The sequence below is a fragment of the Clytia hemisphaerica genome, unplaced genomic scaffold (assembly GCF_902728285.1).
Source record: "Clytia hemisphaerica strain Z4C2 unplaced genomic scaffold, Clytia hemisphaerica genome assembly, whole genome shotgun sequence".
Classification (NCBI taxonomy): Eukaryota; Metazoa; Cnidaria; class Hydrozoa; order Leptothecata; family Clytiidae; genus Clytia; species Clytia hemisphaerica.
Window position 1 is genome coordinate 1,168,406 of NW_027103421.1, and position 60,948 is coordinate 1,229,353.

A 60,948-nucleotide genomic window follows, 5' to 3' on the forward strand; every position below is an offset into this window, starting at 1 on the left:
ACATTACAGGTATTTAATTGTATACAAGCAAACTAAAGAATAAATTTGAGCTCAAAAATGAGTTTTCAATCAGTCTCAATACAGGGTGTATCTAATATCAGTGACATTGTATTCAGAAGTATGTCATAAATTTTGATAATTCGCATATTTTCCCTGTAGAACAATCATCAAAATTTACAGAAAATGAAGATAAAGTCATCGATGACGTTCCAGAAAACTCGGAAATTGAAATTGATATCGACCATGATGCTCGGCAGGACAGTACAGGTATTTAATTATATATAAGCATACTTTATTACCTCTTATTTAACAGTCCATCAAACTATATTTTACTACCTAAAACATCAAAAAAACGAAATTACTCCTCAAGTAGTAGTAGTCCTCAATATATGGTGGATCTACACGCTTTTTTTTTTAAGAAACTAGTTTTACCAAGCAGCCTCGATGTTTCTTAAGAAATCAGCCTTTTGAGCCTTAAATGTTTCTTACATGTTTCTAAACTTTATAACATAATCAGCCTCATGGAAGGCTGGGTTGGAAGGTTAAAAATGTTATTTTCTCATTCTCAGCCTCAGCATGTTTCTTAGATGTTTCTTAGTTTTTAGGCATTCTGAGCCTCATGTTTCTTAAAAGTGTGTTTCTTAAAAAAAAAAGACGTGTATTCTCAGTGACATTGTATTGAGAAGCATGTAAAAAAATTTGATAATTAGCACCTTTTTCCTGTACAAGGGACATTTTTGTAACTTTTTTCTTTAAATCAATTTACAGAAAATGAAGATCAATTCAACGATGACATTCCAGAAATCTCAGACAACGAAATTGAAAATGATCAAGATGCTCAGCAGGAAATTATAGGTATTGTTTAATAAAAGCATCAAACAAACCGAAGCTTTCCTATTTCATGATATGAGGTCGTTCCTCTGATTTAATGGAATGGTTCTTTTCAAATAACCATCTAAGCTCCTGCTGCAAGATGTGGAAAATGCAGAATAGTAGAATAGAGCTAGCCACACATGGGAAAACGCATCTCTAAGCTCAGAGCAGTTATCTGTCATAACAATGTCTGGACCCTTTTTGCCATTTCCACCAAAAGAATGAGATGACAACAAAGAGGTATACAATTCCAGTGCCTGGCATAACGCTGGTGATGAAGATTCCAAGAGGTACGGCTCCAATTGGGGTATGTGTTACAAGCAGGAAAACCCGTAAATTTTATTCTTCGGTATTAGAAATCGAGTCTAAGAAAACCAATTCTTTCGCAGTTGGAACCTTAAAATATAGAGAGTTTAATTTCACCTAACGAAACAACATGTAACTAAATGAGACTGCAGCTTTTGTTTCAAGGTAAAATTTCAGAAAAGGGCAAAAAAATTAGAAAAATTGCACTGTAAGGGTCGATCTTTAGCCAAATTTTTCCTGCACTGTAAGAGTCCGATTTTAGAGACCTGATTTTTGGCCGAACGTACGGTCGTTTTCAAAATCGAGTGCCCCCCCCCCAAAAAAAGTCACTCAATATACTATGAAGAACAGCAGCTTGTAAATTCCAACACCCCCCTGGAACTAGTAGAATTAGGTTAGCATTGAGCTTCGCGCAATAAACCACAGCTAAATCTATGCGACTTGGTTAATGATATGAACAAATACACATAATTATCTCCCTTTTTTACCTTTTCATGGACGCGTTGCATTAGTGGTGATATTAAACATAATATTAATGGAGTATTGTCTTCTGCATTGAACTTTTGAAGCTTGATCAGATAATCTGGATTTTCATTTTCGAAAGATGAAATTTGTTCTGTAAAGGAATAAAAGAATGAAAAGTTTCTTGCAAAAAAAACCTTTAGTCGAGATTTATATATAACTCAAATTTTATTATCTTAAATTCAAAAATTTACTTGAAATATCCGGTATCGGATAGACATTGATCTTATATGTTTGCAGCTTGATTCGACAAAATGGTATTATAAAAGCTTATTGTGTGTTTTTAATGAATGGGAATTCGAAACATTGTTTTAACACTCGCAAGAGCCATCGGGGATTCTCAAAATTAAATTGTCATTTAATAAGGGAGGGATAAATTTTAAAGAGAATGTACAGACCTCTCTGCCAACTATGATATTCTTCCTTTCATTGTCAAATGAAAATTAAAGCATATACCTTCCAAATTTTTTAACATGGCTTCAATGTCCTCAGTACCAAACTTTTCACGGTGAAATTGCGTATACAAATTGTTAAAGTCATTTCTCCTTGGCATTTGCGATCTGTCAGCCATATTGGTATGAAACTCTGAATCGTCACGAGATTTAACTTTTATATCCTGTATCAGTTCTCTATAGGGAAGACCTGGTGTTAGTCCTCTCTCGAATAGTTGTTTCACTCTTTCCGCTGTTTCTTCAGAAATATCTCTAAAAGTCAAGGATTACAGACATGATACACTGTGGTTATGGTTATGGTTCATTTTGATCTAAACTTTTCAAGAGGCTGACACTCAGGCTGAATGGACAGTTTGTATTTTAACCCTTCTTCCAACTTTCTTCTGAGAAAGTTCTGAAATATTCATTTTTGATTGGTTGCGCGTTCAGTGTTGACAACGTTGATATAATATCTTTTTATAAGGGCTGCCTTTCCCTGGAGTGCGAGGAGTAAATGTTCTTAGGGTTTGCTTTGTATCAGTATTGTAAAGCTTGATGAAGTTTGCCACATCTATGTCTATTTCTAGAAAACATTCAATTCTTGCTTTGAACTTCAAAGGATCTCCTTTCACATCAATGGTTTTGTTCTTTATTTGGATATGTTCATTCACAGCTGCTACAAGTTCCTCCGTATTGGAAGTTACCAACGTATTTCCCTCAGCACATCACTGCATGAAGCCGCCATCTTCGTTTTTTGTTGTTTTCAAGATTTTGCTGATTCTGCAAAATTTCATTATTGATACTTCTGACCATCGAAAACTAGATTTTCAAAAGTTTAAGATACTTCCGACCGTCGAGATGAGATACTTCCGACCATCGATGAAACTTCCCCCCATGTACGAAAAAAAATTCCCGCCGCCGCCTGCGGGTTTCCAGATTTCACTGCGGGTAATTTATAAATCTTTAGTTATCGAAACCTCAAATCCCGCCATCGCCTGTTGGTTTCCAAATTTCACTGCGGGTTCCCTGCGAGTAATTTATAAATCTTTAGTTATCCAAACCTCGAATCCCGCTGCCGCCTGCGGGTTTCCAAATTTCACTGCGGGTTCCCTGCGGGTAATTTATAAATCTTTAGTTATCGAAACCTCAGAATTTTATGAATTTCAGTAAACTATTTGGACACTCAAAACTTGATGCGTTTGTATTTTGACTAAGAATCTATATTATTCAAAATCTCTGATGCATAAATCAAACTTCCAGAACAAAAATATAATACTTCCGAAAATATAAATTAATTATTTTCATAAAATGTAATGTAAATAAAATAATATTCTATGCTAATATCTACAATCACGTATTAACAATAACCGGCTTAAAATGAACTTTTATAGTATTTCAAAGGTTTTGAGAATTTTATGCTCAATTTTTCATTGAATTCATGGATAAAATGAAAAATTGAGCATAAAATTCTCAAAACCTTTGAAATACTATAAAGTTTGAAAATGTGGGAGTCTGTAAAAAAAGCAATGAAAATAAAGAATTACTACCAAAATGAATTTATTTTTATTTCGATTTTTGGAATTTTAGGGTCGGTTCGGCCCGTAAAACAACTAATCAAATCGGTCTCGCCTTATAATTATATATAGAAGTTATATAAATATGAACGTAGTTTACTGAAAGCCGGTTATTGTTAATACGTGATTGTAGATATTATCATAGAATGTTATTTTATTTACATTTTAGGGAATTTTATGAAAAAAATTTAAAGACTGTTACTTTAATTTTATTTATATTTTCGGAAGTATTGAATGTTTTCTAGAAACAGACGAAGATGTGGCAAATTTCATCAAGCTTTACAATACTGACACAAAGCAAACCCTAAGAACACTTACTCCCCGCACTCCAGGGAAAGGCAGCCCTTATAAAAAGATATTATATTAACGCTGTCAACACTGAACGCGCAACCAATCAAAAATGAATATTTCAGAACTTTCTCAGAAGAAAGTTGGAAGAAGGGTTCAAAATACAAACTGTCCATTCAACCTGAGTGTCAGCCTCTTGAAAAGTTTAGATCAAAATTAACCATAACCATAACCACAGTGTATCATGTCTGTAATCCTTGACTTTTAGAGATATTTCTGAAGAAACAGCGGAAAGAGTGAAACAACTATTCGAGAGAGGACTAACACCAGGTCTTGCCTATAGAGAACTGATACAGGATATAAAAGTTAAATCTCGTGATGATTTAGAGTTTCATACCAATATGGCTGACAGATCGCAAAAGCCAAGGAGAAATGACTTTAACAATTTGTATACGCAATTTCACCGTGAAAAGTTTTGTACTGAGGACATTGAAGCCATGTTAAAAAATTTGGAAGGTATATGCTTTAATTTTCATTTGACAATGAAAGGAAGAATATCATTGTTTGCAGAGAGGTCTGTACATTCTCTTTAAAATTTATCCCTCCCTTATTAAATGACAATTTAATTTTGAGAATCCCCGATGGCTCTTTCGAGTGTTAAAACAATGTTTCGAATTCCCATTCATTAAAAACACACAATAAGCGTTTTAATACCATTTTGTCGGGTAGTTTTAAGGGTAATTCTACTTTGGTGATTGCCATTAACACTGTATTTTTGGCTTCTTCGTTTGCAAATCGGACTTTATTCTCATCTTCTCTTCCCTTCGATGCGATTCTTTGAGTTTCTTCAACTTTTACATTCCTTAAACGTAGCATCATAGGCAAGACTTTTTCATGAAGATATTCTTTGTCGTATATTTTGGTTGACTCCTCTGAATCTTTAGTGGATTCGTCAACACCATGAAGAATTAAATTGCATGCCGTGGATTGAATGGAAACCAAGATTCGAACCAAGGTTTAAATACATACGTAATGAAAAAAACTTCGATATACATGCGTTTAAAAACGATATCGCACAAGTACCATTCAATCTAGTTTACGCCTTCGACTCCGCCGAGGAACAGCTTGACATATTCAATGAACTGTTTACTAGCTGTCTTAGCCGACATGCACCACTTGTAAAGCAGAAAATTACACGTCCGCCAGCTCCATGGTTGAAAGATCTCAATATCGGCGAGAAACAAAGAGAAAGAGATTACCTCCGCGCTAAGTGCCATACCCGATGCCGAAGAGGGAGACTGGAACCTCTACCGTAAAGCTCGTAATGAACTAAAGACTCTCATTCGTGTAACCAAATCTTCTTTCTTCCGGTGTGGTCTACCATCCATCGTATCCTCAAGCCGAATCCTCAAAAGATCCACGCTGAGCCTGACACCCTCAACCAAGACTTCAACACAACTGCTGGGAGACATAATAATTCACAACCGAAACCAGAGCAGCTCCTTCACCAACTCATTGACGATCTACCTGAATTTCATGACGCGTTCACCATTACCCAAGTCTTCTACGCTGATGTTCGTAAAGCCATTAGAAATCTTCGGGGCGATTGCTCAACCGGTCACGACCAAATGCCATCAAAATACATAAAACTGTCCACAGATGAAATCTGCAGTCCGATATGTCACATCATTAACACCTCTATTCAACAATCGATCTTCCCAAGTCAATGGAAAATATCAAAAATCAGCCCAATTCCTAAAATTGAATCATCGAATGAGCCAAGTGATTATCGTCCAATATCGATTTTACCCATTCTATCAAAAATTTACGAAAAACTCATCATGATACAAATGACAAACTTTCTTGAACACCAGGAACTCTTGTCACAATACCAATCTGGCTTTCGTAAGGGCCATTGCACTGTAACCACATGTATTAAAATCAAAAATGACATTCTGAAAGCTATGCACCACGGAGAGATCACACTTGCTGTTTTTGCCGATTTCTCGAAAGCATTTGACACCGTTGACTTTGAAACTCTGATAAAAAAGCTTCATTCACTCCACTTCTCGAAGAAGTCCTTACGTATTCTTGCAAACTACCTCAGCAGTCAACAACAGTACGTGCAAATTGATGATAAGAGATCACCCGTCTTAACTGTCACTAATGGTGTGCTGCAAGGGAGCATATTGGGTCCCGTCCTCTTTAACCTCTTTAACTTCACGACATGGCATCTAAGACCAACGCCAAATGTGTTCAGTATGCCGACGACACCAGCATCTATCGTCACACCAAACCTGCCAACCTTGAACTATGTAGTCAAGAAGTTCAGAACGATGTCAATGTTATCGAGAAGTGGTGACGCGACTCAAACTTAATCTTCAATGCAAAAAAGACAAAATCGATGCTCTTTGCCACCAGTCAAATGGCACGAAGACACGACTTTACTTTTGAGATAAAATCAAACAAGCGATACTTTTATGGACCTACCTGGTTATCAAACTAATCAGTGAACATTGAAACAATGAAACACATAAGACATAACTGGTCAAAATACAACAAAATAAAGAAAATGAAAGCATATATTGAGAGAAACTATCAACACTATTGAAAAAGATTTTTGAAAAGAAATAAAAAAGCTATTAAGCGCTTTTCTTTATAAAAACCACTATCAGAAAAATGCACAGCTTAATAAATAAGGTTTCCAGAAAACTCAAACCATCGCGCTCTACCGTGACATTTTCTTCTGTTAGAAAAAATAATAATAAAAAATAATTTGGCTAATAACATTGATCTATGCTCATAAATAGTGATTCTTGTAGATAAAGATTCGTTTTTCAGCCAAAAAAATAATAAGTGTTTACAGAAAACTCAAACCATCGCGCTCTAAGGTGACATTTTCATTGTTTAGAAGAAATAATAATAAAATAATAATTTGGCTAAGAACATTGATCTATGCTTATAAATAGTGATTCTTATAGATAAAAATTCGTTTTTCAGCCAAAAAAATAATAAGTGTTTCTAGAAAACTCAAATCATTACCCTCCACCGTGACATTTTCGTTAACGTTATCTACCGTACCGACTTCGTTGCCAGCTTGCCGAGACCCTCCTCCTAAGTAAACTGGACTATGGTAATGCTGTCTTCAACAATGCATCAGACTACCTTTTCAAACAACTACAAAAAATACAAAATGCCGCTGCCAGCTTTGTAAGAAAGAGTTATTCGCGGGAAACTGATGTCATCGCTATGAAATGGCTTCCGGTAAAGGAACGCTCGGACTACAGTATGGCTAGACTCGCATGGAAATCCGTTAATATGAGTACTTGGGTACTACCAATGGAAAAATATGAGCAACCTATTACTAGGAACGACCGTATCGGTGGTACAAAATTGCGTGAATCTTTGAATATTAATGGCTCGTTTGAATTTGAAGCTCCAAGAATTTTTAATGACCTTCCTGTTACATGTCGTAACTCACTTGAGTATAAAGTTTTCTGCAAAGAGGCGAAAATTTATTTCCTAGATAAAGCTCTTGCTAGAAGCCTGCAGTAGTACAAGCCTTATTTAAAGCTTTTTCTCGGCTTGATATCTTCTGCTATCTTCTCAGCATAAGCTTTTGTTTTACATATACTGACACTCAATCTCTAGTTTCTCGTATGCGATATCTCCCATAATCACTTGATGACGAACTGCTTAATATTCCACTTTTTATATTGCAATGCCCATATTAGTTTGTTAACAAGTCACAATTCTAGATACACTATAATCTCTTCTCTCGCACAAGCCATATTATTACGTAATTTTCATTAAAATTCTAAACAAGTCTGGTTTAGAGTTTTTAGCAGAGGCGGCCAAGCCCTTAAGTACCGTAACTTGGTAGATAATATCAACACCCCTCCTCTAATTCCGACATCCTTTTTATCTGCTGAAATTTATAGTAAGGTTGAAACTGTTTTTCTTTGCTTAGTGGTCAGAGAGGAATAATCCTTTTCAATCAGTGATTCCTTTCTCTAAAGAAGGGTGTCGAAATTTTAGACGAGGGATGTCGATATTAGACAAACTTACGGTACCGTACGAGTGCAAATGAAATCCAATAGAATTGAATCAATTGAACGACAAATCCTGGGTAATATTTGATTACATTCAACAATATCGCATTGCAATTATTTGTTTGTGTTTGAAACCCCCGATAAAGCAGTTACGTATGCACCTCTTTAGCCTCTAATTGACCACTGTCATGTGCCGAAGGCTTTGTAATACAATGGCAAGTCTAGCCTGGATATCCAGACCGTAAACTATTTCACCGTCTAGTTTTTTATAATCTTGTCTCAGGTTTACGGTCTGGTCGAAGTAACTCGTCTACAGGGATATCTGTCCCTGCATATGCGAGTGTCTCTAATTGGTCAGTACGCGCCCAGTCACTGAGTAGAATTTTCGCGGGGTTTTCGATATTTTTCGATGCGCGCGCATAATTTATGGAAAAAGCTGACATTGCAAAAAAAGATAAACAAATGAAAATGAAAACACAGGTTCATTTCTAAACAAAATGGCTGATGGAAAGGAGCCTTTATGAATGTGGCTGACGTTTGGATGTGGTTTGAATTAGTTTTTTGAGTCTTTTGAGTTTGTAAAAGAGGTTTTATGGTAAGTAATTATGTGTGTCTGCCTGGGTTTCCAAAGTTTTGAGATTCTGTCAACAAGGGTTCACTCACAGACTGTGTCATTCAAAACTGTATCAGACTTTTTTAGTTGCACCAGACTCTAAAATTTTAGAATCTTTGTATGTTGAGGTAAGAGTTTTTTTTTCTAAAATTTTGAGTCTGGATACCCAGGCTATGGCAAGTCAAGCGGATTACAATTTTGACTGTGCAGGCTAATTAACTAGGCTCTGTGAATTGTACACACCCTAGAGGTTCCTTTTGGCATAACTATTTTATTTGTGTGATTTATCATTCAGTATTTTTTCTTGGGGACCAATCATATTTTATGAAGAAATCAAATCAGCAAAAAATGAAATAGTTTTTTTCTTTACAGGAGTTGCTCCAAATCTCGACAATGCTCAAAACCAGACCGTCATTCTGCAAAGTGTAATTCACTACGTAAGACAAACCCATTTTGGAACCGCACAAAGAAATTACAGCAAAACGAAAGAAAGCTCATAGAAACGGAAGTAACCAATTTGATGAAAAAAAAGTCAGTGCTGGAAAAACGAACATCAATTGCAGGTAAGATTGATAGTCATCAATCAATGAGCATCCAAATACGACACAATAATTTAGCGTCACACCTTTCAATAGACTGCAGGGGATGACTTAAAAATACCAAAGTTATTGTTTGATTATGCTAAATTTTGTATTTAGAAAAGATCAATGAAGAATTGATGAGGAACGAAACCGAACTTCGTCAAAAGACAGAAACCCTTGCTAAGGAGTATGAAAAGTTAAATACTCTTCTCGAGCAGAAAAATTATGCTGTTACCAAACGTCAAAAGAACCCAACAACTGAGCTACAAGCTCAACACGATGTCGGCGCCGTAAAGAAACAAAAAATGTATTGGAATATATTCATGGTGGAAGTCAAGGGGCAGTTTATGGTGCATGGGACTATCTCACAAATGCAGTTGGCACAAAGCAATTAGAGGTATTACTTTTAAATTATAAGCGTGGGAAGTTTATTGAGAATCTTCATGGTAAATTCAGCAAGGCTGTCGCAAAAAGTGACGTTGGTATAAAAAAGGCTGTTGCGACAAAGTATTTAACTCATCTCTCACGCAGAAAATACAACTTTATTTGTTCCATACAAAAACAAGCATTTGGCAATGACTCTAAAGGTATTGTTAGTCCAGTAAAGTATGGAGAATTTGATTTGGATTTGAAAACTGCTGTAATTTCTCATGGTAAAATTGAAAAATTTGTGAAGGGAATCGATATAGGTGAAATTCACATCATGAAAGGTTTTTCTGGAGTAGCCTGTACAGTGTCAACGCTATGCACTATGATTTGTGACCTGCACCTCAAAGTTCCAGAGCTTCAAAAAGGTCTAATGTGGTTCAATGACATCAAAAACCATTTCATCTTTGAGTTTTCGGATGATGGTGCACCAGAGAGCAAAGAAGTTACCATGTCAATTGGATCACTTTCTTTGTGGAACTTAGGCTCTCGAATACGAAGTCCCGAGTATCATTATTCCCTCCACACCATAAGTGTTGATGAAAAGGCACAAGTTTGTGCTGATTTGTGGAGGCAGCACTGTGATGAGATGCTGCTCATTGAGAGTAACACTCTAACCATTGACGGAGAAAAGGTTACTGTAGAATTCCAACCATCTGCCGATCAAGCTTGGCAAATTTGGGCCAACAATGTTCTCCCAGCTGGTGCAACCTATCCATCTCCATTCGCACACGTCCATAAAGGAGATTTGACCAAGATTGGTGGCAGCATTGGCTATGCAAAAGGAGACTGGCAAATCCCAACCGAAGAGTCTCGAAAATCAGAAATCAGGAAACTGGAGGATTTCAAGAAGACACTGCCTAAGAGTCTTGCAGAAAGTTCCAAACACGATAAGCAGCTAGAGTTCATGGCTAGTCAGGGTATACGTCAACTTGGCCAACCCCGCATTGGAATTTATGCGGATCGTCAAAGACCTGATCCTTTGCATTTGGAAATCAATAGCTGGCAGTATTTTCTCAATGTTGTTTACATAGAATCTGTTAGAAGAAATTTATTTGATGAAGTTGAAAAGGTTCTCACTCTGCCAAAATCTAACAATGGATGTGGCTTGAAACAAGTTGCAAAGTCACTGAGGGAACATTTTGATAAGCCTGCAACACAAATGAAATCCATATCGTTACGTCTCGTTGGATCACAAGCCATCTGCCTTGCTCGGCATGGATATCGCTTGGTTGATGTGCTTGCGGGAAGCAATGAAAGTGAGGCAGAAGTTGTTAGGCGAGCTGCATTACCAAAAATTCAACAACTATTGAGAGATATTGGCTCTCAAATCAACAGAGTCAATATCACCAATTTTGATTACCCAAATGTCGTTGAAAGATTGTGCACCCAATATTTTAACATTTACGCCCTATTTCTTCCAGCCCATTGCAATATCACTGTTTGGACAATGGGTTATATTATTCCATACCACACCAATCTACTCTTGAAAGATTACAAAATAGGCTACGGTATTCTCACAATGCAGGGAAAAGAATCAAAGCATTCGGCGATCAAGCAAGAATTGAAAATGAATTTCAATCGTTCGATCAATCAAGATGAATCAGGAAAGTGGTATCAACTTATGCGTGCAAATTTCATTAGAAGTTTCTATCTACCGTACCACATTCCTAGCCTCAAGCTTGCATATCATTCTCACTACCAATCACGTATCCCACGCCTTGAAGAAGAATCAAATTATTGTACCTGTTCCAGATTATAGGAATTGGATGAGAATCTTTGTACTGTTTGTAAAAAGGGTGTATTAGTGCTTGAATGTTCCAAAATTGGCATGCTGACTGATGAAATTCTCAAAATCTACAAACCGATCAAATGTAATTTATGTAAAGAGCGTTTTCCTGACCAATCTCTACTTCAGTCCCACATCGCAAATAACCAAAGCCAAAATAAAAAAGTCTAAGACTATCGTTCCAAACCGGATGCGCATCACCCAGCTTAGAGAGGCGTGCGAAAAAAGAAATTTGTCCACACTTGGGAATAAAGAACAACTTAGACGTAGGCTAGAAGGAGATGCTTCTTTCAATTAACTTGGCAATTCGCTCGCAATGAAAATTTATTTTAGTAATCTTTTTTCAAAATTTTTAGTCTCAATCCATATTTTCTTTCAACATTGTTTACTGTATATTTCTTGTGTAAACAGTTGTAAACATTTAAAATTTTTTTGTCAACTCAGTTGATTTTTCTTGCGTAGATTGGAATCAAAGTTTTTATTTCTTTGCTAATTCTATATATCATATTACAAATGTCCTAGCCAGGATTCGAACCTGGATCTCAAGTATCATAGCCATTAGACCACCAGGACTTGTATTGCAAATGAAAATAAGATTAGAAAAGAAAAAATTTGAAAACAAAAATTAAGCTTCTGGTGATTTTATTTGTCATTAAAGATTAGAAAAGAAAGAATTTTTCAATAAGAAAATGAAAACGGTGACAGTATTTTACTTTGTTATTATTTCAAAGGTATTTTTCATATATTTTTCTAATTTTTTAGTTCTAGAGTTTAGTTCTAAATTTTTTGATTTTTCAAATGTTCCTTAAAATTTTTAACATGTAATAATTTATTGAAAATTGTAAAAAAATTTATTTACTTATCATTCTGTAAATAACTTATTATTAAGTTATGTTGTTCAAAATTACACTTTCTTCAATCTTAGTTCCCATTCAAAAAAAGAAAACATAATTATAAAATTACCATCATGTTGTCTGCTTGAAGTCTATGGAATGGATCTTTTTGAAACAAGTCTCCTTCATTTTTATCATTACCTACAACAAAATCATTCTAATTGAAAGGTTTTCTTTGAAATAAAAAATAAAATTTAAACTCAATTACACAAGAATATCTTTTAGGTAAAACTTATGCTTTATGGTTATTTATTGTATCAAAAATGTATTAACTTAACATGGCTATTTTTTAATTTCTATTTATTTTATTTCAATTTCAAATTCAATGATAATTATAACAGGAAATAAAACTTTCTTTTTGTCTTTCACGTTAGTGAATTTTTAAAATTTGCTAAGGTGGTTGCACAAGAAAGCCAAAAAACTGTCAAATTGTCAAAGGTATAGGGCTAATTTTTTCGTGTGATAGTTTCTTAGAAAATTTTAGTACAGTAATGGATTTCCAAGTTTTATGAAATATTTAAAATGGAAATAATTTTTTATTTTGCGCATAATTTTGTTATCGCTTTCACATATTGTTAGACATGCGGTGTTCTTTCAAGCATTTAAGAAATTCAAAAACTTAGGATTTTTAGCGAAAGGAATGTAAAAATTTCTACTTTGCATTTATTTTATAGTGTCTTTTTCCAGGTCTTTCATTCATAATTTACTATCAATAAATCTTGTTGAGGAGTTGCTGGCTGTTAGGTGAAGGTGCCAATTACAATTGTACTTACCTGTTATAAAATGCATTATAGCAAAACCTAACACAGGCTTTGGACCTGAACATTCCTTAACAAGATTTTGATGTAAAGTATGAATGAAAGACCTGCAACAAGACACTAAAAATTAAACGCAAAGTACAAATTGTTACATTCCTTTGCTAAAACTCATTAAATCCCAATCAAATTAAATTAGAATTAAATTAAATGTAAAACATATCAATAAAGGAAAACTAACACTCTTTTTCTTTTTTGTTCTATATGCCTTGGATTAAAGTATATTTCTTATTTAGCGCAAAACATTTGAACAAACTTTCCTGTATAAAATTCTAATGATTCACCTAAAAATATCTAAATACTCCTCAGCTATGACAATGAAAGTTATAACTATCTTTCAAAACGTGTAATATACTCAGAATTTCAACTAAATATAAAATATCTCAACATGGATTAGAAAAATGAGTAGAACGTTAAAAAGGAAAATTTAGCGCAAAAAAATTGAGCAAATTTTCCTATATAAAATTCTAATAATTCAACTAAATATATCTAAAAGACTCTTCAGTTGTGGCAACAAAAATTAACTATCTTTCGAAGCATGTGTAAAATACTAAGAATTTCAACTAAATATAATATCTCAAAAACTCTTCAGAAATAAAAAATAACTAATAACCCATAACAATCCAAAAGTTCTCTCAACAATCAAATGCTCTAAAGCTTGGTACTCACGTATTAAAAAATGTGGCGTTTAATATAGTAGAGCGCACCTAATGTTAGTCGCAGACGTTTAGCTTTTTAGATCATCTATGTACTCACTGGGTGCTTTTCAGCAAAGGGAGATAGAAAAAGAGGGAAAAACTGAAACAAAATCGAAAGTAAAATTCAAAAATTACAAAAGAATTGAAAAGAATTAATCTTGTTTACATTGCGGTGCTTTTGAACCAAATCAAAAATTTTTGATAATGTGTGTTTAACTTTTTTTCATTAAGTACGTGGGTTTAACACTAAACGCGCAAAACTTATGAGTGTACTCACTAGGATAGTTTTTTCTTAGACGCTTGCGTTTAATGTTAAGCGCGTGTGTCTAGTGTTAAACACAACTTTTTTAAATACGTGAGTACCAAGCTTAACAATACATTGTTTAGTAGTAGACTGCGCACACTTCCAAACAATTCTCCGTTGTTTTGATTTTAGCGACAGCGGCAAACTTCACTCTCCCCCTTACAAAAACAGTAGGTAGAAATTTGGTTCTCATAAGGAAACCTAGCAGAGAAACCGTATTCAAATAATTTGAGAGACAAACCATAATGGTCAGCTAAAAGGACTTAATGTAATAATTTCGTTGGCGGCGCTTTTGATTATTGAGGGAGCTTTTAGATTGTTATGAGTATAAATGGTAATAAACTCTTTCAAATATAATCTCAGCTTAATTCCTCTGCACAACTCTCTTTTTCTTCAAGCACTTGCTGCTGATTATTCATTAAAGATTGAAGGGCCTTATCCCTGGGAATATCATCTTTATCGTACCGTTGAATGTAGCAATTTACTGTGAGTCGACCCTTGTCAGTATAACGGAATCTTATTGGTGTGTAGAGGGACACAACCACTTTAGCACAACCATCATATTCGTCAGCTTGAACACCATCATCAAGTTTTTTCGCGTATTTTCTTTTACAGAGATAGTAGGTTCCGTCGAACCGTTTTGGGTGGGACAGTTTCCTTGCTGTTTCCTCCTTCTCAATCCACAGAACAGTAAAGTTCTTAGCCTTTTTTATATCCCCCCATATCCAACCATAAGGCTGGACAGATAGTCAAATATCTGCATTGGCATTGCCAAAGTTATAGGTGGAACAGCACCAGTTAAATGACTTCTTCGAAGTTTTTCAAGGAAGGCCTTCCCTATTTCATTCAGGTAAAAGTCTATCATTGGGCCAGCCAATAACAAATGGTTACCCACAACCTTTTCAAGACCCCCATTCAAGCCCCCACCCATCGAGTTAATCCAACCGATCATTTTCTTGTAGGTCCCGATACCATTCCATTTCTTGCCTGTGAATTTTAGATTCACGTGAAAGCCAAAAAGTGTTGTTTCTTTCAGCAGACATTACGATGATAAATTGATCAATTCAAAACAAAGACAAAAACAGGAAGCAACACAACTAAAATCTATCAAGTAGGTACTGTATATTGTCACTGGAAACAGTTATTGTTTTGAATCCACTCGGATAGCACTACGTATAAAAATACATATAGCCGACATCAATTGCCGCATTGAAGAAATATAGCATATGCGGTAGAATGCGGTAGTGAATATTGAATATATGTATTCTTACATGTACTCTATGCTATCCGTTCGCTTCAGTTTGAGCGCAAAGAAGATAGCTATAATTACGATGGCCGAAAAATTTATCCAAAGGAAAAATAGTGGCTTTCAAAAATATCGGAGCCGTGAAGTTTGACATCATTTCAAAAAACATTTTGACCAAGTGGGAGAATTCGAACGAAAACTTGCCGCCGTGATATCTAAACTAGTGTATATATATAAGAATTGCGAAGCGATCCAGGCAAGTCACTCGATTCGCAAGTTGCAAGCAAGATATTTATAGGGTCACGCGATTTTAAAATAGATTCGTAACCCCGCGAAACCCCAACAACTGCTAGGGTCCAAGAAGACTTGTTTTACTTCCGGTTTCGAATTCTTGAGTTCGAAATCGAACTTTCGAATCTTTAATTTCGAACGTTCGAATTATAAAAAGAACATTCAAAAACTCTTTTTCCAAAATGCAAGTTTTTGACAAACCCCCTAACGAAAGAACTAACATTTCGTCTCTGGTGGAAAAATTACCCTCTAGCTTCTTCAAAAAGTTTCCCTCGCAGAGCGAGACCATAGAGGCAACAAAATTAAACAAACTTGAGACATCACCTGGTTTATTGAGACAGAGATGTGAAATACAGAGAATTTAAAGACTAGAATTTAATGGAAAATAAATTGATTTATGCAATTTCAAAATTCAATAATCATAATCAATTAGAAATATCGTTTAATTGCATCATAAATTCTGAAAATTTTAACAACGTTTTAAAATTATGTTATATAAAACTATTAGCGCTGTAAAATCCTGAGATGAAAATGATGAAAAACCAGATAAAAAGTAAAGATCTGAGATTTTGAAAGTATTCTTCAACGATACTAAGCAAAATCTCTAAATTTTACTGGCTGTGTATTTTTTTAAAGTTGGGAAATCTAAAGGCTTTTAAAATCTTAAGTATGTTGGAGACAAATATGGCAAATCTTTTACCCTTGAGTTGCTGACAAACAGGAGCAAACTCTTCACATAAAAAAGTAAAAAAAAATCTGTGCCTTTTTTCTCGGCTGTAGGCTGTATTAATTGTAGCACAGAAATTTAAAACAGTTAAAGTGCATCATAAAAATAATGTCAAGTTTTGTCGATGTATTTTGACATTTTACAAGTCATTACCATTATCATTATCAACAATAAAATCCTTTAAAATACAATAACATGTCAATGTTCTATTTCTCTGACCACCAATGCGTATTCATAAACAACAAACAACAACCACGGAGTCCACATCATCGAGCGAGGGTCGGCCAAGCCAGAATTTAAAAAACAACAACAAACAAACAGTTCTTCTTCCACTCAATAAGGGGAGGAATTAATTTTTCCAGGTTAGCCATATCCAAAATATATTATCTTTTTTCCCATTTCAAAACATACTTAAAGTCCAAATTCATGTTGTGCTCTCTACTACCAAGAATCAAGATCCAATCATCCAAGGAATGGTTCTCCCACCATCATAATACAGTTCATTTTTCAGCTTTGAGCATCTTTTTGCAACGAGGCAACAACTCCGTTGAGGCTGCTGCCCTGTTGATGAAACAATAAAAATTCCATCTTCTTTCTTTCTCATTCCACAGTTCAGCTGCTTTCTTCATTTCTTTTCATCAAGCACCGTCTCTTTTCAATTTCAAAACAACAATAATTTTATTTTTCAAAGAGAGAGTCAACATTCGAATTCAAAGTCAACATTAGAAAGTCTTTGCCCGAGTCAATGCAACGACTTCTTGAAAAACGAGCGTTTGAACGCTTCCAGACCGCGCTGATTTTCCGATCTCTTCTTTAAATTTCTTAACTTAAACATTAGGGAGATAATCAGAACAGAAACTCGCCCGAAGATTATCTCCGTAACTATTTAGATCTGGTATACATCCTCTACACTAAAAACCAATTGTTCCAAATTTACGGAAGCGACGGATAGAAATGTATGAGAAAGTGCCGCCTGATGGATCGAAATGATGTTTTCGGTACCGTAGAAAACGCACATCAAGTTTTCCTTGGCGCTCCCCTGGTATATAGAATTTAAAGGTACATGCACACGATAGCAAAACTGCTTCGCTCATGTATATTCGCTTCGCAATAACATGTATTACTTTTTTGTGATTTGATGCGTTATGTATTGATGTTATGTTATGTATATGTTATGATCTTATTATCTTTTTTCCGGTCTGCACTTTGTTGACCTGTGACCTGTTGACCTGTGACCTGTGACCTGCGTTTCGAACTAGCCGTTCAATTTTCGAAAAATGGCAAATTAGCCAAAAGAGCCAATATGTTATGGCACCGATTATAGATAGATATAAAAGCTTGTTAGAAGAATTGGACTCTATATTTTCACATGAAAATGGTCAACCAGACCCAGGCTATGAAAAAGAGTTGTTTAAAAACATTTCTCACGCAAAGGTTACAGAATGGTCCAACTTATCGGAAAAGTTTAAAAACTAAATTACAATTCTTATCAAACTCCCACAAATCTTGGAATCAGCGGTCGCCAACAGTGTGTAAGTAATATACGTATTACAATTCCCATCACCTGAAAGCCGAGCTTTCTCAAGAAAATGATATTACGGCTATTGTTAAATCATATCTCATTATATCCCCTCCATCACCTTGAGTATGAATATAATTTTAATGGATAATAACGTAGAAATGATGGTATTTTATCAATATAAAAGGGGTTGCGCGCGTTTCAGAACTCTTCCGTCCCTCCACTCTGTTTGCATAGCAAAGACATGCGCGAGAGGCGAGAGTGACAAAAACAAGCCGTGTCATGTTTATAAGTTGCGAAGCGATCCAGAGCCTCCTCGATTATTGCAAGTTGCAAACCAAAAATTTAATGACAAACAAACGTTGTATATTAAAAAAGATGACAACACTAAACACTCTCAGGGGATCTTGAATTTAAAAAGAGTTGTTGCAATAAACAAACTGTACCCTTATAATCATAAAGGTTGGTGAGTCCAGTCAAAACACAGATTTGATCTGTAGCGTCATGCTTCACCTTCCACCTTTACTTTACAAAATGGAGAAAGTTTTACAATAACCAAGGAAAATGTCAAAAATTCTGAGAGATGAATTCTTTTTGCATACTAACATGTGTAAAATACTGAACAAAAAGGAAGAAAAGCATAGTACAGACCATTTTTCCAGGGAAACAATTTCATTTTTCCAAAAGAATGCAAAAAAGGAAAATTCATGACAACAGTATTAAACCACATTTCAAATGCATGTAAAGGAAAGTTCATACACTACTAGGTCAAAAAACATTGATTAGGCTCATGTTCAATGTTTTTCACTCACAGTCGGTAGTTTTTATTGACAATCAACAGTTTTATTGGACGGTCAATTACAGATTATTGACAAAAAAAATTTTCTATTGACTGTCAATCCATTTTCTTGAAAAGTAAAAGAATATATTGACCGTCAATATTTCTTTATTTACAGTCAATTTTTTGGATTGACTGTCAAGTACTCATATTGACAATCAATATTTACATGTTGACAGTCAATTATTTTGATGACAGCTGGTTTCTTACATTGACTGTCAAGCTTGAAAGCATCAGAGGACGATTTAATGATTTCTTTAGTTTAAATTCCTCTTAAAGGGACCCCTCGCTTAAAAATGATAACAAGACACTCACTTCATAATCATATAAAAAGCAACTTCCCAAAGTATTAGCACACAAAACTCCGTCTTCGCTCCATAATTACAACTTATAAATTTTGATGTTCACTCAACTTTCGGAAATTTCAAATGGCTTCTGAAGGCCTTCGAATTTTCTCGCGCTCTTGTCCCACCAAGTTGTCGACACAAATGCACCAGAAAATTAGAGTACGAGTGTAGTTTTCAGGCCAGCTCTGGTTCGAACAGTCTAGAATCCGCGCTCTTCTCCTAAGAAAAACCCTTTGCTTGGAGTCGAGTTGCGGGTTTATGGAGAATCGGCATCGGCTTCAGAACTCCAAATGAGCCCTGGTTGCTAGCAGTAAGTTTTATGTTCTTTGAATATGCTGTTAGGGGTTTTTGGACCAATATAATTTGATTTCATAAAGATCACAAACAAGCGAGGGGTCCCTTTAAAAAATTCTTAAGAAGATACTCTTGCCTTGATGTCTTGCCTTACAATGATGTTAACTATTATATGTAAAAACTTTGTTTACAGTTTCTACAACTTGTAATTGTACTACATAAAGAATGAAAATAAACTTAGCCTTATTTAGTTTGTTTACAAATTTTATCTCTACGCATGACATTCGAAACGTACTGATTGGTAGAATCAATTCCATAAACAATATGCGACTCAATCAAACAACAACAATGTTTCAATGTTTCTCAGAAAAAAAAAGAACAGTCCTTCGCAGTTGTTTCGAACTAAAATTTTGAACCAAACTCCATCCGAAGAAAGAAAATATTCTTACTAACTTATTATGTTTTTTTTTCTCTCGATTATAGTATTTGGAGATCGCCCAAGTGAAACTCCCAGAAGGTAGAGATCGTTGTTTAGATAAAGGATTCTTGATCAAGGATGACTAAACACAGCCAAAACAACACAATTAACGAGGGTAAGATAGTTTCGATGTAAAAAACAACAAAAAGACTGCTACTTTTCAGTGTTGAATTAAGTTAAATCTTTTTAGGCCTCTTTTCGTAAAAAAGATAATCCTGAATGTTATTATTCTAATTTAGCACGCACTCAAGATAAACAGCTACGTAAAAGCTTCAAAATAAGTTCAGACAGAAGATTGTACAAGACACTGTGTGACCGTAATGTTAATAGTCATTTATTTTGAATCTATTGGACATCATTCGAATATTTACAAATAAAATTGGAACAACTAAAATGCAATTTTGTGACCATGAATATTCATCAATATAAGTTAATTCGAATACTTATAAATAAAACTTGAATGTACTTAAAAGTGGAACTACTATGCCCTAGTATATAAAATGCTATTGTATATGGTACAAGTAAAATTATAAAATTGTATATTATTATAGATTATATTTTCGTTCCAAATATTGGATATTTATATATATTAGGATAAAGAAAAATATAGCTTAGTATATGAAATATTAGTTTAAAAATGGAACACATTGAAATCAAATCACTTTCCTTCTCACTAAAGCTAAAAAAATATTTGAAAATTAACTCCCTAGGTAAATTAAAACTATTGTGGATATAAATGTGTACATGTTTTTTAAGACCCTCAGAACTAGTTTGTTGGCAACATCTCAATAAATTCTTTTTGACGTTATTAAAAGATATACTTCGGGGCTTTTGACCTTTCCTACCTTTTGAGAAATCTATATGAATTGTACCAACCATTACAAAAATGTTGGTTTTAACCTTTCCGACCCTTCCATATTGTACTGAACGTTACTTGTGCAATTTGTTTTTCTACGACCCTAAGAGATTTTGAGAAATTTATGTAAATTGTACCGACCATTACAAAAATTTGTTGGTTTTAACATTTCCGACCCTTCTATATTGTACTGAACGTTTCTTGTGCAATTTATTTTTCTGCACTTAGTGCACTGAAAAGGTACTAAAACCCCATTTTCTTGCTTCCCTCAGAAAAATACCAGAATTCAAAGAATTGCCATAAAACGACAACCGTTTGAAGTCAGACTGTGAAATTTCTTACATTATTGATTATAACAAAATATCCAAAAAAGCAAAGCACATTCTGACACGCTGATTCTTACAGACCGTGGTTGTTAAATTCTCTTAAGAACTCTGACGAAAAGACAAAGGAAACACCTATTCTCTGATGTCTTCGTCTTCAGAAGAAGGATGAAAAACAAGATATTTCTCATAGTAGGCCTGGTAATGTTCTACATGATGTTATAGATCAACTACTTTGTTGTCGGCGTCTAATTCAACAGTCCCTAACAAAAAGTTGCTAGAAAGACTCCAACCCTTGCGTTTCCACGTAAGCATTAGTACCCCATCCTTCATTTTTATTTGTTTGAGATCCACCGTTTTCATCTCCCCCTCTTCGATTTCTTCACACACCTCACAAAATCCCAGCTCCGTTTCCCAAGCAACAGCAGCGATATCACCTTTTTTGATTTTTGGAGGATAGACGTTCTTTAGATAGATGCTGTTTTCGTCGGTAGGTTGGTCGGTGGCGAGATGGTCAGTAGGTTGGTCGGTAGGTTGGTCGGTGGCGAGATGGTCGGTAGGTTGGTCGGTGGCGAGATGGTCAGTAACTTGGTCTGTGGCGAGATGGTCGGTAACTTGGTCTGTGGCGAGATAGTCGGTGATGAGATCGTCGGTAGGTTGGTCGGTGGTGAGATCGTCGGTAGGTTGGTCGGTGGCGAGATCGTCAGTAGGTTGGAAGGTATTTCTCTTCCTCTTTTTCTTCACCTGATTTACCAGCTTTTTTCGTTGGCGATATTGGTAAAGGCTTATTCCTTCTTGTTCGGCTTGCATCCTTAAAGCATAAGAGGTAATTACACGTATTTTTATAAGAGCATTGTTATACAAGACACAAAGCTGAAATTCGGCTATACCTTCGATAAATATTTAAGTCTTGGCCTCAGCGTATGAAAAGCAGAATAACTCAAAAAAAAATTCAGCAAAAGAATAACAGCAGCCCAGCAAAAGTCTAAATTTCCTGATTCTTATAAAAATTACCAAATCTTAAAGAAAAAGTGGAAAAATAATAATTGACCTTAGGGTTTTCCCTTTTTGCATGCAATTTTTATATTTCTCATGATGTAATATTTTCTTTGATTGACACACCAATTCAAATTTATCATGGATTAAGGTATTGTCCATATGGAAAGATTACACCATGATTATTGAGATTTTGAAATAACAATAGATCAACAAATAGAATATATCAAAATATAATTAATTACTTTTCCTTCTCTTGGTGCTTTTTGGTTGCCAGAATAGAGCTGAAAATCGTTTGCTAAAGAACTTTCTCGCATGCTTGTCCGTGGTTTCCATCTTTAAAGCCTTCATTAGCTATAGAAAAAGAAAGCAAAAGCGCATTATTTATTCGCCTATGGATACTAAAAATGTTTTGAGTGCAAATTTCTCGCTTAAAGTGACAGCTCTTTCTAACAACAATTTAGGAGCGGGATACGTATAAAGAATTCGACATAATCAGAGACACAGAATTTAAGTTAACATTTACCCAGTAAAGAGCATTTGCCTTCTCTATCTCGTTACCATGGTTTTCCTCTCCTTCGTTGAAACCTCTTGATAGCTTTATTAGCAACATTCTGAAAAAAAATTAAATGAATCGTTATACCTCTTGAAGATAGTACAAGGTTTAAGGACAAACACAGGACATCGTTTAGGAAAAAGGGTAAAACCAGAAGTCCCAAAAATTCCCTTAAGACAAATTTTCACGTTTTTCATAAATAAACCAAATTCGGCAGAAAGGGAAAAGGAAAGAATGACTTTTATTTTTTATTACTAGGTCGTAGAAAGGAGGCGAGGTGAACTAAAATAAATCTTCCAATACTCTACAATCGATCACGATCAAAAGACGATGAAAAAATTTAAAGTTTAAGAACGTGAACTTACCAAATACACTATATGAGCAGCATAATTGTTGGGATGGTTCTTGTTCTTAAATTCTTCAAGTGTGTACGTGAAGTCAGTTTCACACCGACAAAACGGGACAATATCTTTGTATTTGTTGTAAAATTCCAACAAGAATTCAAATGTTAGCTCTGATTGTGATTGATTTTGTGTTAAGTTTTCTCCTTCTATTTGCTCTGATGGTCGTGCAATTTGAATTTTAGGAGTTGGGCGGTTGTTGGAAGGTGGTGTTTGTTGAGTGTTTAATGGTAATTGGTGAAGTGGTTGCATGTAGTTGAGAAGGTTGTGTGAGTTTATGAGATGGCTGTATGTTTGAAAATTCTGCTCGATCATTGGCAATTCTGTCGACGGACCACCCGTTGATGCTGTTGGTGATGACCTGATAAACATTGCTGGGTTGAAGACTGGTGTTGGTGCGTGGCCAGGTAAAGAAGACATGGTGTTCGTGTGAAGATCGACGTGAAATAAAAAAATCGAAGATTATCGAAATTGAAGATTACAATTTAGAGCCCGCGCACTTCCCAAAAAATGTCCGGATATCCATTGACGGTCAATAAAAGATTCCTTCTATTTCTATATCAGTTGTCAATAAATCGTTCGAAAAATAAATTGACTTCTGATATTTTTTTCTGATTGTCAATATTTAATTCTATAATCCCCTCACCCCTATAAAACTTGAAATTAAACCATAACACGTAGCATTTTAAAAAAGACTTTGAGTTTTGAGGACCACTACGATCTTTGAAGTCAAGTTATGGCAAAATAAAATGGATTCAGGAAAACTAAAAGGTAAAAAAATTCTTAACTTTATTCTGTAAGTGTTTTCGAAGCAAGAAAATTGTTTCCATCCTTTCTAGTCTGTTCCTCTGGATTTCTTCAAAAAGTGGGCTCATTTTTTTTGGATCCAAAACAATGGCACCATTTGAAAACAATGTTTGATTCGAAATTCGAAATTCGAAAATTAGGCTCTATTTATATGAGGAAAAACATAGCCGATGAGAGAAAACCCCCAAAAGGAGAGCAATGGCCTGCACGTCACAAAAAAGGGCGTGGCATATCGACGCGGAACTGATTGCGCAATCAAACTATGACATCATCTCAAAATTCTAACTTTGAACTTGGAAATTTTTCTTTCGTAAGCATAGGCTGTCCATGTAAAATTGAGTGAAAATAAGTCCGAAAACATTTCTGTTCTCTCTCTTGCTTTTAAAAGTACCGTTTGTTTAAACAGTTTTGACTGAAAATAAACGTGAGATATCTTTGATCTATCTAACTTTAAGTGAGTTTTGTGGATATGTATTACTGTAGCCCATTCCCCGTTTATTCAAGAATGCCTTTATTTGTAGTTATACGATATTATAATATTTGATTCAGATATACAGTGGAACCTCTAATTAGCGGACACCGTCGGGGAAAGGGGTTAGTGTCCGCTAATTAGAAGTGTCCGCCTTTTAGAAACTTTTGATCTCGGAGCTCCAACTTTGAAATTAGGCCATCCCAGGGTGTCGAAAATACAAAATTGGGGTCTAAAGTACTTATTTGCAGACACTAGGCCATAAAAGAGCTCGAGTGACTGGCAAGAGGTTAAATCGAGGTGGTGGGTACGGACTTGAAGTACCAGTGATTTATGATTTCTTTGGCCCACCTAAATTCGTTGAATTGGTCAAGGGAAAACTGGAAATTTGTGAAATAATTTGAATAATAAGGCTAATTTTGGACGTCTGTGACCCGTTTGATATTCAATGTCCGCTAATTGGAGAGCTAAAATAGGGGTTTTGGCCACAGATCTGTAAAGCCCGAAGGGCTAGATAAGCGACTTTTATCGAAAAGTGAAGCCTAGGTTTGGAAGAATTTCCTACCAAAGTCACGTGACTAAAATATGCAATTTCACCGCTTTGAGAGATGTGAAATAGCGTTCGCCGCCTACTTTTTTTGATCTCGCGCTCCAAAAACAATTAAAATGCCAGATCCTATCCGCGGGCACGAAATTTAAAAAGTCACTTTTTTGCTTCACTTTTTTTTGCTGGAGAAAGCTTAAAGTTGCATATCTAGCCCTTCGGGCTTTACACATCTGTGGTTTTGGCCATTTCGTGCAAAAAAATTTGTCCGCTATTCAGAGGGTCCGCTAATCAGAGGGTCCGCTAATTGAGTATCCGTTCATTAGTTTAGAATTCGGAAAAATTTTGTCGAAAATTATTAGTGCCTCACTCTCGGGAACCTGGCCGGTACCAGGGATCTTTTGTGATTTTTTTGTGGATTTTTACTGCAAAAGCAATCTAATAAGTGGCCAAAAAGCAGGCATTTTTTAGTCAAAAAACTTAATTTTGAACAATTTTTGGCTATAACCCAAGTTTATGTGAACGAACATCTTTTCGATTTGTTTTTTTTTTCAGGTGATCTTTACTTTTTCACAGAATCAGGGAGGTAAAACGTAACAATGAAAAAATCTGGGGTTAAAGTAACAAAACTACTCTGATCTTCTTTGGATACAGACAAAAAATGAGTGTTAATGAAAAATGCACGCATAAAAATTCCAGGACTTTAATGCGTTCAGCTTATCTTCTCCTCGACGGGTGTGACGCATTAGTAGAGGGGATTGTGTTCGATTTTTTTATCTAGATGTGTAAACTACTTCAAATGTTTTCTGCAATTTAAAATTTTTGACAAAAGCTTTTCAAAATGAAAATTTACTATTTGCTTTTGGTAAAATAAATACCACCCATACAAGTTATGGATCCGAAAATGAACACGCAAGTTTATTTTGTTCTGATGCATGTTCGTGCAAAATTTGATGTTCATAACATTAATATCTTGTCAAAAAAAAACCCAATTTCCTCCGTCTATGCGAGAGTGGAACATATAACGTAGTCAGAAGTAACACAACATTTTTCTTATGAATTATCTTTCATATCTTTCTCAACTTTTTAAACACATTGAAAAAGACCAGTTGGCCGCAATACTCATAAGAAAGATGTGTTATCTATGACTACGTAACATCGATAGTTAATTTTCGGACACTTTCTATTACGGTCTGTTAGAAAAATCTATTTAAATTTAAGACATCTCAATTTAGGTGCATTTTCAAATATGTATATTAGGCGAGACCAATTTAATTTGTTGTTCTACGGGCAGATCATTAGAAAAATATGGGTCGGTCGGTCGGTCGGTCGGTCGGTCGGTCGGTCGGTCGGTCGGTCGGTCGGTCGTCGGTCGGTCGGTCGGTCGGTCGGTCGGTCGGTCGGTCGGTCGGTCGGTCGGTCGGTCGGTCGGTCGGTCGGTCGGTCGGTCGGTCGGTCGGTCGGTCGGTGAAATAAGAATAAGTTTTTCATTTATCAGGGTTGCTAAGGTACCGAAAATATTTTCCAAAAAATATCTGGATCAAAAATTCACTTTTTTTATCTTCGATCCAGATCAAAATAAAATTTTAGTATATGAAATGCTTGATTTTCTAAATTTTTCAATTTCTTGTTCAATTAACTTTATAGCTTTATTCAAATTTAATTCTTACAAATAACTAGTGTGTAAAATATATTGAAGTGGAAATACAACATTATTATTTTTTGATTTTAGCAAAAAAAGGGTCGGTCGGGCCTGTAGAACAACATATTAAATTGGTATCGCCTTATTATTCAAATATGTACATTATTATTAAAGTGTATCCAGATATAATTGGCAGTGGAAACAAGAACTTTTGAAAGTCAAATACAATTGGGAAATTTTTTATTGCTTGTATTAGAGGATCAAAAGCGCTATACGAGTTTTTTTTTATTAGAACACCTAAAATTTGGCTGAGCCTGGATGTGGTTATTTTTTTAGAAATTTCTGCCTAAAATGTTCAGATATAGCGCTTTTGATCCTCTAAAAACAAGCAAAAAAATTTTGGCAATTATATTTGACTATCAAAAGTTACAGACATTCTTGTTTCCACTGTGAATTATATCTGGATATACTTTTAGCGCGATTTTACAAATTTCCCTCTAACGAAATTTGCAAAACCACAAAACATTCCTCGTTTAAAGAAGCTAACTTTTGCGGAGGTCTTTTATGGATGTTCAAATAGATATGGGATCAATCCAGAGGACTTAAACAGCTGTTACGGTCTCGATTTTTGACAACGTGCGCTCCTTCCTGCATTTTTCCGTTCACCAAATCGAAATCATTTAATCAAATTTCTTTCCATCACTGATGTACAACCATTATTCTTCCACACGTTGTTTTGTATTCTTCCACACGTTGTTTTGTCTCGTTCATTTGCGATCATTTTCCGTTTGGGATCATTAATTCATCCTTATTTTTCGTTCCTCGTTTCACCGCGTTCTGTGATTCGCTTGAAATGACGATAGAATAACCGCTCTTGTGCTCGATATAATTCCTGAAAAAATAAATAAATAATAGTTATTAAGTATCATATTCAGGTTTTTCTTTTTGTTTTCATTTTAGGTATTTCTGCAAAAGTCATCGATGCAATGGTCAAATCCGTTACTGGAGAACAGTTCAAAGACACGCCCGAGATGACGCCATACATTATGTGAGAAATACACCCCAAGAAAAGGACACTATCTATTCAGTAAATACTCCATACTATCCTGAACTGTTCAAAACTCATTGGGCTGCTAAAACTCCGTTATATGATGGTGCTGATATTTCAGTTCTCGATCATATATTTATCGAGCTGAGAAAATTTGTTTCGCATCCAGGGTATGTTAAAACCACAGTGTCTGAAAGCTTTCGATCGGATAAGAAATTCAAGCTGCCTCAAAACAATAAAGCTGTTGGATCCTATGACCAAGCCAAGTCTTGCATAAAAGACTTTTTGATTCCCATACAAACATTCAGAGCCTGCGAAAAAGACTGCATCGTTTTCCGTAAAGAACACGCAAATTTAAATGAATGTCCAAAGTGTAGATCAAAGAAATCTAGTGGCAAAACATTCAAATACTTCCCGATAGGTCCACGAATTGCTAGACTGTACCAAGACGAAAACTTGGTTAAAATTCTGCACACTCACACAGTTCGCCCAAAGGATGGGTATATCAGGAACATATAGGATACGTCACGATGGGATAATTGGTTTAGTGAATCTGGTGAATTTGATGGTGATGATGATGGTTTGGTTTTGAATTTCAATTGTGAAGGGGTTATGAATTGTGTTTCGGTTATGAATTTCCCAATAAAATTGAGAAAATCTGTTGGTGGGATCATGCTGGTTGGGATCGTACCTGGAAATGGAAGAAAAGAAGCTTACTATCTGGACCCCTACATTGAAATCCTTGTGGACGAGTTGATGAATTTGGCAGAATGTCAAACGTACTACCCCAAGTACATGAAAGCACCAGTGAAGATGAAGATCCGACTTGTACAATATGTTTTGGACTTCCCGGCTATTGCAAAAGTATTGCAACAACCAGGTTAGTATTAAGCCAAAAATTATGAACCTTCAGGAACAAACTTTGTAATAAATTCTCAACTCATTTAATTTTTAATTCTAATAAGCGAGAAACTTAATTTGGTGAGTGATGAATAAGGTTGTTTATCAGTGCATTGCTAGAGGGAAAGTTAGCGAAAATGATTTTTTAAAGAATTTCTTGGAGCTTATAGTCCACAATAACTCAAATACTCTAAAAAAGGTTTTACAGTTAGCTGCTTCGTATAAAAAATTACCCAAATTCATCTCATTGGCTAAAAGTAAAAACATAAACAAAAAAAATGTCCAGAGTAAGAGCACAGAAAGCACACTTTTCTCATACTCATACTGCATTTTTTTTTGTGTTTTTTTTTGCTTTTAGCCATTGGGGTGGTTGGTTTACTCGAAATTTCGGTGACTTTTTATATGAAACGGCTAACCGGAAAAGGGTGTCTTAATATTTTTTTCAGGTGCTGGAGGACGGATGGCATGTCCATGGTGTAAAGTACAAGGTTGTTATTGTCATGCACTGAAAAAGACAGTCTACATAGATAACAGAAGGTAAATAATAAACAAAATAGTATTTTAAGATACACGTTTTTTTTATTAGAACCCAGTTAATAAGAACATTCAGGCTGAAATTCGTCAAAAAATTAAGAACATCGTGAGAACATGCCCAGCCTCAGTTTGGAAAAAAATGACAAGAAACTACAATTTTTTTCTCTTTTAAAACAGCTTTAACCGAACTTAGGGATGGATTTTCTAAAATCGAGAGTCAAATATTGTCTAAATTTTACCAATTTTAAGTGCTCTTTATTTTGCATAATATTATAGATAGAGTAGTCTGAAAAATTAAGAACGCATTTAAGAACATTTTAGGTTGAAAATTGCTGAAAATATAAGCACATCCAGGCTCAGCCAAATTTTAGGTGTTCTAATAAAAAAAACGTGTATTAGTGGCGCTGTAGATGAAAACAATTTTTTTTCATATCTAGTTTATCAGACCAAAAAGCCATATGATTACTTTAATTTCATTTTTTAGAAGTCTTGAAACAACTCACTGTTTACGAAAGAGTAAGACATTCAAAAAGATGGAGAAGAACGCAAGTTTTGAATCGTTTACACCAGAGCAAGAAGAAGAGAGTAGGAAGAAGTATGAAAACCTAAAATCAAAAAACCAACAAAAAAACTATGCAAAAGAAGTAGGCATTAAAGGTAAGCTCTATTTAACTTATTGCAGCTTCTTAGGCAGACAAAATAGACATATTTTTCTTTGAACCGTTTATACCTTGAGAAAAGCAAAAATATTTTCATGAAAATGTTAACATTTTTGTAACAGACCCTAAATGTCTTGTTCTTTTGTTTTGTGGGTTTTGTTCTCTGTGTTTCCAATTAAATTAAATAGTTGAATAGGTTTCATATATATATATAGTATGAAAAAGTAAAATGTTTTCATATATATATTTTCTTAGGTACGTATTGTTTCATGAAGCTGAAGTACCACAAATATCACGAGCATTACCAGCCTGACGGGATGCACACTGTTACAGATGTTGTCCATACCATTATCAATTGGTTGATAGGTAGGTCCTCCTATTTCGTGACTATTTTTTATGCAAGAAAATGAAAAGGCTTTTCCATTACAAACCAAAATTGAAATAAACAGAGAGCAGAAAAAGAGTATTTGAGTTCAGTAAACTTGGAATATCTAGAAAAGTACTTTTGGTGATTCACTTCGAAAATATCTTATTACGTATCCACGAATATTACAAAATAGTTGAAACATTAGAGAAAAAAGGCAAAAGAAGATCTCAAACAAAATTCAAGAGTGATTACCCCTGAGCACTGCGTTCAGGTCCTATTTTTAGACAAATATATTTCTTTATTCCAAGGGGGTGTTGATGAATCAAAGCTATCTCTTGCAGAAAATGAAATGGGCGTTGTTAAGAAATCTTACCATGGTGGTAAAATCAAAACTTTGTCTAAATAGGAAATCGAAAAAGGCAATGAAAGGTAAAGAAATTAAGAAAACAAATTAGTTTCTCTGATAATTTTCGATAAGAATTTACGCTAATTTTAACAAATGGACCCCGCAGTATACAATGTGTCCCAAAAAATCTTTCTATAAAATTAAATCCTCATAACTCATAATCTAAACTTGAAATAAAATTACAATTCTCGTTAGAATCAATACATATTCTTCAATTCCCAAGATTATTGAATAGGTTTTTATAAGGGAAACATTACAGTAAGTATACAAGTTACCAAATTCGGTATAAATGGTAAGGATTCTACTCAATATAAAAATGTGTCCGCTTTCTTCAGTTTTTTTCCATAATTCTCCATAACTATTTTTTCTTTAAGATGCAAAAAGACGTTACACTTTCCATCACCTGCTCTGGGTTTACTGGTGATATTTTTACAACTCCAAAAGTTGCATTGAAGAACACTCATGGCTGGACTGAGGTGAGGCATTTCATTTTCTGTCTAATCTCCATTGCAAAGACCCCCAAAATGTGACTTGAATGAGATTTCCGTGTCATTTAAAAACATTTTTAACACTGTTTATTTTACTTCTCTTCTCCAATTTGTCAAAGCAAAAAAAGTTCGATTTTCTTTAATATTTAACCAGAAAGTTTGACCTGAAACTCAGGATGCAACGATGAATGCAGGGGGTATAAAATTTGGGTAGTTAAATGTATCACAGTAAAAAATATTTCCATTTTTTAGTATACAGCTAATCGAATCTGGATCTACCTCTTGAAAGACAGCCTTGAAGTCAAACAACGTCGCAGTTTGTTTTTCTTCTTTGACGTTATGGCTCGAACCCATGCACGAAAATTCAATGAAGAAGAATTGGATACCCTTGAAAAAGATGTAGACATCGCTTTGGTTTTCCTTGAGAGGGACTGCACCATTTACTTATCAAACATCACAACCCACATTTTGAAACATCTAGTCACCAAGATTAGAGATAACGGACCGTTGTACGCTTTTTGGATGTACTCTAACGAACGAATGAATTCTTGGATTACAAGAAGGGTACTCAATCGTTCAAAAATGGAGGAATGTGTTATGGAAACAGTACAAGTGAGTTTAAACAGATCCTATTTCCTCAGCTTTAAATTCACCATTTAGGCCTTAAAAATTCAACTAGAAATAGAAGAAATTGTATTCTACATTACCCTAATAACTATCACGACCTTATAAAGCCTAATTTACTTTTGAACAAGAGAATACAATGTATAAGGGTACAGTAGTAAGCATCTTTCAGTTTCTTAAAAATAACTTCTTCATATCACTTAATTTCAGATTCTGGATTGGGTCTTGTTTTCACAGTTCCTTGGGCAGTTCAACCATCTATATGACAAAGACAATTCCCTTTGTCAAATGGCAAATCAAGCTCTTGAGAGAGACGGAGTTATTGCAGATTTTGACAATGGGATCTCTTTTGAACTTTCTGACCAAGAAAAGATAAAATTTGACACCACCACTGACACTGCTAAGAAATTTAAAAAGATTGAACCGCTAGTTGAGTATGTTGAGGATCTTATTATGTATGGAGTAAATGAATTTTGTTTCAACAACAAGGAAAACTGTGTTTTGTAAAAATTTTGCAGATTGTGCAAATTGATGATAATAACTATGCTGAGGTTGGGATATTTCCCGCTTCAAAGGACTATGAGACAGGCCTTTGGAATGGTGAGAACAAACAAATCGGCCAAAAAGTTGTGGAATTGGAAAGCCTGTCAAGACCGCTGGTAGTTGCAATTGAAGAAGAAAGAGTGTGGTTTGTTGGTCATGAAAAAAGTGAAGAATTTGACTGGTTCAAAGGTCACGTTAAGCTTTAGCTTGTAATAATTTATTTACTAGTGTTTCTGGTGTGATATCCCGGTGGGCACGCCTTGTCTTGAGGAGGTCGATTGGATATCCGTATTAGGTCCGCTCGTCCGTGTCTCGTCTCCGTCCAAATAAGCCGTCCGTCGGATGACAATGTTGGACCAAAATTTGATAGGACCTCCTTTGGACGTCCGCCGGACAACTTTCTATTCCAGCCGCGCGAGTAGAAAAAGGCTGGGCTGGACTTATAATTCGCTATTCCGGGGGTTTTTTCAAAGACAAATTATAGTCTATGAATTAAAGCTCTAATAGAAACACTTATATAGTTACGGTTTCCAATAAATGAAAATAAGGTAAATTATCAAAATACAGTTTACAGATAAAAAAACATTAGATTTTGAATAAACACGGCTATTTGTTTTCCTATTTTTACCCCCGGTATTTTTGTGAAAAAAGCGCGCTCAAATTTGACACAGTGATATCCGATATGTAGAAGATTCCGTCGAAAGGAGAACGGCTGACGGAGAAAGAAGTGTTGTTGTTTTTTTGGGTAGCTAGTAGCTGTTACAGAAAAAAAAATTTAAGGTGAGTGCTTTTATTTTCAATTTCACCCTATCAAAGAGATCAAAACTAAAGCAGTAGAGCTCACATACCTACAAAATTCAACACATTTAAATTTTTTTGGTTCCTGTAGCTGTGGAAGGACACTTTTCAGTGTTATTGTTGTTGGATTAGGGATTATTATCTATATATTAATAGCCGTAGCCTGTATGTCATTTTGTTTGTTTGTGTGTCACTTTCGTTTTCGCAAGCAATGTTTTGTTCTTTTAAAAGATGACTTTTGCTTCTTGCTCCACAAATGTGTTAAATCAGATTCGCGCCGTTTTAAAAATCAGGGGGGTAAGTTTTCTTGAAAAATCAAATCTTTTCCGTATTCACCCGCACAAGTTGAACACCCATCCCCTCTAAAATGATTTTGATTGGTTCTTAGAAAAACTTAAAAACATGATAGGGGGTCATATTGGACTTTATTCTAATGGGGTTTGCTGACTGTATCCACCAAGATGCGGAACAACACAACACCCGTCACAACTGTGCTAATTTCTTATTTTCATAATTTACATTCCTTCACTTTCATTTAATTTTTGCTGGAGCTGGCTGGATTAACTAAAAGTTAACTAATAACCTTCGCCTTGATAGAGAGAATTGGGAATGGTTTTGGAGAAAAAAATCACTGGCATACCAGGTCAAAATTAAGTGTTTCTTCGAGCTATGTTCAAAGTATGAGTATGTTATTATTTGTTTTTATATCCTAGGTAGCTCATGTTAGCAGGCCAGATAATATGTGTATTATAAATTTTACTCTGTCATGTGCAGAGTAAAAATCCTTCCCAAAAATGAGCCAAGATAATCGAAATGTCCTGATTGATGATGATGAAGGGGGGGGGCCTGCTGAGAGGGGTAGAAGAACTGCTGCTGAAAATGCGCGTAGGAGAAGGGCAATAGAAACACCTCAGGAAGCTCAACAGCGAAGAGCAAGGAATGCTCAAAGAATGAGAACTGTGCGTGCTAATGAAAATGAACAGCAGACTCAGCAGCGCAGACAAGTTGAATTAGAACGAGCTAGGGACAGGCGTGCAAATGAAAATGAGCAGCAGACGCAGGAGCGCAGACAAGTTGAATTAGAGCAAGCTAGGGACATGCGTGCAAATGAAAATGAGCAGCAGACGCAGGAGCGCAGACAAGTTGAATTAGAGCGAGCTATAGACAGGCTTGCAAATGAAAATGAAGGACAACAGCATAGGCGAAGGAATATTAATGCTCAAATTCAAAGGAATAGGCGCGCAAATGAAAATATTGAGCAAGGGCGTCAAAGGAGGCAAGCAAATGTAGAGCGAAACAGAAATATTCGTGGAAACGAAAATGAGGTAAAGATTGCACATAGGCGTAGAGGGGATAATGCCCGGCACCGCAGATCAAGGTGCTTGAATTTAGCTCACATTGGTAACCCCCTTCCTGATGAACACTATTTAGGAGCTTTTAACCATGTTTGTGAGTTTTGTGGGGCCTTGAAATTTGAAAAAGAAGATGAATTCAAGTGTTGCTCTAAAGGCAAAGTTTCCCTGCCTCAATTAGAACCTTTTCCACCTCAACTTCAACTTTTCACTGATGGTTCAAATGAGGCCAAGGAGTTTCGAAAAAAAATTTGTATTTACAATAACACTTTTGCTTTTGGGTCTTTTTCTGCCAACTTGAGACCTCCTCCAGGCATTGGTCCTCCAACATTTAGAATTTGTGGACAAATTTGTCATCGCTACGGTACTCTTTTTCCTAACGAAGAACAACCACAATATGCTCAATTGTATATCATTGAAGCTGCACAAGTTTTAGATTTGAGAATGCAGAATCCATCTGCAGTTGATTGTAATAGGGCCACTATGGCTTTAATCCAGGATGTGCTTGAAAGAGTAAATCCTTATGCTGCTTCTTTTAAGCACATGAAACAGGTTGAACAAGAGGAACAAAATCGTGCTATAGCTGAAAACCGTCTAGTTTCTAGGATAACCATGGTAATGAGAGAGGGGCACGATCAAAGGCGTGGCAATGCGCCTTTGCATGAAGAGGTGGCTGCCATCTTCACAGGAGAAGATGGTGCTCCACCAGCTGGTAGGAATATTGTTGTCTATCCACGAAACCATCATTTGCAAAGTATACCATCAACATCTAGCGTAGTTGATTCATATATCTATCCATTACTTTTTCCAAGAGGTGATCTGAGCTGGGATATGAATATGCCTCACGTAGCTGAGAGGGCAACAAGGACCAGGAATCATGTGACACAACTTGAGCATTATGTTTATCGGTTAGCTATCCGAAGGGGGTTCTCTGCACTCCATTTGTCAGGTAAGCTATTTCGGCAATTTTTGGTGGATGCTTACACAAAAGTTGAAGGTTCAAGGTTGGACTTTCTTCGTCACAATCAGCAACAATTAAGGGCCGAATGTTATCAAGGTTTAGTTGACCATCTTGAAAATGCTGCAGAACAAAGAAACTTGAATGCAGGTCATGTTATTGTTTTGCCTTCAACCTTTTCAGGGTCTCCCAGAGCCATGCACCAGCTTTACTTGGATGCAATGGCTGTAGTTTCTAAGCATGGAAAGCCAGATGCCTTCTTGACTTTCACGTGTAATCCTAGATGGCGTGAGGTAACTGAAAACTTACTTCCCAATCAGAAAGCGCACGACAGGCCTGATTTACTTACTCGTGTGTTTCGCATGAAGCTATTTGCCATGAAAAAGGAAATAATGCAGGATGGTATTCTTGGAATGGTTGTTGCCCGTGTTGATGTGATTGAGTTCCAAAAGCGTGGTCTTCCCCATGCACATATTTTGATTCATTTTGCAGCTGAATTTAAGTTGAGAAATGCAGATGATATTGACCGCTTGATTTGTGCACAGCTCCCTGATCCAGAAACTGAACCTGAGCTTTACGAGATCATCAAGTCCAACATGATTCATGGACCATGTGGTGCTTTGAATGACCGTAGCCCGTGTATGATTGATGGTAGTTGCTCAAAAGGTTTTCCAAAATCTTTTAACGATGAAACGGTTATGAATGTGGATGGCTATCCTTCTTATCATAGACCTGACAATGGCCGTACTGTTAGAGTAAGGAATCTTGATCTTGATAATAGATGGGTCGTGCCATATTGTCCTTATTTGTGCAAAAAATATAATGCTCACATTAACTTGGAAGCCTGTGTTTCCATTAAAGCTGTCAAATATCTTTACAAATACATCTACAAAGGCCATGACACAGCCCATATTGAGATTGCAGAGAGAATAGATCATGATGAGATTAGAACTTTTCTTGATGCACGGTATGTTTCTGCTCCAGAAGCATGTTGGCGTTTATTCGCTTTTCCTATGCACACTCAGAGTCATACTGTTATCAGGTTGGCGGTACATTTACCTAACTTTCAGCGTGTTTATTTTAGGGAAGGTGAAGAAGAAAATGCAGCTGATAGAGCTGGCAATAATGAGACTATGTTGACTGCTTGGTTTTTGTTGAACCAAAATGATCCTACTGCCAGGCAAATTCTATATCCTGTCTTTATCAAATCTAGAAATGGTAACAAGTGGAAAGTAAGAGAGCGAGGCCATGGAACAGTAATCAGTCGGATGTATAATGCAGGTATACGTGAAGGTGAAAGATATTTTCTAAGAGTTTTGTTGTTACACGTTCCAGGTGCTACATCCTTTGAATACTTGAGAACTTTTGATGGGGAAATCTATCCAACTTTCAGAGAGGCATGCTTAGCAAGGGGTCTTTTAGCTGATGATAATATCTGGGTTGAGACTTTGAATGAAGTAGTTCATGTTGCCACACCAGCCAAAATTCGAAGAACGTTTTGCACCATCCTCATTCATGGTGAGCCAAATAACCCGGCAGAGCTATGGGAGAGTTTTAAGGAGCACATGATACAAGACTTCTTACGCCACCATAGTGAATTGCAAGCTGAGCAAATGACTTTATCTAACATTGCAAACATGCTCCATCAATTTAGAAAGTCTTTACAAGATTTCAATCTGCCTGATTTTGATATAGAGATTGTTCAGGAACAACCAAATGCTGCTGCTAATCGAGTGGAAGCCGACCGTGTTAGGCCATCCTTGAATGAGGCTCAAACCACTATAGCTGATGCTGTCATTAACGCTCTTTCAAATAATGATTTCAACTCTGCTAAGCTGTTTTTTATTGATGGTCCTGGTGGTTGCGGTAAAACGTACACCTACAACTACATTATAAAGGAGGCCAGAGCTCAATCTTTCACTGTTTCCACCTCCTCCTGGACAGGTATTGCTGCAACACTTCTTGATGGGGGGAAGACGTGCCACAGTCTTTTCAAGTTGCCTGTACCTGTTAATGATGGTTCTACATGTAGTGTGAAACCCAAAAGTACCCATGCAGAATTTTTGAGGAATCAAGATATTTTTATCTTCGACGAAGCATCAATGATCCCCAAACATGCTCTTGAAGCTGTAGATAGTATGTTGAGAGATATTAGTAACAGTGGCGTACCATTTGCTGGAAAAGTTGTTTTGTTAGGTGGCGACTTTCGACAAACCCTTCCGGTCGTAAAAAAAGTCCAGCCCAGGTTGTTGAACGTTGCTTGAAAAGAAGTCCTCTTTGGCCTCTAGCACAAGTATTTCATTTGAATCAAAACATGCGGACAGGTATCGGGGAGCAAGAATTTTCCAACTTTCTTTTGCGATTGGGTGAGGGTGCTTTGCCAATGAAAGCTCACGAGCCATATCTAGGGTGCATCGAAATTCCAGAACAATGTGTGCTCCCCAAAGACTCTGATCTGATTCAACAAATCTTCGGAAATTTTGCAGATGGTGAGGACCTAACAAAACGGGTGATTTTAACTCCAACAAATGAAGAAGCCTTGGAAATCAATGAACAAATTTTGCAACGTCAGACGGGGGATGTCTGTTCTTATTTCAGTTTTGATTCGGTGGTTGCTGATACGCAGGAGGAAGTTGATCTTTACCCTCAAGAGTTTCTAAACTCTATTACCCCAAGTGGAATGCCTAGACACAAGTTAAATCTTAAAGTGGGCTCTGTGGTAATGTTACTTCGTAATTTGTCCTTGAAAGATGGTCTTTGTAATGGAACGCGCCTCAAGGTCTGTAATCTACAAGACAATGTCATTGATGCAGAAATTCTTACTGGTTTTTTTGGATCACATTTTGTCCCAATGACACAAATTTACCATTTCAACTGAAATGGTTCAGTTTCCATTACGGTTATCTTATGCTGTTACAATCAATAAAAGCCAGGGGCAATCTTATGAAAAAGTTGGCATATTTTTGCTTCGACCATGTTTCTCACACGGACAACTGTATGTTGCTTTCTCTCGCACACGTGCATTCAACTGTGTTAAAGTTCAAATTTGTAATTCATTCCAACAAGGGTACACAAGGGGCAAATGCTATACAAAAAATGTTGTATACCCTCAGATTCTTTGATTTTTTATCTACTTTTTTTCATGAGCTACTTCGGATGTAAAGAGACTGATAACTGCTGGAACGAAGAAAATTCGATTGGCTATTACTGAAAATTGTGTGTTGAGTCTATAAAGAGATTGCGTTTCTGTATATAATTTCTGTATATATCTGCGTTGTTTTTCACATTATTTTTGATTGGGTTGGGCAGGCCATTGATAAGAAATTGTCATTGTTTTGTGCAAATTACAATTTTGAGGGCATACACAGCTAAAAACTTCCAACAAAGAGATGAAGCTTATTTTGTCACCGCCTTAACATTCGATCACTTGCCACCGTCATCGAGATGTCAATGCTGTTTGTACAGAAGAAATTACTTCCCCATTCTATATGGGAGACAGACCATTTATGGTTTGTTCATGGCAATGCATTTACCAACCTGCTCAAGATTCATGTCAACAAGTTCCATCACTACCCAAGTTTGATTGGAGAGCCTTCAATGAGATCCCCATTCCATATGGGAGACAAACCACTTCAAATGGTTTGTTTTTGGAACTCACCTGCTACTGTACCATAATGTTCTGTGACAAATGCAGTATCAAGGAATTTCGTTTCACAAGTTTCATCTTTTTTTTCAAAACTGAATTTATGTCCATCCCTTTGCAATTAGCACGACCAATGGCAATTTCTTATCCCAGGGCTTGATTAATGATGATTTGCAATTAGACTGAAATCAAGCCCTGGTAATTTTCAAACAGTTTCTCAATTTGCATTAGTTTGTTTACCAATTATTGATTCGTCTGGAACTTTTGTTGTACGTTTAGTTTATCTTCTTTTTTTCAGTTATAAATAATAACTCAAATAGTAAAACACAAAATGGGAAATACTTTTGCCAATCAATCCAATTCACGATACATGAAAGACGAGGAGACTCAAACTTCGCGCATAGCTCCACAGATGGTATCTTCATCTACCCAAACAGACGGTGGTCCCATCATAAACGAAATTGACGACCACAGTAAGTAAGACGGCTACATTTTGCTTCTACTTATTTTAAATTTGTTCATTGTCACTCGATATATCTCTATTGTGCATGATTGTAAGATGTTCACTTTCCAATTCTTGGAAACTTTCATTAAATTCAAAAACCGAAGGCAACGCTTGATTTTAATTGCCCTACAGTATCGTTTTCTTTTAACACCATTATTTTGGTTTTCCTTTTTCAGCACGATTGGTACTGGGTATTGTGGCCCAATCGAGGGAGGAGCTCAAACAAATGTTAACATCTCAGAAGAGAATGGAGAGTGGTAAGGAAAACTTAATGATTTCGTTTTCCTCTCGGATTGATGATGAAAATATGGGTTTCATATTAGCCTTTACAGAAATTTTTCTCTGCATTATTAAGATTTTCAGATTTTTTTAGAAAAATCATCCTAAAAATCAACAAAGTAACAAAAATGGCTCAAATTTGCAAGTTTTACCAGATTTTACTGAAAAAATTTAGATTCCACCTATTTTGGTATTTTACTACCCTGGGTAGTAAAACTTTTTTTCGAATTTTTGTAACATCACCACGGTAGTAAACGTCATAATGTCTGAGATCTTACTACCGACTCCCCTTTAACAGTAGCTTGTGATCACAATAATTGAAACTACTTTCAATCATTCCTTTATAGTTTACGGGTACCTTTCACGCTCGCGCTCATCATCATCGGGATCATCATCGGCATCCTCGTCACGTTACTCGCCGTGTACGAAAGTTAAAGACCGTAAAGGAAATTGATTTATGGGTTATTCGTTATTGGTTTGTTGCTCTGTTGCGTTACTGCATTTTACCTCCTTCTCCTTTAACTTTTGTATATTTTTCGAAAAATTGAGGTGGCGTCTACTTATCTATCGCACTTACTTACCCAGTATTGTTCGCTCAATTTCACTCGTGTCCTTTTGAGTTATGAAATCAAGTAGTTAACCCATTTTTGCTCTAGCCGCAGGTGGGCATTAAAATGGGTGTTGGGGGGGACGGCGTTAAGATTCCAAAAAAGTATTTCCCGATTCGGTTTCTATCGGATGTTCGGGAGAGCGGGAAATCCGCTGAAGAAAACGAAAGCGCGAGATATTATCTCCTTTATTGTGTTGTTTATCTCCCTTATTGTGCGCTCCTGCTTGAGCAATCGATAGAGAAAAGTTGATGAAAATGAAGTTAGCTTCCTAATAAACTGCCAGTACAAATCAGTTAGTGAAGTAAACATTGGCTGGTCACGAGAAAACCTAATCGATATTCTTGCCAAATTTTCTGCTAGAGAAGGGTGAGAATTTGCTTTCATTGTTTTTGATTACCATATTTTTAGTGTAAAAAGATAGATGCAAGTGTAAATACTGGTATTAATTTATCTCACTTGCTAGTTATCACTAAAAGAACTTGTCTGTGTTATATATCAGACAAGCACCCCAGAGGTTACATGCGAGCTCCTTGTAACCTCTTGCTAAGCTTACTAATCCCACTAATCCTACTAATCCTACTAAAGAAATTCAACGGTATCAACTTATCTAACTTGCACATCCTGCAAAATCGATCATTCTTTGTGAGTCAGTTTCACAACGACCACACCGCTAAAATCGTTTCCATCTTTTTGACAAGCATGCCTGCATATAAAGTTTCAAAAACTGTTTTGGGTTCTTTTAATCAAGCCAACAGAGAGATGTTTGGTGAAACAGCCGGTACGCAATGTAGTGCTAACTGCCTCTACGCTATATTCTGGTCCAATGTTAGACGTGTTTCTATTTGGAAAACTACTGACCTAGACAGAATTTTAATTGAAGGAGACAAATTATACAAACAATTAAATACAAATAGTTATTTATCGGTAGATGAAATGCCACATTTCATTGAATCAAATGGTATTGTCACTGAGCTTCATTTTTTAAATTCTGAAAATGGACAAGCTAAATTGATCAATGACTATCCTCTGCTTCAAATTCCTCTGAGCATGGCTCCAAATCCAGACTTTGACGCATTGATGATCATTGAAGGTTTTACTATAGCAATTATGAGAAGGCCTCAAGGATTTTTCCTTTTTGATTTGCATAGTCGTAATGAATTTGGACTACTTGAACCACTTAATGGAAAGTCTTGTCTTATAAAGTTTGAAGACATTTTTGAACTTGAAAAATATATTCAACATTTTTATTTAGAGGAAAATAACAAAGATAATTTATTTTTCCTTATTCAATTCATCAAAGTAGGTGAACTAAAAGAAGATTTTAAAAAGGTTCTTCAGCGAAGTTATTCTGGCTTTGTAAAGAAAAGTGCAATCAAGCGAAAAAATGATTCTGATGATGGAAATGTTTTAAAAAAGCGTCAAAAGACACGCCAGGAAAGCAATCATAAATTTTATGAGAAAAACAAAGAAATTCTGAAAGAAAACCAAAAAAATTATCGTGCATTAAATAAAGAAAGCCAAAAAGTCTACCGCGTCCAAAACAATGAAAAAATAAAAGACAGCAATAAAATCTACCGTAACCAAAACAAGGAAAAAATTAAAAAAAGTAAAAAAGCTTACCGCACCCAGAATAGTGACAAAATAAAAGAAAACAAAAAAGCCTATCGTGAACGAAACAAAGAAAAGCGAAAAGAAACAAATTCTCGACAGAAAGAGCGAATAGCAAAATTTAAAACTCTCGTAAATGAAGGTCCTTTTTATATATGTGTTTGTTGCAACCGATGTCTCTATCGACAAACTGTTGTCGAATATACACCTGAAAACTACAATATGCCAGAAGAAAACTTTTGTTCTGAAGTAATTTCATTTGATGGCCAATTGTATATTTGTAAGACATGCCATAATAAACTTAAAAAAGACAACTTACCATGCCAGTCTGTCAAAAACAAGCTCGATATTTATGAATTACCAGCTGAATTTCATACTCTTCGCAGGCTTGAGAAAGTTTTAATTTCTCAAAGAATTTTATTCAAAAAAATTGCTATCATGCCAAAAGGTCAGTTTCCTAAGTTAAAAGGGTCCATTTGTAATGTACCCATCGACATAGAAGATATTGCAAAAACTTTACCAAGAAGAACAAACAATAATGGCTTGGTCATTGTCAAATTAAAAAGGAAACTAGAATATAAAGGACATGTCATTTTTGAACCTATTAGACCTGATTTCATTCAAAGTGTGTTGATTTATTTGAAAGATATCAATCCTCTCTATCATGACATAGTGATCGATGTGAATAATATATCTGAGGACCGTATCATAGATGCCAATTCCGAAAGTAAAGGTTCTTGTGAAGGCAATGAAAATGATGAAATTGACGATGACAAGGAAAGTGATAAACTCGATGGAACGCAAGACAATGCTTCAAAATTAGAGGAACTTGAGACAACTGCAAACCCTCTTGATGCATATCGTTCTAGTGCGAATGAGACTACTCTTATGCCTCACACTCCCTCTGAAACAGACATAGATAATGAAATTCTAACATTAGCCCCTGGTCAAGGGAAAAAGCCAATTTCCATTTTGAATGATGAGGATTGCGAAATGCTTGCTCACCCTCATTTATTTCCTAAAGGTAAATTTGGATACAAAGTTGAACGAGATGTTAAACTTAGTCCCTCCAAGTATTTTAACCAGCGTCTTTTGAACTATACCCAAAAGTTTGCTTCCGACCCAGACTATATTTTTTTGCCAGTTTTGTGATTCAACAAGTCTCTTTAACCAGTCAGATAAATGTTGCCATGAGAAAAGTTGCTGCTAATAATTTGAATGCTGATATGTTAAGTCAAAATTTCAAAGAAACTGTGAAACAATTTATCGCAAATGACAAAGCCTTTGCTTTTATGAGTACTGTCAAAGGAACTCCAGCCTATTGGAAGAAATTTCAGCAAGAAGTTTTAGCAATGGTCAAACAATTAGGACCACCAACTTTCTTTTTTACTTTGAGCTGCGCAGACCTAAGATGGAATGAATTGATTTCTATTATTTACAAACTCAAGGGTCAAGATGTCACTGATGAATTCATTAAGAATCTTTCATATCATGAAAGATGTGATTTGTTGAATAGCAATCCTGTACTTGTAGCAAGGCATTTTCAATATAGAGTTGAAGTGTTTTTTAAAACAATAGTTTTGAACGGCCCACTTGGTAAAACAACTTTTTACGCTATTCGTGTTGAATTTCAAGTGCGTGGCAGCCCTCACATCCATTCTTTTCTTTGGATCTTAAATGCTCCTACATTAACTCAGGAAACTAAACATGAATACATTGAATTTGTTGATAAAATAATCAAGGTTTATTTACCATCGCAGCAAGAAGATCCTGAATTATTCAATTTAGTGAAAACCTATCAGTTACACCGACATTCAAAAACATGTCGCAAGTACAAAAATACACCTTGCAGATTTCATTTTGGGAAATTTTTTTCTGAAAAAACGATAGTGTCAGAGCCCTTGCCACAAGAGTTACCACATGAGCAAAAAGAATCCATATTGACACTAAGAAAAGAATTATTAGTCAAAGTAAAGACTTATATCAACGAGAACCTCAATCCAAGTAAAAGAAACTTTTTTGATCCAGAAACAGAAAATTACAGTCCAGCTCCGACCATCAATGAAGTTCTTTTAGAACTGAATATTTTGAAAGACGATTATGAAAATGCTCTTTCAGTGTCTGATGATGATGACTTTCATATATATTTGAAGCGCGATACAAATGCATGTTTCGTAAATAACTATTTTACTGCAGGTCTCAAAGCTTGGGAAGCAAATTTGGATATTCAGCCTGTTTTTAACTATTACAAAGCAGTATCTTACACGTGTGCATATTTGTCCAAAACAGAAGATGAAGTGTCTCATGCTATGAACCAAGCTGTTCAAGATGCTTTTGAAAACGGCGGTGACAAGTATGAACAAATGAAATCAGTTGCACATGCCTATGTATCGAAACGGGAGGTATCAGTGCAAGAAAGTGTCTATCTCAGTATGCCAGAACTATGGCTTCGCAAGGTTTATCCAGGTGTAACCTTTGCAAACACAAATGTGCCAGAGAAAAGATTTCGAATGTGCCTTAGTGAAAATGAAATTAGTGAACTTCCTGAGGATAGTACGTCTATTTAAAAAAAAAATATGCTGGACAGATAATGTGACCGCCCAAATGAATTAAGTGGAGTTTATAGGTCTGTTGCAAAAATGTGCTATGCAGAATTCTTACGCTTTTACAGTGTTGTTTATGAAGAAAATGATGAAAATGATTGTCAACCTAATCAACTTGAAGACGAATTAATCGAAGCAAACCATCCAACAATAAATGGCTATCCAAAAGTTGTTAGACTCCGGACGATGAAAGGTAAGCTTAAATGTCGCCAAGTACCGCTAATTCTCCGCCTTTATGAGCCTAATAGAAACAAGCATCCTGAAGATTATGCACATCATCTTTTGATGTTATATTTACCATTCCTTGATGAAAAAGAACTGTTATCCGAGGAGCATAACACTTACACAGCAAAATTATTAGAGCCAGGTGTTATTGAGACAATTGAAGAAAATCGAGCATTAATTGAACCATATGCAGGTCTAGTAAATGATGCATTGCAAAGATTTAGAACTGACATGATTCTCAATATGAACGACTTTGAACAGCAGGAAAATGATGAAACAAACGCTGAGCTTCAAAATAATTCTGGTGATAATAATAATGATGAGTCAGAGTATGAAAACAATGAAGACACAGCTCAGCTTAGAGCAGCAATACCAATGGAATCGATCTTACTCCCAGACAATGAAATTAATACAAGAATAAGATCTCTCAATCATCAACAAAGAGAAGTTTTCGATGTTATACACATATGGGGCAGAGAGTTTGTCAAATACCTTTCGTGCAAAGTTCCTAAAATTATAGAGCCATTCCATATCTTTTTAACTGGTGGCGGAGGCGTGGGAAAATCCCATTTACTTACAACAATTTATCACTCATTGTCAAAACTTTTAATGTACAAAGGGGGAGAACCTACTAAACAAAGGATTCTTGTGCTTGCACCAACAGGTGTAGCAGCTATCAATGTCAATGGAACCACAATTCATACTGGTTTAATTATTCCAACAAAAAAACTATTTCCCTTGAATGCAATGTCTAAACAAAATTTGCAAAAAAAACTTGCTTGTGTTGAGATTATAATGATAGATGAGATTTCCATGGTCCCTAGTCGATTATTTAGAAATATTGATTCAAGGTTACGTGAAATATTCAGTTCTGATAAACCTTTTGGTGGAAAGTCGGTCTTAGTCTGTGGTGATTTATATCAACTGCCACCAATTTTTAGAGATCCAATTTACAAAGCCGATTGTTCCTCTATGCAAAGTATTGTTGGATTTGAATTATGGAGAAGTTTCCAAATGGCAGAATTAACTGAGGTCATGAGACAGAGAGATGATATAGATTTTGTAGACCTATTAAATCAAGTGCGTTTAGGTGAACTTGGTAAAGAAAAAGAAGAACTTCTGAAATCTAGGTTTATTACAAATTGCAATCCAGATTATCCTGCTAATATAACTCCAGGGGCGTATCTAGGATTTTTAGGATACCCTGCAAAAAAGATTCAGCTATATATAGTGATTCAGCTATATATAGTGTCTAAGGAGGGCCCACCATGGTTGGGCCCGACGGGCCAGAAAATTTTTGAATTTCGACCCTCTAGATTGGCTAAAACAGCCACCTTTTTATGCCCAATGTACCATGAACCAGAGATAAAGAATTAAAATTCATTTCATTTAAGCACAAAATGAAGCTGGTAAAACTAAGATAGTTTTTTGGGTTAAATTGTTTTAAGAACCAAAAAAAGAGTGGCCTCTAAAATATGGAATAAATGAAGGAAAGAGAAAGGAGGTGTAAAAAAAAATAAATAACTATCATGAATTTTTTAAAGAATTTTTTGAACTTTATATACAGAAAAAAGTGAAAAATGATAGCAAAATAATACAATAGCACACAAAAGATTATAAATTATACAAAAATCTTTATCTGATCGTGATGATAGCAATAATAATAATAATAATAAATATTTACCAAACTGTCTAACATTTTTTATTATGATTTTGATTCTTATTGTCTCAAATTTATTTATCTTATTGCTGCCAAAAGGTGACTTAAATAATTTCAAGCAGATTAATAATAATAAAATAAAAGCCTTTTGCAATTTCAAATGAAAATTTAGAGAAAAAGAGCAAAACTATTTTATTCAGACTGGTCAAGAAAAGAGTATTTCATTAGAAAATTGATTAATGTGATGCATTAAAGTATCCAAAACTAGAATTTGTACTGAAGCTGAAATCTCTATAGTTGGTTCATCTTGAAATTGTAGTCTAGCCCCATTCTGGTGTCTCGTTTGGAACTGTTTGCCAAATCAAGCAGAGAATCCTGTACCAGGGGTAAAAAGCCCCCAATCCGAATTGAAAACAAACCATATGTCATCAGAAACTCATTTATTCATTATGTACATAATGCAGCATGTTTTATGTTTGGTATCAAAATTCAGTTGTTGTGTTATAAATTTTATACTTTGTATATACATTATGCATCCAAATTCATTTGCATTGGCAATTACATATCAAAATCAAATCAAGATGTACTTTCCATTACATGACAAATATTGATATCCAGTTTACAGGGAAAATTTTGAATCCAAAAACTTCCAAGAAACTAAATGTTAGGTACACATCATCATTTTGATTGAATTATTCCATTCTTGTTGTTTCATTTCTGTTGATCTTATTAGCAGACTTTGTCAGTGTTTACTAAGATTTCGTACCAACAACGTGAAGGTGCAAAATAATCCATTGATCTAGGGGCTACTGGACAGTATGATGGCAACGGCAACTAACCTGAAAGTATATAATGAAGAGGGAATTAGGATCTTTGCAAGCTACACCTACATATTTAACAAACACAAAACAACAAAATTTAAGTCAAACGACAACTGGATAACCAATGAAATTAATCTTATATAATAACCGGCTGACTGTGGGTAACCGCCAACCGCAATGCTTCATGACTGAGCCAATCTACTAAACTTATTGGATGGTTTTTTTTGGTTCTGAGAATAATACTTACAATTCAGGAAAAGTTCTGCACACGTGCAAGGCATCGAAGTGTATCCATCAAAGAATTGTTGCCCACAAGATGGAGAGAAATGGAACTGTACAGGCAATTTCCATTTGGAAGAGAACTAAAACAAAATAGAAAAAAATCATTTTTAAGATTGTCGTGCAGTTTTTATGACCAGTACTTGACTGGCAGGTGCTGGCCCGCAAACTAAACATAGTCAAATACAATATGTTTGTGTACCTCAAAATAGTGTGCGAAAGACCCAAATAGATCTTTTTCTCTCCCCAGAAAATTTTTTTAACCGGCCAAAACATATTAAAAACATTAGGGTGTCAAGGTCAGAATCACAAAATTTTCAATGTTATTTTTTTTCTCTTATTTCAAAATAAAACCACAATAGGTTGGTTGTCCCTTTGCCTCTTAAATTGCCACAAATTCATCTCCTGTCGTCAACCTTTTCTTAGCCAGAGTGATTGGCCAAACAAACAGTAAGTACGTACCCCGATTGATCAAATATCTTATAAATATTTCATGATTGGCCACTCACTCACCACACACAACAAGTGGTTTTGTTGATTACCAAAAATTATGACAAGTCATAGGCCATAGGCAGATAAGTAGAGAAAGAGGGGGAAGGGAAGCAGTTTTTCCTTCACTTATGCTTATCAGATTATAATTGATAACATGCAGGCATGAAAAATAATAGAAAAAAATACCACATACCTTACAGACTTGACTTTCCTTGTTGCAATGGATTTCAGAAGATAACCATAAGAAGAAAAACAAACATTGAGATGACCTTGATGGCAGCCCTCAGATGTCAGACGACGAATTTGGAGAAGATCGAAAATGTGCAGGCTTCAAATTCTTCAGAATTTGCGACAAAATAGATAAAATCAGGACTGTCTATTCTGTTTTTTCTTCTCCAAGCATCTAAAGCCATTTGACGAGTCTTGACTTTTAACGTTTTGACACTAACAGCCATCAAATCCCGGGCAAACCCTGCATTTTGACCTCATCCAGGTCTTTCTGCAAAATTTTGCAGGGTGCAGGCCTGCAAAACGCTTTTGTACACAAAATCTAAAATACAGACTCGAATTCACGCTTCCTGTAACGCGACTTGATAAACAGTTTTCTTATATTTACCGCGGACTTTAAGTCAGTAAAATAAATCTAATGACACTAACGAATGATCCGGAAAAACAACTCCGGGTAGGCTAAAAACAAGCTGCGACAAAAAAGACTCCGGAGCATACCCTGCGAGTGCATGTTTTGCAGGGGTGTCGCACCGCCCCTGAACTCATATTTTATGCAGAAAATAAACCAGTAGATTCGTAAAATTTGCAAATGCTTGATAAATTACCGACTGAAAAACATATAATTTTTTGCACAAGATGAGGTGCCAAAGCATTTAACAAATAGTGATTTGAAATTTATTGAAAATGCCAAAGCAAGAGATACAGGTGGGCTAGCTCGTATTATTGAAATTAAAGAAGGTGCTCGTGTTTTGATTTCAAAAAATATTGACATTGCTGATAGATTAGTCAATGGACAAGTTGGAACAGTCATGAGATTCAAATTTAATTGCAATAATAAACTTTCAGGTATCTATATAAAACTTGATGATGACAATGCAGGTAAAAAAGGGTCCAATTTGGATAGTGTATGCAGAGAAAATAATTGGACTTTGATCGAAAGAGCAGAATCTACCTTTGATACAAGAAAATATAATAAAAAGTCGTTAATGGTTCGTAGAACACAATTTCCACTCATACTGTCGTATGCATGTACTAGCCACAAAGTCCAAGGGCTAACACTTCAGTCAGCAGTTGTAAGCTTTGAATTATTTGGTCAAAGATATTTCAATGAAGGTCAAATGTATGTTAATTTGTCAAGGGTGACTGACATAAAAGGACTATTCTTAATTGGTGAATATAATAGAAATGCTATCAGAGTAAACACTGAAGCGGGACTTGAATACGAGCGTTTGAGAAAAAATTGTTGTTTTCAAAAAGTTCAAAGTTTTTCATCTGTTTCGACCTCTTCCAATTGTTTACATATCTCCCTTCTTAATATTCGCTCAATGAATAAACATGCTGTTGACCTAAAAAAGTCAGAAAATCTAATGAACAGTGACTTATTATGTCTTACTGAAACTCAACTATCACCTACAAGTGATACTAATGAAATTGATCAAACATTGAATGGTTTTAATATAGAGTATAACAACAATTCAATTAATCGCTTTCAAAACACTGCATATTGTTCAAACTCTTCAATTCAAATTTTGGAGTGTAATAAAGCAGCTGGCTACACATTGATTAAATTCAAAAAGAGTCATTTATTAGTCAACCTATTACCCTTTTACTCTTGTACAGACCACCTAATTCTTCAAGAAACACTTTTTATGAAGATCTATTGCAACTTATAAGCTATGATGGTGTAGACATTATTGTGGGCGATTTTAATATTGATGCACTAGATCCTACCAATCAAGACTTAAATGAAATACTTTCTTCATACAAAATGATAGTGAATGAACCAACTCATCTTGCTGGTGGGCTTCTTGACCATGTTTATATAAAAACAAGTTTTATAAGTCAGAGAGAAGTGAAATGCTTTATAAAAGATATTTATTTCTCTGATCACGATGGAGTTTGTTTCACTATTTTGAATGATTCTTGATGTATTAGATATGTTTAGCCCACTTAACATTGTTTTGGCCTATTGTTTGACATGGGAGGGAGGGATGTAGAGTATGGATGATGGGATACATAAGGGATACAAAAATTTTCATGAGAAGAATAAAAGTTCTCTTGTTCATATCATGTATTCAGTGCATGTATAAATAAATAATCATAGCTTATTGTGTTTAATTTTGAATCCCTTACGTATCTATCATATAGAGAGACTAAAACTGAAAAAGAGGAATTTGTCTTATTAATACGGAAAGAATTATAATTTTCTTTATAACCTATTGTACAGCACTCACATTGTCGTTTTTGTGTGATGATAGTTGCAAAAGACATTTTCCTCGGCTACTCAATTTTTTATTGTTTTTATATAATGCATTTAATTTTTTAAAGTATTTTTTTTAACAAATGGATATATTAATTTTGTACTCTCTTTCTATATTTTTTATAGTGCATTTTTCATTAAAAATCTTTTTAGTTTATGAATTAATTTATTGATTCAATATTTAGTATTTTATTACTCAATGGAAATTATTTTTATATATTTTTTTGTTCAAAAGTGGATTAAAATTTTATACCAATCAATTTATAGTTTTTTTTAATCAGCTCATTAATTTATACAAAATTTAGATTTACAAATTAAAAAAAATGAACAATAGCAATTAAAAAAACATGAAATAACGGACTAAAACTTTATGTTGGACTGGATTAAAAGTTTGACTGGAAAAATAATGGATCTTTGTATAGTATGATGCTGACACGTACTTTGTTATTCGTTTTGTTGTGATGTTATGTAATCGTGGTTAATAGAATGGATAAATGGACAACCTAAAAAGAAACAATCAAATTATTGATTTATTGGCATCTTGATATAAACAGTTATTTGACTCCTATAAATTCAGCAACTAGATACGCAAAGGTCACAAAAGCACAAGGTTAGTAAGTTTCTTGAAAGACAAGAACCTTGAAGTGTTACTGCTACAAAGTCACATTTTAAGGTTCTTTGTCTTAATAAAATACATACTCATATTATTACATGCTGGTATTTTTTACAGACAGGCGTTATATTATCTTTTGAAGTGACGATCAATCAAGAAATGAACTGATCATGTGTTTTTTCAGAAAGGTATTACAAATGAATTGAGGTGTTCAGTATATCTTTTAAACTAAACTTAAAGTTATTTCTACTTTATTCTTTTATTTTAGATATCAATCAATTGTCTGGGTGATTCACCACCAAGAACGTATCGTTTGTAACCTCATCACTCCAACAAGTTATAAGTAAATAAATGGTGAAAAATGCAATCAGGTATGTGTTTTTTTATAAGCATACTATTTTTGGGAAACAGGCTTAGTAAAATTTTCATATCATACTCATAGTCCTGTAGAATTTGGAGTCAACCTAGAAAAAATTCTTATAAAAGGTTTCAATATACCGTTGGAAAGATAATTTCATCAGCTTTCGAATGCCAAATATGGTCATTTTTTTCCTCTTGGGTAAAAAAAGTTATGACCCAAAGAATGAGAGGGGTCTTTTTAGGTAGCGAGCCCTTAGAAACGTCAATTTTAAAGTTTTAAATTAATTTATTTTGACTGTTCCATCTGATAGAGCTCGAAGAGTAGATGTCTAAAATGGGGTCATTTGTAAAATCTGTCAACCACATCCCAAGAAAATGACCAAAATTGCTTAAACATGGTAGTTTTTCTTGCTGACGTCAGCAGTTTTTAGAGATGAATGAGGGGTTAAAATAATTTTCAACAGAAGCTCCTCAATGAGTACTGTCGATTAATTACCATGTTTAAGCAATTTTGGTCATTTTCTTGGGATGTGGTTGACAAAATTTTACAAATGACCCCATTTTAGACATCTACTCTTCGAGCTCTATCAGACGAAACAGTCAAAATAAATTAATTTAAAACTTTAAAATTGACGTTTCTAAGGGCTCGCTACCTAAAAAGACCCCTCTCATTCTTTGGGTCATAACTTCTTTTGCCCAAGAGGAAAAAAATGACCATATTTGGCATTCGAAAGCTGATGAAATTATCTTTCCAACGGTATATAGAAACCTTTTATAATAATTTTTTCTAGGTTGACCCTATGTTCGACGAAATTCTACTGGACTATCAAGTCATGCTTATTTTGTACAAAATTCTGTTTTTTAATATATTGTAGGAAAACGTTAATTTTTCAAGCAAAGTAAAATTCTGCATCCTCTAAATAGCTACATCCCTGTTTGCTATTGCTAATTTCTGACTTTATGCACAAGTAATCTCACTTTTAGCGAGCCTCGGTTAAAATCTTTTAGACCAAGGACTGAGGCTCGCTAATATGCTTATGGTATTCTATATATTATTTTTTGCAAAATTGAGGGCTGAGTATGCTTATAAGAGTTAAATGCTTATTAAAGAATCTTGTAGTGTAAGTTATTAAGGTGGGGGTTTAAAATGATTCAGAAACTTCACTAAACATTTAAAAAATCTAAAAGCTTTTTTATTTTCATAAGAAAACTGTCATAATTTGTCATAAGTAGTAGACCAAGACTTGAATTTTAAATTGCCCTAGATTGCCCAAAATTGCCGATCATTTCCTTTCACTAAGTTTTTATTTCTTTTTTCCCTACTAGATACAATCAACAGCGGCGTCATTTTATTAACCATTAACAGTCATAATCGTATGATGTCTATTGTCAAAATTGCATTAAAGGATGACCAACGACCATTTAAAAATCCACTGGTTATTTGTTGCTAATTGTGAAATAGCGTTGCTTTGCTTCAAATGAAATTTATCAATGTGTCATATATGACATATATGCTTGTCCATAACCTTGCTGCTCGTATGGTTTTGTTTGGTGTTGGTTGTTACAAACATAATGTTCGGATAAATGAACAAATTGATCAAATTGAACAAAATGAACTATCGAAATATAATGAACAAAATGAACTATCTAAATATAATGAACAAAATGAACTATATTTAAAGTATTTGTAAATATAAATTCTCTATGACATGTCAATTGAATTTGAAAATAAATTCTGTATAAAATACGCCATACCATATGCTACAAATTATCCAGTAAACAAATTTACGATTACTTCAAATAAACTAAACGTCCTTTTTTTAATGATATTGATGTCGCTTGTCATGCCCAATCAATCAGAAATCCGAAAAGTGGTTGCTCTGGGTAAATCTTTTGAAATATTTCAACCCCTATATCACTTTTCCTATGACCCAAACATAAGATTTTGTTTACGAGTATTGTTTAGAAAAGAATGTTATGGGTGCCCACTATTACGTCATAGATATATCTTCTTGCTTAATAGCGATGTTAAATATCGGAGATAAATCACGACGACGGACAAAACCATATCTCACTTTTCACGGGCTAGTCAAAATTCAACCAATCACTTCTCACAACTTTTCTAGCCTGAGATGAGTTTTTTCCGTCCGTAGTCGTGATTTGTGTCAAAAACTTAACCTCGGTAATAATAATATCAGTGAGTAATTGGTTGAATTTTGACTAGCCCGTGGAAAGTGAGAAATATTCGTCCGTCATCGTGATTTAACTCCCATACTTTATACTTCCGATCGAGAAAAACATCACAAAAAAATGAAGAATGCTCACAAAAACTGGAACCCAATAACTCAAAAACGACACTAAGAATAAAATGACAAGAAAAACAACCAAATCGCGACGAAATTTGAAAGTCAAGGGCGGGGAGACGGAGAAAATATAAAACCAAGAAATCTCGTACACAATTTTTCGAGTAATTTTCCCCTCGTGTAAAATTAATGAAGATAATAAAGGAGATCTGGAAAACCCAAGTTATTTTTCCGAGTTATCGTGAATTGTGACGTCATAATTGACATTTTGTGACGTCATTCCTACTGAATTGTTTTGAATTTTGACGTATCGCATCGTAATTTTTTAAGTGCCTTTAAGTTTTCGAGTTATCTGTTATTTTTTAACTCGGGTTTTTTTTTAGCCTTTATGTTTTCGAGTTATTTGTATTGTTTCAATTCCTGTGATAGCATAAGTTGACTGATTTTGGCATATCGATTTTGGAACAGAAAACATAAAGGCTCCAAAAATACCCGAGTTAACATTCATGAAATAACTCGAAAACATAAAGGCTCGAAAAAAACCCGAGTTAAAAAATACCAAATAACTCGAAAACATAAAATGTCAATTATGACGTCACGATTCACGATAACTCGGGTTTTCCAGATCTCATAAATAAAGAAACAAAAAAATTACTGATCTATTTTTTCATGCTACTTTTGTAGAAGGGGAGAGAGAGGCGTTCATTTGAGAGTGGGCGTTTATTGAAAAAAATTCTCCTTAAGAGGCGTTTAGTTCGAGGGGCGCTTAAAAGAGGGCGTTGGATCATGTTGTGAGAAAATTAATGACAGCACCTGCACCTACACTGCTAGCGAGTTGATCAAGTTTTAAATTCTCATTACACTTGGTATGGGTCACACGAACAAAGATGAAAATTCTTCTTTTTTCACGCCGAAAATCTACAAAAGATTTGACCACTGATTCAGACATGCAGTGAGCCAACTCCACGTTCTTCGAAGTTTGGGCGGGACATCTCACAAACTGACCGACATTCCATGCAGACACCTTTCACCCTCTAACTACTCTGATTACAATTATGGCAAATTTTAATACACCAAGAAAAAGATCAAAACATGGTCACGAAAAGCAAGGTAAGGATCTTCTTCAAGCTGTTATCTTGGATTGTTACACGTTTTTTTTCTTATTAGAACATTAACAGATTAAGGCTGAAAGTTCACAAAAATTAAAGAATACATGGTCAGCCTCTGCTGAAAAGAAATTCATGAAAAACACAAGATCTTATAACTTTTTCATGCATACTTAGACAATTTAAATTTGTACCTTTTGATTTTCCCAGTTTTGGTGTCAAAACCAAATAATTTTTGCAACTTTTCTGAAAGTTAAATGAATGTGGAATGTTCTTATAAATATAACAAAACATTCAATGTCTCACCACATAGGCACATCCCTGAACTGAAAAATGGAATAGGTTGCTTACTAAAAAAAATCATAATTACTGGCAATTAGTCAGAAATGAAGTAAACAAAAATTTGCTCAAAAGAAGCTTTGGCAAACTTTTGCTCAAAATATTCCCTAAAAATAATTTCCAATTTTATACGTAATATTAAGGTCTTTCCTTTTACATTGTTTTTAAAAAAAGAATTCAAATAAATTCATATTCAAAGGCAAAAAATGTGGCCAGGACAACAAAATAGAACATGTTTTAAGCCAGACCCGATTAATCGAACATTTCGATTATCGAACTAATCGAACAACTAGAGTTCGATTAGTCTAGCTAATCGAACTTTTCATTTCAGCGGAAAATTGTGAGAGTTCGATAAGTTCGACAAGGTTCGATTATGTCCGATCATTTTCGATTACTAATCGAACCAGTTAATCGAACTATTCGAACTTGAATTGGAGCTAAAATTGCGAGAGTTCGATAAAGTCCAATTACCGAACTTAATCGAACTCTATTCGATGAACAAAGTTCGATTAAGTTCGACAAAGTTCGATTAAAAAATCGGTTCGATTAGTCCGATTAATCGGGTCTGGTTTAAGATATTACAAATATTACAAATAATTTGCTAAATAAATTTGGTGCTTTTGGCAAGGGTAAAATAATGTGAAAGTTTTCTCTAAATCATGATTTATTCTTTTTTTCTGTCACCTGCGATCAAGCTTTGGCATTATCTGATGTTATCACCACATCGGTTATCAAGTTCATGCTGAAAGATGCTGCAGGTCGGATTCCACTCTGTTGTGATCGTGTTCTCATGGAAAGGCTATGTGGTGTTTCGCCCACTGATACGGATGTCATGTTGTGTAAAATTCTGAATATGAAAGTTATTATAAAAGTAAAGAGATTATCCAATGAAGTTATTTCCATTGAAAAAGTTGTGGAAGTCGTGGAACAGACCGACAGTGAAGGTGCCGAAAGTGAAGACTAATAGAACATCTGGACACACACACATTTTCGAGCCTGCCACAGTGGTTCTTTTATTGTATTTGTTACCATTCCTTGGTTATTATGATTTCATCTTTAAATTCAGTGTCATCAAAGATTTCTGAAAGGATTTTTATCTGGCTTGTATATAACTCTATTTTAACATGTAATTTTTCATGACCTGGACAAAAACGGTAAACATTGTCAACCTGAAGAGCAAGCAACCAACTGGTTTGTTCATTTCTTGAATTATAATTCTCAAAAAGGTTTTTAAAAAATCTGGGTTTTTCTTACTGTTTCTACCAAATCACTGGTTAATCTTCAAGTTTAGAATATAGGATATTTTTTAGAGATTGTTTGTATTTTCTTATTGTTTTTATTAAACCACTGGTTGGATTATTTTATATTCTCAAGTTTAGAACACAGGATGTTTGAGAAAGTTGTTTGTATTTTCTTATTGTTTTTATCAAACCACTGGTTGGGTTTTTTTTTAAGTTTTGAACGCATTGAAAATATTTTAAAGATCTTATTGCTTTTCAATTGACCTTTTCAAAAGTCCTTCAAAATTACTTCTATAAACAAAGGCTTTAAAAACATTTTCAAAGATAGTTTTTTTTATCTCTATAGGTTAGTAATGTAAATATTTAAAGTTTATAGTTTTATACAAGCAAGTTGTAACCTGATTGAAAATACTTACATCCTTGCTTTCATATATTTTCACTCTTTCTAAAAAGTGAACTTTATATGTTGCAACATGTCTTTATTAACTTCCAGGCCGCCATTTTTGTCCTAATTTGTTTACGTAATGAACGCATTTTAGAGAATGAGAAAAATATATTCATGGTACCGTAAATGACCGAATGGGGCGCTTATTTAAAAATAATTTTTGTGAGGGGGCGCTTATTCGAGCCGGGGCGGCTGAATGGGCGCTTATTAAATTATTTTATAATTACGGACGATATCTTTTTGTTTTCATTTTTTTTTCTCTGTTTGTACAACCTACATTGTTAAATGTCAATGTCTTCATCACCCTCCTGTCCTGGTTTGACGGAATAAGCGCCCCCTTTACGGAAGCCGAGGGCGCTTATTCGGTCATTTACCAGGTCAGGAACTATTGCAAATTAGGATATGATAGCCAATTTAGGATGTTGGCCTAATTAGGCCAGAATTCATATCCTAGTTAGGATATTAATGGCTTAATAAGGATATAAAATATTCAAACCCTAAATATCTTGAGGACAAGTAAAATCCGTGTCAATTTTACAACGTGAACTTGTTATTTGGACTAGGCAGAGTATTTTAAACCAAAAATTTTTCTCTTTTTCGAGCGGAGCGTAAAGTTGTGATAATTTTTCTTCGTTTCTTGTGGCTTTTCGTTCCGAAATGTTAGTTTGAGAAGTCAAGGTGTTGAGAGAGAGGGTTAACCCTGTTTTTCTGTATTTTTTGTCATGGCTGAACCGATCACAAAAAGAGTTCGCTGCTTAACATCTGAAGTTGTTAAGCCAATCGATTATGACCTAGAAGACATTGTGACTCATAACATTGAGCTTTTTTTTGTGTAACTACGCATGCGCAGTACTACAAACTGAATCTTTTCTCACTCCGCTCAAATTTTACCCAAAAAACAGGTGGAACTTGCTTGAATAAATAAAAATTTGACATTTTTAGCTAAATTTTGACGCGGATCTTGAAATCTAAGTCAAAAATTGGAATTTCGTTCCTTCCTAGCCTAATAAGGATAGAATTTCTAGCTTAATTAGGCCATCGTATCCAAGTTAGGCCAGAATCGGCGAACATATCCTAATTTGCAATAGTTCCTGACTGTTTACGGAAGCACCAATAATAGAGAGCAAATTCCGGATTTTTCGCCGACTCCGGCAGGGAAAGAGACTTACGCAAATTTAAGAATATCATGAATTATCAAGTTATTATTCAATGATGTTTGATTAATCTTACAAAAATGATTAAAGTCGTATATTTAGTGTTCATGCTGCTTATTGATTGCACTGTCATGTTGACGAATCTTCTCGGGGAGCTGCAAAACACCGTCGTAAGTAGCAAAAGCAAGTCATCCGGATCGGTGCGCTACAAAACCCTCGTCATGTATGTGTACTTTTCAATGTGTTGTATTACCGTTCGTCGTTTCATAACTTGGTCTGACATAGTGTGGGTACGTTCCTTCGATTGGTTTTAACGATGTCTCCACTGTTGTCGACAATGGGTTCGTTTTCGTCGTTGTTACATACATGAATAAGTAAAAAGAAAATAGCATTAAACTTAGTTTATGGGAAGAAATTTTCGCGGAATTTAATTTCGCTTCTTTAGGTGCCATTCGCACAAACAAATTTTACCCTTAGGAAAATCACCCCTAAAGTTAATTAGTTCGTTTTTTTTCTTTATGTGCTAATTTTGGCCCCCGTGACACTCATATGACGCGCAATAGAGAGAAAATTTCGGGGTATGTCCGAAGAATATAACAGTTATGCATATTATGAATCCCCTTTTTGCATTCCATTTCCGACCTGTTTATTTTATCTAATACTTGCATCTTTCTCAGCTTACGGCTAGAGCTTCCAGCGCAGCTGGTTTATTCTGTTCTCCAAGGAGACTCACGTCACAGCTATTAATCATAGATAGTAAAGACTGAGGTAGAATTATTATTAAGCTGATATTATACCCAATAAAATGTTATTTAACAACCGCTATTTTATCAAAACTTTATTCTTATAAATATTATTTATTTAAAAGAGAAAATTTTTACTTTGTAAATTTTATAAATTTTTTATTTTGTAACACTAGAGCATTGTTATAGATACAGATACTGAAACATAACTTACTGATTACCCAATGAAAGAAACCAATTAAAAAAACTTTCGAACCAAGCTAAAGAACGTAACGCAAATAATAACTCTGAAAATGAAAAATGGAGAGTGCGGGGAAATTCAAAAAACGGATTCTTCCTCATCAAGATCAAGACGAAACCCCAAATAGAGAATGCAACCAAGAAAGTTGTGTTCAAAAATCTCACTCAAACACAAAAAACAAAAGAACAATAAATCAAAAAAGTCTGAATCAAGTCCCTCGCCATGATCTAACAATAAATGGTATCAAGTTTTATTACTGCAACGCTGATATTCTAACATCAGGCAAAAAGAAAGAACTTATACAAAACGTAGAGAAACAACAACCACACATTGTTGCCATATGTGAAGTAAAACCAAAACATGGAACACTAAGAGAACTACACGAGTACGAATTCAAAGATTATAAAGTTGTTTGTCATACGAATATGGATACCTACATTGGCCGTGCAGTTATCATTCTTGCCCACGCATCAGTTCAGCATTTGATTGTTAATGTGACCAAATCAATAAATCAAGTCAACTTTATTGAAGCTTGTATCATAGAAGTTCGCCTAAGTGGTAATGACTTACTGGTTTTTGCATGCATGTACCGCAGCCCTACCAGCAGTAACATGTCGAATGAAAACAACATCAGACTTAATAAGCTCATTTACGATATTTCATCCATCAAAAAATATTCCCATAAATGCTTTGTAGGGGATTTCAACTTTCCTACAATTAACTGGGAAAATTGGACGACAAAACATCAGGAAGAAAGCAAAGAAGAGAAGTTCTTAGATACTCTCCGCGACTCTTTCCTCCATCAGAACGTAGACGAACCAACACGATGCCGTGGAACCGATGAACCATCTTTGGTTGATCTCATTCTAACAGGAGAAGCCAACCAAACACAAAATCTGGAATATCTCAGTCCATTGGGTAAAAGCGATCACAGTTCCCTGACCTTTAGCATAAAGTGCAATGCATATGTAAAGCCCACATCGGAAAGGTACAATTATGATAATGCTGATTTTGAAGCAATGAAGCAAAATCTTGAAACAGGTAACTGGCAAAGGATTTTTCTAGATGCGGCTAATGACAAATCAGTCGAGGAACTTTGGCAAGTTTTCAAGAATAAAGTAAGCGAATTGCAAAACCGTTTCATCCCGCTCAAAACGATTGGAGGCGAGGGTTGGAGAAAGAGAGGAAGAATTCCTATTCCAAAAGATCTCAGAACTGAAATAGCAAAGAAAAATCGTCTACATAGAAAATGGATGAAATCATCGCCGCGAGAGAAACACGAGAATCGCGTGAAATACACCCGTGTACGCAACCGAGTGACGAAAATGATGACACAAGCCCATAGAAATTACGAACGGAAAATCTGCAACAATTCAAAAACAAAACCAAAAGTTTTCTGGTCACATGTCAGGAGCAAAATGAAATCTCCCAGTACGGTATCATCATTACTTGAGGCACCAAATGACAAAAATTCTTTGAAACATGAAGACCATGAAAAGGCGAATATACTTCAACGTCAATTCTGCAGTGTTTTCACAAGAGAGCCTCCTGGGGAGCTACCGGACTTCGAGAAAAGAACTGAGTCCGTAATCGATGAAATCCATATAACAAAAGAAATGATCCAGATCGAAATAAAACATCTAAATCAAAATAAATCATTTGGTCCTGATGGAATACATCCTAAGATGCTACTGTCGTTATCTGACTACGTCTCTGAACCTCTTGCAGTAATAATGAACACATCATTAAAGGAAGGGTCTCTACCAAAGGATTGGAAAGAAGCTCACGTAATACCCATATATAAGAACAAAGGTGCTCAAAATCTTGCAGTAAATTATCGACCTGTAAGCTTGACATCAATAGTATGCAAACTGATGGAGTCAATAGTGAGAAAGCATATTATGGAGCATCTTCTTGATCAACATCTTTTATCGAACAAGCAATATGGTTTTATCAAAAATCGATCCACCGTTACGCAACTGTTGTATTACTTGGATACGTGCTGTGAAAGTA

The 60,948-nt window shown here is 35.1% G+C and overlaps 2 protein-coding genes and 1 long non-coding RNA gene across 3 annotated transcripts; 2 read left to right on the top strand and 1 right to left on the bottom strand.

Moving 5' to 3' along the window:
* Nucleotides 1–33,816: 33,816 nt before the first annotated feature.
* On the top strand, nucleotides 33,817–37,440 carry LOC136797809 (uncharacterized). The gene has a single exon (XM_067054393.1). The coding sequence runs from the start codon at nucleotides 33,817–33,819 to the stop codon at nucleotides 37,438–37,440; it is 3,624 nt and encodes a 1,207-aa protein (XP_066910494.1).
* A 50-nt stretch (nucleotides 37,441–37,490) lies between these two features.
* Nucleotides 37,491–38,054, top strand: LOC136797811 (uncharacterized). The gene has a single exon (XM_067054395.1). It carries the CDS (start codon nucleotides 37,491–37,493, stop codon nucleotides 38,052–38,054), a length of 564 nt encoding a protein of 187 aa, XP_066910496.1.
* Nucleotides 38,055–47,068: 9,014 nt separating this feature from the next.
* On the bottom strand, nucleotides 47,069–48,665 carry LOC136797853 (uncharacterized). Its single transcript, XR_010845306.1, has 3 exons — nucleotides 48,096–48,665; nucleotides 47,379–47,493; nucleotides 47,069–47,149 (listed from the first exon to the last, which is right to left on the bottom strand). It is a non-coding gene; the product is annotated as an uncharacterized lncRNA (long non-coding RNA).
* Nucleotides 48,666–60,948: the final 12,283 nt, after the last annotated feature.

What these genes read in the sequence shown, in the direction of transcription:
- LOC136797809 (XM_067054393.1), top strand. Translation starts at nt 33,817, where the DNA reads ATGAGAACTGTGCGTGCTAATGAAAATGAACAGCAGACTCAGCAGCGC.
- LOC136797811 (XM_067054395.1), top strand. Translation starts at nt 37,491, where the DNA reads ATGCGGACAGGTATCGGGGAGCAAGAATTTTCCAACTTTCTTTTGCGA.